Source organism: Bufo gargarizans, chromosome 8, assembly GCF_014858855.1.
Source record: "Bufo gargarizans isolate SCDJY-AF-19 chromosome 8, ASM1485885v1, whole genome shotgun sequence".
Lineage (NCBI taxonomy): Eukaryota > Metazoa > Chordata > Amphibia > Anura > Bufonidae > Bufo > Bufo gargarizans.
In genome coordinates, this window is record NC_058087.1 from 191,851,746 (window position 1) to 191,923,834 (window position 72,089).

General features: G+C 47.5%; 3 protein-coding genes and 1 long non-coding RNA gene across 9 annotated transcripts in view; 2 read left to right on the forward strand and 2 right to left on the reverse strand.

Moving 5' to 3' along the window:
- Positions 1-17,820: 17,820 nt before the first annotated feature.
- LOC122945083 (arylamine N-acetyltransferase, pineal gland isozyme NAT-10-like) lies at positions 17,821-22,673 on the reverse strand. 2 transcript variants are annotated; one of them, XM_044303939.1, is made up of 3 exons: positions 22,574-22,673; positions 19,979-20,020; positions 17,821-18,964 (listed from the first exon to the last, which is right to left on the reverse strand). In XM_044303939.1, the coding sequence occupies exons 2-3, from the start codon at positions 20,003-20,005 to the stop codon at positions 18,146-18,148; spliced, it is 846 nt and encodes a 281-aa protein (XP_044159874.1). In that variant the 5' UTR covers positions 20,006-20,020; positions 22,574-22,673; the 3' UTR covers positions 17,821-18,145. The 2 variants fall into 2 exon arrangements, with proteins under 2 accessions (XP_044159874.1, XP_044159875.1); XM_044303940.1 differs by lacking the exons at positions 19,979-20,020; positions 22,574-22,673 and adding an exon at positions 19,197-19,392.
- A 4,544-nt stretch (positions 22,674-27,217) lies between these two features.
- LOC122945870 lies at positions 27,218-30,213 on the reverse strand. Its single transcript, XR_006391160.1, has 3 exons — positions 29,243-30,213; positions 28,978-29,023; positions 27,218-27,738 (listed from the first exon to the last, which is right to left on the reverse strand). It is a non-coding gene; the product is annotated as an uncharacterized LOC122945870 (long non-coding RNA).
- Positions 30,214-37,965: 7,752 nt separating this feature from the next.
- On the forward strand, positions 37,966-47,301 carry LOC122944934 (E3 ubiquitin/ISG15 ligase TRIM25-like). Of its 3 annotated transcripts, none has more exons than XM_044303676.1 (3): positions 37,966-38,172; positions 44,237-44,337; positions 44,515-47,301. In XM_044303676.1, exons 2-3 carry the CDS (start codon positions 44,273-44,275, stop codon positions 46,082-46,084), a joined length of 1,635 nt encoding a protein of 544 aa, XP_044159611.1. In that variant the 5' UTR covers positions 37,966-38,172; positions 44,237-44,272; the 3' UTR covers positions 46,085-47,301. The 3 variants fall into 3 exon arrangements, with proteins under 3 accessions (XP_044159611.1, XP_044159614.1, XP_044159612.1); XM_044303677.1 differs by having other exon boundaries at positions 37,975-38,088; XM_044303679.1 differs by lacking the exon at positions 44,237-44,337.
- A 21,509-nt stretch (positions 47,302-68,810) lies between these two features.
- The window catches only part of LOC122945157 (E3 ubiquitin/ISG15 ligase TRIM25-like), an 8,612-nt gene continuing 5,333 nt past the window's right edge, over positions 68,811-72,089 (forward strand). For 2 of the 3 annotated variants that reach the window (XR_006391096.1, XM_044304072.1), the window contains exon 1: positions 68,820-68,992. The gene's annotated coding sequence lies outside the window, so the exon portion shown is untranslated. Of the gene's footprint in view, positions 68,993-72,089 lie in introns of all 3 variants that reach the window. The other variant, XM_044304071.1, reaches the window with a different exon arrangement.

Genomic DNA, 72,089 nt, shown 5'->3' on the forward strand with positions numbered 1-72,089 from the left:
ACTAATAACAATGATCAGTGAGAGCATGTATTGTTAGTCCGGAGAATTCCCCCCCCCCCCCCCCTCCCCTTTCCTACCTTCCCCCCCCCCCCCCCCCCCCTTTTTGCTGTCTGTTCTGTTTCACAATACATTAATATTTTAAGGAATAATCGATTTTTATGAATAGGGTTTACCAAGTTTTCCTACTATAAGTATGGCTCATTGGTCCTTCCTAGTAGCCGCCATTGCATCTATTATTAAATTGAACTTTTTTTATAATGACAGTCATTCATCCCCTCTCCCCTTCCCCCCCCCCCCCCTTTTTTCTTTACCCCAGTTAGGAGGGAGATCACACCTTTCTCCCTTCTGGGATGCCCGGTGCCACTTGCATGGATCAGAGTCGGTGCGCAGCTACTTACGGCGCAGCGCATGCGCAATGAGGTGTACGGCCGGAGGGCCGTTTTTCGAGTATTAGCGCATGCGCGCTGCGAACGTATGGCGAGGCGATGATGTCAATCGGGTCGCGACGGGGAGGGCTGGCATGGAGTGATGATGTCAGCCTCCTCTGTCGCGGCGATTGGTTGGGGGAAAGTTCCGCCTCCGTGGTGGATAGGGCGCCTCTTGGTGTCAATCATTAGAACACTACATCTACTTCCGGCATCGTATGTAATCCATTGCTGCCCGTTACCCCTGAGGAAGCCAGTGTAACTGGCGAAACATGTCGGGGGGCAGATTTAAGTTTTAAATAGCAGTCATGTCCACCACTGCTGGAGAGTGTCATTAGGCTGATTATTGTACTGTAACCTGTCTGGCACCACCAGCAGGCTTTTCACTTAGTGGGAGAGTAGTGTCACCAGTCCCCTCAGTACCATATGGTACGTGCCTGGCATGTCAAACAGGCTGTACCATTTAAGAGGAAAACACTAATGTTAACCCTGAATGTACCACCATTCTAGGTGGTTAATAGTGAAGCCACTGTCTGTATTAAAGTACTGGTGCCAAATAGTACTTCCATTTGAGTAGTGGGGTGATGAAACCAATCCCCCCCCCCTTCCTTTACAAATAAAGGGTAATAATGTGGATAGTCAGATAGGTCACCAGCACCTGCGGACGTGGCAAACACACCCTGGCATTAATAAACAGGGGTGGGTTTAACATATTTTTCTTGATCTACATAGTGGGATTGAGGCATCACTCTCCCACTATGGTTTTTGGACCGACAGTCCAGTAGAATTTCACTGGTACAATATATGCGGGACTTAGTGGCACCACATTCTCCTTTGCTCTTCACGTATTTTGGAGCAAGCGATTATATGCATCGCCTCTTATCGGCCACATCTATCATCTCTCACAGTGGGTCGTGTGACTGTGTTTTTAACACTTTAGTAGGCTATTCTGTTCGTGTGTCTGTGTCTCATCACATGTGAATCACATATATCAGTGACACTTTTTAATGAACTAAACAATAAAAGTGAAGTATTAAATTTGCACTTGGGCCAAGATAGGTTGTTATTGCCCGAGCAGGCATTTGTAAATAAAGCTATGTACAAGAATATAACTACTATAATACTGCTCCTATGTACAAGAATATAACTACTATAATACTGCTCCTATGTACAAGAATATAACTACTATAATACTGCTCCTATGTACAAGAATATAACTACTATAATACTGCTCCTATGTACAAGAATATAACTACTATAATACTGCTCCTATGTACAGGAATATAACTACTATAATACTGCTCCTATGTACAAGAATATAACTGCTGTAATACTGCTCCTATGTACAAGAAAATAACTACTATAATACTGCCTCCTATGTACAAGAATATAAACTACTATAATACTGCCTCCTGTGTGCAAGAATATAACTACCATAATACTGCTCCTGTGTACAAGAATATAACTACCATAATACTGCTCCTGTGTACAAGAATATAACTACCATAATACTGCTCCTGTGTACAAGAATATAACTACCATAATACTGCTCCTATGTACAGGAATATAACTACTATAATACTGCTCCTATGTACAGGAATATAACTACTATTATACTGCCTCCTATGTACAGGAATATAACTACTATAATACTGCTCCTGTGTACAAGAATATAACTACCATAATACTGCCTCCTATGTACAAGAATATAACTACTATAATACTGCTCCTATGTACAGGAATATAACTACTATAATACTGCTCCTATGTACAAGAATATAACTACTACAATACTGCTCCTATGTACAAGAATATAACTACTATAATACTGCCTCCTGTGTACAAGAATATAACTACTATAATACTGCCTCCTGTGTACAAGAATATAACTACTATAATACTGCCTCCTATGTACAAGAATATAACTACTATAATACTGCTCCTATGTACAGGAATATAACTACTATAATACTGCTCCTATGTACAAGAATATAACTACTATAATACTGCTCCTATGTACAAGAATATAACTACTATAATACTGCCTCCTATGTACAAGAATATAACTACTATAATACTGCCTCCTGTGTACAAGAATATAACTACCATAATACTGCCTCCTATGTACAAGAATATAACTACTATAATACTGCCTCCTATGTACAAGAATATAACTACTATAATACTGCCTCCTATGTACAAGAATATAACTACTATAATACTGCTCCTATGTACAAGAATATAACTACTATAATACTGCCCCTATGTACAAGAATATAACTACTATAATACTTCTCCTATGTACAAGAATATAACTACTATAATACTGCTCCTATGTACAATAATATATCTACTATAATACTGCTCCTATGTACAAGAATATAACTACTATAATACTGCTCCTATGTACAAGAATATAACTACTATAATACTGCTCCTATGTACAAGAATATATCTACTATAATACTGCTCCTATGTACAAGAATATACCTACTATAATACTGCCTCCTATGTACAAGAATATAACTACTATAATACTGCTCCTATGTACAAGAATATAACTACTATAATACTGCCTCCTATGTACAAGAATATAACTACTATAATACTGCTCCTATGTACAAGAATATAACTACTATAATACTGCCTCCTATGTACAAGAATATAACTACTATAATACTGCTCCTGTGTATAAGAAAATAAGCATAAAAACTAAAAAATAATAATAATAATAATAATATATAATTAAAAAAATCTAAAATCGGTATTTCCGTATTTATTTATGCCTGAACTTTTAAGGTTGCATTGAGATGACCGTTTTTCCTGGGTCTGTATCTATTCCCCAAATTTGCGGAACGGGTGCAGATCCATTAATTTCAATGGGTTCGCAAAAGATGTGGACAGTACACTGTGTGCTGTCTGCATTCGTAGTTCTGTTCCACGGCCCATAAAAAATAATAATAATAGAGCGCGTCTTATTCTTGTTCGCAATCGAGGACAAGAATAGGGATTTCTATATAGGGCTGGTCGTGTGTGTTCTGCAAAATACGAAACACACACACGGCCAGTATCCGTGCTTTGCGAATCCGCAATTTGCGTACTGCAAAACACTTAGGCACCTTGCAGATGAGCTTGTCCAGATTAGGTCCAAATGCGTTGCGGATGCGTTCAATGAAAACTGCGCAATTTCACAAGCAAGCCCATTCAGTTTTGTTTGCGATCACGTTCAGTTGTTCAGTTTTTATCTCGCGGGCGCAATGCGATTTAATGCGTTTTGCACGCACGTGATAAAAAACTGAATGTTTACAAACAACATCTCTCAGCAACCATCAGTGAAAAACGCATCGCATCCGCCCTTGCTTCCGGATGCGATTTTCATGCAGCCCCATTCACTTCTATGGGGCCAGCGTTGCGTGGGAAAAAAAAATAAAAAATAAATAAAAAATTGCTGAATATAGAACATGCTGCGATTTTCACGCAACGCACAAGTGATGCGTGAAAACCAACGCTCATGTACACAGACCCATTGAAATTAATGGGTCTGGATTCCGCGGAATGTAGCATAAATCATAAGTACTTATCCCATAACTAGATGGCGTAATGAAAAAAAATTAGCCCTGATAACGCTTTAGAGACGTAAAAGTTACTGGGGGAGATTTATCAAAACTGGTGTAGAGTAGAACTGGCTTAGGCTACTTTCACACTAGCGTTCGAGCGGATCCGTCTGCATTATAACTTAGAAAATTTTTCTAAGTGTGATAGTAGCCTGAGCGGATCCGTCCAGACTTTACATTGAAAGTCAATGGGGGACGGATCCGCTTGAAGATTGAGCCATATGGTGTCATCTTCAAGCGGATCCGTCCCCATTGACTTCCATTATAAGTCGGAACGGATCCGCTCGCCTCCGCACGGCCAGGCGGACAACCGAACGCTGCTTGCAGCGTTCAGGTGTCCGCTCACTGAGCGGAGCGGAGGCTGAGCGCTGGCAGGCGGATGCATTCTCAGTGGATCCGCATCCACTGAGAATGCATTAGGGCCAGACGGCTGCGTTCAGGGCCGCTTGTGAGCCCCTTCAAACGGAGCTCACGAACGGACACCTGAACGCAGGTGTGAAAGTAGCCTAAGTTGTTCCTAGCAGCCAATCAGATTGCACCTTTCATTTTCCATAGGAGCTCTGAGAAATGAAAGGTGGATTCTGATTGGCTGCTATAGGCAGCTAAGCCAGTTCTGCTTTTGATAAATGACCCCCATTGGCATCAGAATTTGGCAATGAAAAAAAAAATGTTTTTTAAAGTTCCTGTGGTTTTGAAAATGATAAAACACAAGGAAAACTACATAAATGAGTTCTCTGTAATCACGGGAACGCCACAAAAAACAAAACCTGTAAAACTGTGTCAGAATATTTTTTATTTTATTTTTGCAATTTCACTCCATTTAGAATTTTTATTTTTATTTTATTTATTTTTTTACGCCTGCCCACTACATTGTGTGTAATGAGAGCCCCTCATAAGGCGGTGTAAGCAGCACACACAATCCACAAACTACGGTGGATGAATTTCTGCCAAGTGAAAATAAAGATTTATTTTTTTATGGCAACCTCTTTAAAGGGGTTTTCTTCATGTAATCTCTACGCGAGTGCCGTAGGGGCGTTCCCCCCGCAGGGGCGTTCATCCTCAGCCAAATAACCGAAAGCAATAGTTCCAGCCCCGGCCATCGGACTAGTCGTCAGTAGTTTTGAACAAACTTGTGTTTTCAAGTTTGTCGTGCAGGTTCCGGTTATCTAAGAATCCAGCTATGAATTCCGCTACCACGGACCATAGCGGCACGCACCACGGAAGCCTAGAAGAGGAATTCCGTACTGCATTCCGTCATAATAGAAGTCTATGCTGGCCATAGTGCATGCGGTCATAGAATCCGCTATGGTCCGTGGTAGTGCAATCCATAACGGGATTCTTAGACAACCCGAACGCCGAACTTGAAAACACAAGTTAGCCCAACACTAGTCGCCGGCAGACGCGGTTGTAAGGCTACTTTCACACTTGGGTTGTTAGTTCTGGTATAGAGAACCAGCAGAGGATCTCAATATCGGAATTAAACGGATCTGTTTTGATTACACATCAGGATGCATCCGTTCCGTTAGGGTGCGTTTGTGTGAAGTCAAAATGGATTCGTCACTAAATACATTGAAAGTCAATTGGTGACGGATCTGGTTTTTTAGGCTCCTACAAAAACGGATCCATCGCCATTGTCTTACATTGTTTTCAGTGCTGAATCCCTTTTTTCCCCGTTTTTATGCAGCTTGCAGCGTCCAGTCGCAAAACAGAATGCTGACGGACCGGAAAACATCCTGATCAAAAATGACCCCATGCTAAATAATTTAAACGCTTGGTGCGTGACCGCCAGCTCCAGCAGGCTGACGAATCTATCTCTGCACAAGCGTCGCCTGCACCGCCGCCATGGCTTTAGCTCCAGGTACAAGTCTCTACAAGCAGCAAATCAAACGTTACAGGAGAACGCAGCTCAGAGAGAACTCCCCTCCATGGACTCGGCACAGACTGGGAGCGAAAACCTGAGCTGTGTCCTGGTAATTATGTACACCTGGGGCACAGGGTGGAGCGTTGGTACCAAACCTGAAACGGGACAGACCGGTATGAAGCGCATAATAAGAAGAAGACAAGAGAGTCCTCTCCTGCTGCTAATCAAGGGTTTCCACTAATGAACATGAGGCCACTTCACAGCGACCGCTTTACTCTGGGTCTCTCCCTAAGGACACGTTCACACGGTCAGGTTTCCTGATGCAGTTTTGGAAGCCAAAATCAGGAGTGAATTCAAAAAAGAGAAGTCGTATCTGTTCTTTATATTTTCTCTCCTTTTATGATCCAGTCCTGATTTTGGCTTCCGGAGACTGCATCAGAGAACCTGGCCTGACCATGCCCGCGGTCCGCTTAAACACAGTCAGAGGGGCGCATTTATCGCGCTCGCCTGTTTCTGGCCGTAAAATTAGACCGGCGTATTTCCTTCGGCTGTCATTCTTTTTGACAAGTATTTATTAAAATTCGCACATGTCCTATTCCTGTTCACATTACGGACAAGGATCAGATGGTTCTATTAGGGGCAGGCCGCTTCTTTCCGCAAAATACTGAACGCACATGGGCGGTACGCAATTTTCAGACTGCAAAAAAGCCAACGGGCGTGTGCATGAGCCCTTAAACAGGTCCATAGTCACACAGACTGGTCTAATTTACTGTATTTGCACATGAAAAAAGTCACATCTGTGCGGAGAAAAGTCGCACTTCACCACTGAAAACAGACAAAGAAAAGTACGTCAGCGCTGGGGCGGAGTAGAAATTAGACCTGTTACATAAATAGGTAAAAAAAAAGTCACAAAAGTGGGGCCTCTTGCACACGAATGTTTTTTTTTCCATTTCCATTCCGTTTTTTGTGGTCCGTATATGTTCCGTACTATCCTTGTCCATTATGCGGGCAATAATAGGACATGTTCTATCTTTGAACGGAACGGAAATATGGAAACGGAATGCATTCATTTCAATGGGTCTGCAAAAAAAATGTACTCCGTATGCATTCCGTTTCCATATTTCCGTTTTTCCGTTCCGTTCAAAGATAGAACATGTCCTATTATTGTCCGCATAATGGACAAGGATAGTACTGTTCTATTGGGGGCCCGCTGTTGCGTTCCGCAAAAAACGGAATACACACGGACGTCGTCCGTATTTTTTGCGGATCCGTTTTTTTCAGACAGTAAAATACTGAAAAAGCCATGCGGTCGTGTGCAAGAGGCCTTACAAAAACTTCTCTATTTGTATAAAAAATCGAAAAAGTTGAATGAGGCACCAAAACATAACACTGTCTGAAACAGCATTTTGTAGACTAAAAACAGGCGCAAACACTTAGTAAATGCGTCCCGGTGTTTGGTCAGTGATTGGTAACCAGAAATGGACCTATAATGAAGAGGAGATCGGCACCTGGTTTGGCTCTGAATCACTGGAGATTTATCAAACCTGGTGTAAAGTAGAACTGTCTTAGTCGCCCATAGCAACCAATCAGAGTCCACCTTTCATTTCTCTCAGCTCCTTTGGAAAATGAAAGGTGGAATCTGATTGGTTGCTATGGGTAACTGAGGCAGTTTTTCTTTACACCCATTTGATGATGAATCTCCCCCAGGTTTTGAGGTGGATTTTCCTTTATATTTCCAATTCCTTCCAAATTCCCCCCATGGATGTGGCTGAACAATCTGCCTCAAAGCCTCCCCTCAAAAACTAATTTGGGCACATTTACTAAGACCAGCAGTCTAAGCTCTAAGCCAGTCTTAGGTTCCCCCTCTGCGCTGCCGCTAGATACTTCTAATGAGGAGTCCTGGGCCTCGCCATAAATTGGGCACATCTTTGGCAGTCTGGAGTAAAAACTACTACAACCCCCAGCTGGCGTCGTTTTTATCTAACATTTGCATCTGTTTCCAAGCGCAAATGTAAGTAAATTTGCAGGGGTTGGAGTTAGGGTGGCCCGACGTCTGGCTGTAGGCCGGACAGTCCGGTTTTCTGGCTCCCTGTCCTTCGTCCGGCGCAGGCCCTGGACAGACGCAGGGTTTTCCTCCTTTTCAGTAGCTGACGCAGCATTGCGCTATGAGCGTGAGCTGCAGCAACATATTAACTGACTGAGTCTTCTCTCAGCCCCAGTCAGTCACTAGAGCCGCAGACATGGCTCCCTGTGGCTGACTGAGGGGGAGAGAAGCACCCTGGGCTGCCCCCATCTCACATTCCGGTATGAACGTTCTCCCCCCGCCACCTTTTTTTGCTGGCAATGGGGCGTGGCTTAATGGAACGGGCATGGCTTAATGGAACAGGGCGTGGCTTAATGAAGCACCGTAAAGGGCGGGCGCGATTTCGAAATTTGGTGGCGTGGCCAGTTAGGTACGGCTTTCTGGGGTGAAGCCAGCGGCCACCCTAGTTGGAGTCCCAGCCCCAGCATGTGTCGCACGGACGGACAGACTTGCGACACTTTTTACATCTTTACCATTAGTAAGTGTGCCCCAACGTGACTTATTCTTAGGCCTCCTGCACACGACCGTAGGTGTCCCGCTGCCGTATTGCGGACCGCATAGGCGGATCCGCAATACACGGCACCGTTCCATGTGCATTCCGCATCACGGATGCGGACCCATTGACTTGAATGGGTCTGCAAATCCGGAGATGCAGAACAGAAGCACGGAACGGAACACTACATAAGCACTACGGAGTGCTTCCGCGGGGTTCCGTTCCGTACTTCCGTTCCGCAAAAAGATAGAACTTGCTCTATCTTTTTGCGTAACAGACGGATGCCGACCCATTCAAGTTGAATGGGTCTGGATCTGTCCCGGCGCCCGCACAGAGGTTGCCCGTGCATTTGGGACTGCAAATTGCGGTTCCCAATGCACGGAACGGAACGAATACGTTCGTATTTCTCAGGTTTTTTCAGGCAGTTTTGAATCCAAAACCAGATGTGGATGATAAAAGGAGAGAAAGTGTACGGGGCATTCACACGACCGTATTCCCTCTGCGGTGGACAGATTGCAGATCCGCTAAACATGTATACCGGCCGTGTGCGTTCTGCATTCAGCATGTCCTGCCCTCTGCTAGAATTGCTTAGTCTTATCTGCAAACTAGACAGTAGGACATGTTCTAGCTTTCTTTTTTTCGTGGCCGCGGGACAGACATACGGATGTGGATAGCACACGGTGTGCTGTCAGCATCTTTTGAGGTCCCATTGAAATTAATGGGTTCGCATCTAATCCACAAAACACAGATCTGATGCAGACTGAAAATCCAGTGTGAATGCCCCCTAAAAACAGGGACTATCTTACCCGTTTATTTGAATCAACTCCAAAAACCTCAACATGGGGCAGCACCCGAAGGCTGTGTTCAAATCACGTTTCTGCCATCTGTGTAACGTATAGATAATCCGTGAGATGTGTAGTACTGGCTGGTACCTGTAGTTCCTGTCTTTCCAGCACCTGTAGGCACCCCCCTGCACCCACCCAGTTTGACTGACGGAGCAGGCAGTGTAGATGTAATCACACCTTCCAGGCACATGGAATCTGTGCTCCATATCTACCCGGTGATCTCCAGCCTTGTACTGCACAACCGCAAGATTTTAGGGCCAGTCGTGATTACCTTGTGTACCTCGCCTGAAGTATCTGAGCCAGTGCAACTTTCGGAGCTCCCATAGCGGTGACTGGAGGATGGGCGACTTGTGCGGTGCGTTCTCCTTTACTTTGGGGGCTCCGTTCTAGAGACGGGAGATGTCAGAGATCTGACATTGATGCTTTCCCTAGTGCAGGGATGCTTAACCTGCGGCCCTCCAGCTGTTGTAAAACTACAACTCCCACCATGCCCTTCTGTAGGCTGATAGCTGCAGGCTGTCCGGGAATTATGGGAGTTGTAGTTTTGCAACAGCTGGAGGGCCGCAGGTTGAGCATGTGCAGTGTCCCAGGGGGTCAGTAGTGTGTGCTGGGCTTTGTAGTGCAGATTGACCACTAACCTGGGATCCACTGTCGTCTTCAATTGGGGCAAACACTGGAACAGGCAGGTAGTTAAAGAGTTCGTGACGCCAGTGTCAATTAAACGGTGACACGCCGTGTAAAGTATGGTGGAAGAATGAAGCAAGCACAGGATAGCCAACAAAAACTGGAACTTTTACTGAATATCAGTCAGGATAATACACGGACACTGGTAGTGCACAGTTCCATAAAAGACGGTTGGTTTTAGAAGAATACAGATGGTTCTTGACATTACAGAAAGGCCGGTCTTAGCGATGAATTATACAGAGTGTTAATTACAGGAGATGCAGTACAGGCGGCTTGCACAACATTCCTTACTGGTCCTGCTACATGTGACTTTCTCTCCAAGGTCTAATGCCCTATAGCTGGCGTACCCTTGAAGCTGTCTTTATATAGTACCTCCTCTGTTGTCTTGAGTACCTCTTGCTTTATCTGATCGGCCTCTGTGGTATTCTGTGTCTTCGCTGTTTAGCTATGCCCTTCTGACTTCTATGCATAAGGACTCAGGAGGGGAACCCTCTCTGTACTGAGTCTGGAAACTTCTAAACTTCCTGAGCTAGGCCCTAGCCTATTTATACTGAACTGGGGGCTCCCTCTGCTGGCTGTTATAAGGATTGCCGGTAACCGGCCTGACTGGCTTAAAGGGAACTACACACTCAAATCTAGCAGTGTCGGGTAGCCTACCCGTATGCTGCACATGCCTGCCCTAGTGATATGTCATCAATGTCTGAGATGGGAATAACCCTTTAATGGCCTGGAGGCTCTGCTGGAAAATCTTAGAAATGAAGGTCTCCTAGAAGAAGTGGTAAGTACACTTACTGCAGCCAGAAGACCCAGAGTTTGGCAGATACTTGTCTCTTGGTTCAAAGCAGAACAGGCACCTCCTGACTCCCTGATCTCCGGGCTTCATTTTCTACAAAGCAGGTTAGATAAATTCCCGAGGCCCATCATCACCGGTCATACTTTGGTGCACTGTGTTTTTCTAACAGTTGAAAATGGGGCCCACCTTACATGGCGCCATTCCCTCGAACCATCCTGTGATGGTCCAGCTGAGCAAACTTCAATCAACATTCACAGAAGTAAAGATCTTCAACGCAAGAAGTGACTTTATCTCAAAATGAATCCTACAAGAACTGCATCCATCAAGAGAATTTAATCATACCACATATGACATATTCCGTCCTACCAACATTTTGGTCCTACCTGCCGTAAGCAACGTCTGAAAGGTCTGAAACATTGGCAGGACAGAAGGTCTCTTCTCGGATACAGCCAGTTTGTGATTCCTTTCAATATAAAGCCACCTCTTGTCTCGATGGTTTAATGCCAGCTGATCATGCAGTGACCAGGAACGGGTTCGCTGACGCCACTTTTAGTGCAGTGGCAGGGTCAGATGGATAATATATCCTTTATTTGTCGTGACGCCAATTGCAGCGTGCGCAGGGTTCTATCCGAGGGCCCTTTCAAGGTGTTATAACGCACATCCCAGATTAGGAATGCCAGAGCGGTGTAATGGCCTATAATGTCTCTATAGGGTGGTGATAATTGTGTCACGGTGTCTCCTACCTGGGTACAGCTGGACTCCTGGCTCACTTGCAATAAATATGACTGTAGTGATAGTAGGAGTAATAGAGGAATTTTGCAGAAGAAATGATGTCCAGACCTTTAGCTGAAGTACAAATTTTTCTTTACTTAAGATAACTTGTATCCAAGCGGTATACAGCTTTGGTGTCGTGTTCCCAGCAGGTTTTGGCAATGATTGGCAGGAATGAGTACTTCTCCTTTAAATGTGGAGCTTGCAGGATATAAACGTCTGCTTGGTAGCTCGGTAATTGTGGCAGGGTTAGCTTCTGAACTTTTCTGTAACTTCTGCTGTATGGGGACAGACTAGCTGAGGAGGTAATAGCTTCTCCTAGGTCTCTGGACTTATATCACAGATGGATTTTCAGTTGATGCTTTCTTCCTGGAACTCTGGAGGTTGTCTGTAGTTTCTGCTTTCCTCATCCAGCAGAGCTGAAGGTGCTCTAGCTGGGAATATGGCCAAGTCTCAGCCGAGACTAGGTCCTTGCTGTCTTCCCTATGCAGGGGTACACAAAATCTCGTTCAAACTGGTTTTTCCCTCCCTTGCTGCAAGAAGAGGGACCAGCCCACTCTCTACAGAGGGGGACTAAGCTGGAATAATCCATTCCAGCTCAGATACACTAAACTGTAACTTGTACCTGCCAATGTGTTGCTGCCACCTACTGGTAACCAGGCAAATTACATGAACAATTGCATTTAACATAGGTTTATATGCACATTTGTGGAAGACATAATGCGAATTAATATCAGATGACAGTATAAAGGCTCTTAGGAGATAGTAGCAGGGTAGAGACGTGTAGTAACACAACTCTGGGGTGTTACATTCATGTCCAGTCATCTTAAGACTAGAATTGGGATTCCTTCCTTCCAAATCAGGAGCTTTCTATGCCAGTGTCTTTTCTCCAGAGACTGAAGAACCAGAGAAGTTTTACCTTCTAGATGTAAGTACAATGCTGCTGCTTTATTTCCATAAAAAGTAACTGTTTGAAAAGGTGGAAAATCAGTTTTTTCTCGACCAAATAAAAGGCAACTAAAGTCTCCCTTTTAAGATGGATCCAGGATGTTGTTGCAAGAGCTGCGATCTTGATGGTCATGTACCTCTTATATTCGTTAGGGCAGTCTCAACATGGTCAATATGAGCGTCTTGAGATGAGTTAGCTTATATTCCTTTAGAACAAGCCTGCAGAGCCGCCATATCGCCCTTCGTGTCCATGTTCGTCAAGCATTTCATGCTGGACACCAGCTCTTCAGGAATCAGCCTTTGGCCAAAGAGTTCTGGAGCATTCTTGATGATTGCTTGCTTGTTTAGCTGCAGTTACATGTAGCTGTCATTGCTTCTGTGTGCTGAATGTTACAACCAGCTGGCATTTCCCTGTTCCTTCATGTTCACCTCATTACTACGTTTGTTTAGGCACTTGCTATGCAGCAAGTCAAGGTTTGGTTATTGCCTGGCTTGGCCTAGTTAATTAGGGTGGGGTTGTTGACTGCTGAGCCTTCATGTGTCCAGGATTTATTCTAGTTGATTGGATCAGCATTTGTTATTTGCATTTAATTCCAGATATTTTGTATCTTGTTCTAGCCTAGTGTGTTTTGTGAGTATTCTGGGATCTGTAGTTCCCCTGCCTGTCTTTGCTTGTTGGTGTTTTGTCCTGGGTGGCATGCTGGGTTGTATTCAGATCGGGGTCAGTTCATCATTTCTTCACTTCCGTTCACCTGCTCCCTGTATCTCCCTGCATGTCATACATCTTCCATCCGCTCCATCTCTTTCACCTTCATCATTTCATTCTTGTCACCTGTCACTGAGTCTATTTTAGTGTCTTATGCAATATCTGCCCTTCTCTAAGTACTGGGGTATCTGAGTATCAAGAGCCACTGTTAGGACTTAAAGGGGTTATCTGACCCCTAAAATACCCCCCATATGCCCGGGCCCCTCACACACAATGTACTTACCTCGCATCTCTGCACCTATGTCGCTTCTTGGCACCTAGCGTCACCCGCGATGCTAGGTAGGCTTGGCCCCATGTCACCACCTGCTATTGGCTGACACCCTTTTCACGCCGTGCGACTGGGAGATGCAGCAGTGGCCGTGCGGGTGTCAGAAGCGACGCGGGTGCCGGCAGCGAGGTAAGTACATTGTGTGTGAGGGGCCCGGGCCTATGGGGAGGGGGGCATTTCAGAGGTCGGATAACCCCTTTAAGGCAGCCACTATAGGTGAAGACCACCTCTGGGGTCTTGTGCACCACCAGCATTGCCACAGGGATGAACAATCGTTGCTGCGATCATTGTTGACAGCATGTCCCAGTTTATAATGTGCTGCTGACAGTTTTTTGGTGATCAGATCACCCGACAGACGAGCCCTAGGGCTTATGTACACAAGCGTAAGCGCTCAGTGCCCGTGCTGCGGACCGCAAATAGTGGTCCACAATATAAGGGCACTCCATTTGCGGATGTGGACCCATTGACTTCAATGGGTCCACAATCCGCACGATACGGCCAAAGACAGAACATGTTCTTTCTGATCCGTGCCTCCGCTCTGCAAAAGATCTATCTTTGGTCGTATGCTCTGGATCGCGGGTCTGCATCCACACCACAGATATATGCATATGACCAGTGCCCGTATATTGTGGACCGGCCATTTATACTGGTGTGCATTAACCCTTACCTGACATTTCTTGGAGAATGTTGCGCACAAACTTTCCTCCGTGTAATATACTTGTAGTATTGCTTGGTACCAGTACATAGCGGCAGACTCGTGATATGTCTATCCTGAGAAGGGGGTAAAACAAAATGGACGCATTGGCCCTGATTTACTAATGTGTCTGCAGGTAGACTATGTCTAAAATGTAGTGTGAAAGGGGGTGGGGCTTAGTGGGAAATGGGCGTGGTTTAAGATGCAACATTTTATGCCCAAAATCACAATTCTGCTGGAAAATTCTGCCTCTCCCTGCGCCAGATTCACCATCCAGCCGGAGCCCCTGTGAGAAACCTGGTGCAGGTCTACACCGCCGGTCCAAGCTTACGCCATCTACAGGATTATTAGTAAATCTGCCCCTTGTGTGCTGCCTACGGACTCCAGGAAATGAAAATGTCAGGTAAGTAAAGTTTCATCTACGCTGCGGTCACAGATAGAGTTGAGTGAACTGAATGAAGTGGACATCGATCTGAATTCACTCTGGATCTTCAATCAAGATGGCGGCGGCCGGCTCTTCGCGATCAAATGGATGAGGTAAGTATGATTAATTTTATTTATATTCTTTTTTTTTTTACACTTTAATATTAATGTCAGATGCCGCAATCAGCGATGAATAGAGAGGAGCGAACTTTTGGAAAATTCGATTCGGCTGCTTCGCCGAATTTTACAAAAAAATTTGCTTTGTGATTAATTACTTTGTCACAAAGCACAATTTTTGTAAGTAGCGGGGGTGCAATGACAGGGATCTGCGATAGCGCCGAATTGATCCTGAAATTCGGATCGAATTCCACTTAGTTGGATTCGATTCGCTCATCTCTAACTCTGAAAACGACATCTGAGGGGTACAATGACGGGCAGCGGTGCAATCGTCACCCACTACTTACAAAGAAATGGGCTTCGTGATGTCCAGCTGATGGAGGAGTTCAAGCATGCCCTGATTATAGGGGAGTTGTAGCAGCCAGATGGCTCTGTACCGCTGTGTGGTCACCTAACCCTGCTGTCCCGCTACATAACAGGAGATGTGTATTGATCCTCAGACTTCTGCCACAGATTTGCAGCGGACGTACAGCAGTGACATGCCGCCTTCTTCTGCATCAGATTTTTTGGCGCAGACCTGTGGTTGTTGATGGGATTAAGGCCTCTTTCACACGGGCGTTGCAGGAAAAGGTGCGGGTGCGTTGTGGGAACATGCGCAATTTTTCCGCACGAGTGCAAAACATTGTAATGCGTTTTGAACGCGCGTGAGAAAAATCGGCATGTTTGGTACCCAAACCTGAACTTCTTCACAGAAGTTCGGGTCTGGGATTGGTGTTGTGTAGATTGTATTATTTTCCCTTATAACATGGATATAAGGGAAAATAATAGCATTCTGAATACAGAATGCATAGTACAATAGCGCTGGAGGGGTTAAAAAGATAAAAAATTAATTTAACTCACCTTAGTCCACTTGATTGCGCAGCCGGCTTCTCTTCTGTCTCCTTCTTTGCTGTGTGCAGAAAAAGGGTCTCTCCGGTCATCACATGGTCCGTCACATGATCTTTTACCATGGTGATGGGTCATGTGATGACCGGAGTGACGTCACCACAGGTCCTTTTCCCGCACACAGCAAAGAAGAAGACAGAAGAGATGCCGGCTGCGCGAGCAAGTGGATTAAGGTGAGTTATATTATTATTATTTTTTTAACCCCTCCAGCGCTATTGTACTATGCATTCTGTATTCAGAATGCTATTATTTTCTCTTATAACCATGTTATCAGGGAAAATAATAATGATCGGGTCCCCGTCCCGATCGTCCCCTAACAACCGCGCGTGAAAATCGCACCGCATCCGCACTTGCTTGCGGATGCTTGCGATTTTCACGCAACCCCATTCATTTCTATGGGGCCTGCGTTAGGTGAAAAATGAACAAAGAGGAGCACAAGTGATGCGTGAAAATCACCGCTCGTGTGCACAACCCCATAGAAATGAATGGGTCCGGATTCATTGCGGGTGCAATGCGTTCAACTCATGCATTGCACCCACACGGAATACTTGCCCGTGTGAAAGGGGCCTAAACCCACTGAACTAAATGATAAATTGGTCTGCAGAAATCCTGGGGTGAAGGCAGCTCCATGGACCGTGTGGATTTGACATTGGAGTTGTTTGTGGAGTAAAAACTAAAAACAAAAAAACACAGCAATAAACTTCATAAAGGTAAATGGTAATGTAGATCCCTGCAGTTACCACTGGGGGGAGCTATTGGACACACGGCTACATATTGCATTCTGTAATAAAGCAGAGAATAGAGATTTCTTCATATGTTTGCACCGCGCGGAGTTGCTGATTTGCTTGGTGACCGATGCTCCTTACACGCCACAGACAGCACAGGGACGATAGATCTACAATGTGAGGACTTTACCAAACAGCTCCTCCGATCTCAACTACCCGTACGCTGGGGGTTGTTGAGATATGGCGGCTAACTCCAGTCACACTGATATTTTTACGCTTTTTTATGTGAAGATTTAGTTTTGGGTTGAAAGTCTTAGAAATGGAAAGAGAAGTGAACTATTTGCATAAAGACAGACTGTGACATGATACAAAGCTAATTTTTTTGTAAAATTCGGACAAGCAGCCAAATCGAATTTTCCAATACTTCGCTCATCTCTAGTAAATGTCTTTGTCATCATCTTTTTATTTTTCCACAAAATTTGCCAGGCTTTTCTTTACTCTCTGCAAAATAATTTTAATTTTCTAAAAAAAAGCAGTTTATGCCTTTTATTTTTATTTTTTTACAAACCAGGGATGAAACAGCTCTCTCCCCCTCTGACAGCGGGAAGTCTCAGCACAAACTAGAACTGCAGATTAAGACTACTTTCACACTAGCGGCAAGGAACTCTGGCAGGCTGTTCCGGCGGGTGAACAGCCTGTCGGATCCGTGCTGCCGCTAGCGCACGCATGCCCCCGGACTACCGCTCCGTCCCCTTTGACTATAATGAGGCGGGGCAGAGTTCCGGCGGTAGTTTTATTGCGGCCGCCTCTCGGCATGCGCTGCCGTCTTTCACGGGATTCCGCGCCTATTATAGTCAATGATGACGGAGCAGAAGTCCTCGCGCACGCGTGCACTAGCGGCAGCACAGATCCGACAGGCTGTTCGCCTGCCAGCACAGCCTGCCGTAGTTCCTTGCCGCTCTTGTGAAAGTAGCCTAAGGCTACTTTCACACTAGCATTATTGGAATCCGGCAGGCAGTTCCGTTGCCTGAACTGCCTGCCGGAATCGGCAAACTGAATACAAACAGATTTTTTTTTTAGATCCGTTAGACGGATCCGGTGACATACCGGATCCTTCTCATCCGGTATTTACATTTTTTTCAAAGATCAAAAGCCAAAACAGCTCCTCCTATGTCCCGACGCATGCGCAGACCGGAAAACCGGTATCGGATCTGGCATTAATACATATCAATAGAAATGAATGTCGGATCCGGCAAGTGCGGCATTGTTCCGGTATTTTGCCCTGAAAAAAAAAATGCAGCAAGCTGCAGTATTTTGTCCGGTCAAATATCGTAAAAGGGACGGAACAGAAGACATCCTGATGCATACTGAACGGATTGCTTTCCATTCAGAATACATTAGGACAAAACGGATGAGTTTTTTCCGGTATTGAGATTATTTACCGGATTTCAATACCGGAAAAGAATAACGCTAGTGTGAAAGTACCCTCACAAATGCATTAGGTCTTGGTTGCTTGGTGAGGATGATTGTCTATGATAAACATACTTTGGACAGCTTCAGACATCACTGTGATGACAGAGATAATCGTAGTTTGGTGGATTTAAACTAACCAGAAGTTGCATCCCCCATATGTAACACATATGTATAATGATGGATAGATGTTACTGGGTTGACGGTTATTGGTAAATGCTTAGTCATCTTTTGGTATCAATTTCCCACTCAGCACAATCCCAAATTTATCTCTCAGTACACCTGGAATCTCCTCTTCATTGAGTTTTTGAGTGGTCTTCACACTTCCACCTCCTTTGGTGTATTCGGTGCTGATCAGCCGGTGCCCCATGTACGTCAGTCTTCCGTGGGGGAGCTGTAGGGTGCAGAAGGATTTACGGACAAAAAAAGAGCTAGGTTCAGTTTGAAGATATTCACACATATCTCGGAAATCCTCATATGTTCTCTCCTCGAGGGTGAACTTGTATAGACTCCTCCAGTCTTCCTCTTCCTTCCTCTCCATGTACCACTCATCTCCTTCTACTCGTAATCGATACACACCGCTGTCCTGCTCCTCTTCCCATCCGGCCTCCAACGGAAATGGCTCTATGATCCCTTCACCAAAACCAACATCACAAAGCCATCGCCTTCCCTCAAGTTCCACTATTAACAACATGTGTGAAAGTGGAGGTGTATAAAGACCGGTGACTTCATCCCTCACTTTGGCCGATATGACCTGTGGCTGGTACCCCAATTGTTGCAAGACCCAAAAATGAAGACCATTGTTCTCAAAACAGAAGCCTCCACGTTTTCTCAGGACAATCTTCTCATATATCCAGCAAATGTCTAGATGGATTTTTTCCCCACTGTGCATACTAAGGCTTTCAAAAGGGATAGAGAGCAAGTGGTGGCGATGTAAAGCTCGTAACCCAGAAAGGGATGGTTGCATTGAAGGTGCCATGAATTCTGGAAGGCCAACCCTCTGGAGATAGATGTTCAGATCTGGCTTGGAAGAGTAGTCCTACAAGAGAAATATAATTGATTAGTAAAATGTCTTCCATAACCTTCAATGAACCCAAATATCAAAGGACATTCTAGAAAATGCTGCGCCCCTGAATTGCTGTCCATGAATATATTGAACATAGCTACCAATGGCTCATAAAGCCGGTCAGCAATGACAGGACATGCTGGTAAGTCTAAAGTACAAGTATGTAATGGATTTTTAGTAACAGGTAACAAATTCTGAACCTTACTGATTGAAGTTGATTTGGGATCGCAATATTTTCATCCTTCGGTATCAGTTTTCCATTCAGAAAAATTCCAAATTTATCATTGAGTAAACTTGGGATCTCTTCCTCAGTTCTTGAGTGGTCTTCACACTTCCACCTCCCTTGGTGTACTGGGTGCTTATCAGACGGTGCCCCATGTACGTCAGCCTTGCATGTGGGAGCTAAAGGGAACAGAAGGACTTTCGAACAAATACAGAACTGGGCGAAGTCTGGTGATATTCACACATCTCCGGGAAATCTTCAAATTTCTTCTCCTCGAGGGTGAACTTGAATAGACTCCTCCAGATTTCTTCCTCCTTCCTCTCCATAAACCACTCATCTCCTTCTACCCGTAATCGATACACACCGCTGTCCTGCTCCTCTTCCCATCCGTCCTCTAGTGGAAATGGCTCAACAATCCCTTCACCATAATCACAAAGCCATCTCCTTCCTTCCAGTTCTACCATCAATATCATATGGTCAAATGGTGGACCATAAATGCCAATGAATATGTTCCTCACGTTAGCTGACAGCACCTGTGTTTTGTAGCCCAGTTGTTGCAGCACCCATAAGAACAGTCCATTGTTCTCATAACAGAAACCACCTCGTCTCCTAACAACTATTTTATTATATATCCATGGAATATCCAAAATAATTTTTTCCCCGCTATGTATGCTGAGACTTTCTGTGGGCACAGAGTGTACATGGTGGCAGTGTAATTCACGTAATGCAGAGAGGGAAGGAGGTGCAGTATCTGTCAAACTCACCCTCTGTAGATAGGCCTTCATGTCCATTGCCTCGCAGGTAACCTGTAAGACAATATATTCCAAGATTTATTACAATTTGATGACAATAAATATAATGATGTTAAAGAAAACCTGTCACCGTTAAACGCAGTGCAATCTGCGAAACCATGTTATGGAGCAGCAGAAGTTATAGTGATGTATAGGTTTATGGGAAAAGATTCAGTAAAGTATGTCATTTATAAATTTAAACCTCTGCTTTTTCAGAATTTAAGACCACCCCCATACACACAACTATCCGTGACTGACAGCTCTGTATACACACTTACACAGAGAATGCTGTCAATCACTGATAACATCTCCCTGTGTACAACTATCAGTGAATCACAACTAGCTCTGTTTACACACTTGCACAGAGAATGATATCAATCATTGATAACACCTCCCCATGTACAACTATCACTGACTGACAGCTATCCATATATACACACTTACACAGAGAATTCTATCAGTCACTGATAACACCTCCCCGTATACTACTATCTCTGTATACACAGTTACACTGAGAATGATATCAATCACTGATAATACCTCCTGTGACTGACAGCTCTGTATACACACTTACACAGAGAATGCTATCAATCACTGATAACACCTCACCATGTACAGCTATCAGTAACTGACAGCTATATCTGTGTGCACAGTTACACAGAGAATGCTATTAATCATTGATAACATCTCCATGTGTACTATCAGTGACTGACAGCTATCTCTGTATACACACTTACACAGGGAATGCTATCAATCACTGATAACACCTCCCCGTGTACAAATATCAGTGACTGGCAACTACATCTGTATACACACTTACACAGACAATGCTATCATCACTGATAACAACTCCCCATGTACTACTATCAGTGACTGACAGGTATCTTTGTATATACACTTACACAGAGAATGCTATCATCATTGATAACACCTCCCCATGTACAACTAGAAGAATATAACTGCTATAATACTACAACTATGTATAACAATATAACTACTATAATACTGCTCCTATGTACAAGAATATAACTACTATAATACTGCTCCTGTGTACAAGAATATAACTACTATAATACTGCTCTTATGTACAAGAATATAACTACTATAATACTTCTCCTATGTACAGGACTATAATAGTGCCCCTATGTACAAGAATATAACTACTATAATACTGCCTCCTATGTACAAGAATATAACTACTATAATACTGCCTCCTATGTACAAGAATATAACTACTATAATACTGCTTCTATGCACATAAATATGACTGCTGTAATACTGCTCCTATGTACAAGAATATGACTGCTGTAATACTACTCCTATGTACAAGAATATAACTACTATAATACTGCTCCTATGTACAGGAATATAACTACTATAATACTGCTCCTATGTACAAGAATATAACTACTATAATACTGCCTCCTATGTACAAGAATATAACTACTATAATACTGCTCCTATGTACAAGAATATAACTACTATAATACTGCTCCTATGTACAAGAAAATAACTACTATAATACTGCTCCTATGTACAAGAATATAACTGCTATAATACTGCTCCTATGTACAAGAATATAACTTTTATAATACTGCTCCTATGTACAGGAATATAACTACTATAATACTGCTCCTATGTACAAGAATATAACTACTATAATACTGCTCCTATGTGCAAGAATATAACTACTATAATACTGCTCCTATGTACAAGAATATAACTACTATAATACTGCTCCTATGTACAAGAATATAACTACTATAATACTGCTCCTATGTACAAGAATATAACTACTATAATACTGCCTCCTATGTACAAGAATATAACTACTATAATACTGCTCCTATGTACAAGAATATAACTGCTATAATACTGCTCCTATGTACAAGAATATAACTACTATAATACTGCTCCTATATACAAGAATATAATTGCTATAATACTGCCTCCTATGTACAAGAATATAACTACTATAATACTGCCTCCTATGTACAAGAATATAACTACTATAATACTGCTCCTATGTACAAGAATATAACTACTATAATACTGCTCCTATGTACAAGAATATAACTACTATAATACTGCCTCCTATGTACAAGAATATAACTACTATAATACTGCTCCTATGTACAAGAATATAACTACTATAATACTGCCTCCTGTGTACAAGAATATAATTACTATAATACTGCTCCTATGTACAAGAATATAACTACTATAATACTGCTCCTGTGTACAAGAATATAACTACTATAATACTGCCTCCTATGTACAGGAATATAACTACTATAATACTGCTCCTATGTACAAGAATATAACTACTATAATACTGCTCCTATGTACAGGAATATAATCACTATAATACAACTTTCATATCTTCTTTGTATTATATTTCGCCCTTGAGTTGCTGACATTTATGGTCTGCTCTGTGATGTGCGGTGTGCGGCTCAGCTCTGCTGCATTCAGTCTTACATGTACTATACGGCATAGCAGAGTTAATATAGTTGGTCTCGGCTGCAGGCGATAACACGGAATGGTCTCGCTGTGTTTCAGATCACCCACCTTTAAACTTCTTCAGGACTTGAGAGTGCGGAGTGCTTGTGTGACATGGTGTGAGTTGCAGATAACTTCCTAGGGCTAGCTGACGTCACGGAGGGTGGCCACTGTCAACCTATGTCACTTAAAGGGGAAGTGCACATAAATACCATATTGTGACAGATCACTGTTACTGGCATTTGTGAAATCTATAATCTCACGTCACCACTGAAACGGGGGAAGGGGGGGGCACTGATGTATCTGTCATGGTTATTAAGAACACTGCTGTTTCTCTTATTGCGGTAGTAATGTGGCTGGTTATGTGGGAGGTTTATGTCTTTCTGTGTTATGGGGGCACTGTTGTATTGTTTGGTTCTGTTTAGGGGCAGTAATGTGTCGGGTTGTTATATGGGCACCATGATACATTTTTTATCAGTTCATTATTTTCTGTAATGTGCTGATAAACATTAGACTTTCATATATTTTAGATTCATTACACACAACTGAAGTAGTTCAAGCCTTTTATTGTTTTAATATTGATGATTTTGGCCACAGCTCATGAAAACCCAAAATTCCTATCTAAAAAAATTAGCATATTTCATCCGACCAATAAAAGAAAAGTGTTTTTAATACAAAAAAAGTCAACCTTCAAATAATTATGTTCAGTTCTGCCCTCAATACTTGGTCGGGAATCCTTCTGCAGAAATGACGGCTTCACTGCGGCGTGGCATGGAGGCAATCAGCCTGTGGCACTGCTGAGGTGTTATGGAGGCCCAGGATGCTTCGATAGCGGCCTTAAGCTCATCCAGAGTGTTGGGTCTTGCGTCTCTCAACTTTCTCTTCCCAATATCCCACAGATTCTCTATGGGGTTCAGGTCAGGAGAGTTGGCAGGCCAATTGAGCACAGTAATACCATGGTCAGTAAACCATTTACCAGTGGTTTTGGCACTGTGAGCAGGTGCCAGGTCGTGCTGAAAAATGAAATCTTCATCTCCATAAAGCTTTTCAGCAGATGGAAGCATGAAGTGCTCCAAAATCTCCTGATAGCGGCTGCATTGACCCTGCCCTTGATAAAACACAGTGGACCAACACCAGCAGCTGACATGGCACCCCAGACCATCACTGACTGTGGGGACTGGACACTGGACTTCAGGCATTTTGGCATTTCCCTCTCCCCAGTCTTCCTCCAGACTCTGGCACCTTGATTTCCGAATTACATGCAAAATTTGCTTTCATCCGAAAAAAGTACTTTGGACCACTGAGCAACAGTCCAGTGCTGCTTCTCTGTAGCCCAGGTCAGGCGCTTCTGCCGCTGTTTCTGGGGAATGCGGCACCTGTAGCCCATTTCCTGCACACGCCTGTACACGGGGGCTCTGGATGTTTCTACTCCAGACTCAGTCCACTGCTTCCGCAGGTCCCCCAAGGGCTGGAATCGGTCCTTCTCCACAATCTTCCTCAGGGTCCGGTCACCTCTTCTCGTTGTGCAGCGTTTTATGCCACACTTTTTCCTTCCCACCGACTTCCCACTGAGGTGCCTTGATACAGCTCTCTGGGAACAGCCTATTCCTTCAGACATGTCTTTCTGTGTCTTACCCTCTTGCTTGAGGGTGTCAATGATGGCCTTCTGGACAGCAGTCAGGTCGGCAGTCTTACCCATGATTGCGGTTTGGAGTAATGAACCAGGCTGGGAGTTTTTAAAAGCCTCAGGAATCTTTTGCAGGTGTTTAGAGTTAATTAGTTGATTCAGATGATTAGGTTAATAGCTCGTTTAGAGAACCTTTTCATGATATGCTAATTTTTAGAGATAGGAATTTTGGGTTTTCATGGGCTGTAGCCAAAATCATCAATATTAAAACAATAAAAGGCTTGAACTACTTCAGTTGGTGTGTAATGAATCTAAAATATATGAAAGTCTAATGTTTATCAGTACATTACAGAAAATAATGAACTTTATCACAATAAGCTAATTTTTTTAGAAGGACCTGTATTGGTTTAGAAAATATAATTGGATTGAAAAGTGGCTTCACGATCGTATCAAAAGAGTTGTGATCAGTGATTCCTATTCTGAATGGTCCCCGGTTATAAGCGGTGTACCCCAAGGTTCTGTGCTGGGTCTGCTATTATTTAACTTATACATTAATAACATAAAGGATGAGAGTAGTAGTAGTGCTGTTTCCATTTTTGCAGATGACGCCAAGCTTTGTAGTACGGTCCGGTCTATGGAAGAGGTTAATACGTTACAAGCTGACTTGGACAAACTTACTGTTTGGGCATAAAATTGGCAAATGAGGTTCAATATAGATAAATGTAAAGTTCTGCACCTGGGGGTTACTAATCTGCATGCAGCATATGTCATTGAGGAGTAACACTGGGAGAGTCACTGGTTGAGAAGGATCTGGGTGTATTAGTAGATCATAGACTAAAAACCTGCACAATGCCAGTCAGCTGCCTCTAAGGCCAACAGAATTTTGTCTTCTATTAAAAGAGGTCTGGAGTCGCGGGACAGGGATGTAATATTGCCACTATACAAAGCATTGGTGCAGCCTCACCTGTAACACGTGGTTCACTTCCGGGCAGCAGTTCATAAAAAGGATGCCCTGGAGCTGGAAATAGTAAAAAGGAGAGCGACTAGACTGAAAAAGAGCCTGGAAGATGATTAACCTGTACAAATATATAAACGGACCATACAAAAAATATTGAGGGAAGCTATTTTGTGTTAAACCCCCTTAAAAACAAGGGGTCACTCCCTACGTCTGGAGTAAAAAAGATTCAGTCATAAGAGGCGAGAAGCATTCTTTACAGTAAGGGCGGCGAATCTATGGAGGAGCCGCAGGAGTCGGTCACAGCAAATACAGGAGATGCTTCAGGGAAGGTTTAGGCTTCTGACAATGTATAGAAATCCTCTTCTACTCACCCTGTCCCTTTGGCCCAACGCCTTCTTAAAAGGAAGATGGACATTGATCCAGGGATTTGTTTCATGGATCAATATAGCAGGATAACAGGCTGGACCTGATGGACTTTTGTCTTTATCCAACCTTAACAACTATGTAACTGTGTATATACTGAACGATCCTGCACGACCTCGCCGCTATCTTACGCCCACACTAGTAATCTGCCCCCAAAAAAATAATTATTGTGCTAGTCAATAATAAATTTGACACAACCATCATTAGTTCGCTTCGTCCTTTATTTATTTTTTGCGTCACATAAGAACAAGATAAACATGTTGTAGTGATGTCATTGGCGACTGGTATATATAGTGTAACATTCACAGACGGGCCGCTACGCCGGTTAGAAAAACACTCACAAAAAAAACTAAAAGTAATTAGGCCTGATGAGTGCGCCACCGGAGCCGCGTCCACCTCGCCCGACGCTCCACACAGAAGACAGAAGAAAATAAGAAGGCAAGGTCCAGAGCTCTGTCTTCCAAACTGACATTTATTAAAAATGTTATCAAATCGCCATGTAGAACATGTTTCGGAGGAAGTCTGCCCCCTTCATCAGATACCTTCAGATAACTGCCTCCGAAACGTGTTATACATGGGGATTTTTTTATAAATGTCAGTTTGGAAGACAGAGCTCTGGACCTTGCCTTCTTTTTTCTTTGGATTGATATAACATGTAGGTGCAGTGATGTCATAGGCGACTGGTGTAAATTACTGCAGTGATGTCATAGGTGACTGGTATATCTTGACTGGATGGTACAGTGATGTCATAGATGAATGGTATAAGTTGATGGTACAGTGATGTCATAGGTGACTGATACTTTAGTGCAGTGATGTCATAGGTGACTGGTATACTCTGATGGTGCAGTGATGTCATGTGACTGGTATACTCTGATGGTGCAGTGATATCCTAGGTGATGGGTATACTCTGATGGTGCAGTGATGTCATGTGACTGGTATACTCTGATGGTGCAGTGATGTCATGTGACTGGTATACTCTGATGGTGCTGTGATGTCATAGGTGACTGGTATACTCTGATGGTGCAGTGATGTCATGTGACTGGTATACTCTGATGGTGCAGTGATGTCATGTGACTGGTATACTCTGATGGTGCAGTGATGTCATAGGTGACTGGTATACTCTGATGGTGCAGTGATGTCATAGGTGACTGGTATACTCTGATGGTGCAGTGATGTCATAGGTAACTGGTATACTCTGATGGTGCAGTGATGTCATAGGTGACTGGTATACTCTGATGGTGCAGTGATGTCATGTGACGGGTATACTCTGATGGTGCAGTGATGTCATGTGACTGGTATACTCTGATGGTGCAGTGATGTCATAGGTGACTGGTATACTCTGATGGTGCAGTGATGTCATAGGTGACTGGTATACTCTGATGGTGCAGTGATGTCATAGGTGACTGGTATACTCTGATGGTGCAGTGATGTCATAGGTGACTGGTATACTCTGATGGTGCAGTGATGTCATAGGTGACTGGTATACTCTGATGGTGCAGTGATGTCATAGGTGACTGGTATACTCTGATGGTGCAGTGATGTCATAGGTGACTGGTATACTCTGATGGTGCAGTGATGTCATAGGTGACTGGTATACTCTGATGGTGCAGTGATGTCATAGGTGACTGGTATACTCTGATGGTGCAGTGATGTCATAGGTGGCTGGTATACTCTGATGGTGCAGTGATGTCATAGGTGACTGGTATACTCTGATGGGGCAGTGATGTCATAGGTGACTGGTATACTCTGATGGTGCAGTGATGTCATAGGTGGCTGAGGTCAGAGGTCAGTGCTGAGTCAGCCTCTTGTCAGATAACTCCCTTAGGCAGCACTTGGTGCAGATTCTGTTAATCTGCAACTTTTTATCTCAGGACTTCGCTCTAATGTTCTCCACACCCGGATTTTCCAATTCTTCTACCAGTATCATCTGGGGACATTGGCACATTAACTGCACCTCATGTACCCGCCAACTGTAATACACATGTCTATAGGCGCAGGCGGCGTGCAGCTCCTGGAGGAGGGGGCAGCGCTGTCACATAGACCACCTCACAGAGGTCCAGGAAGCTGAGATACGGGGAGCTGTTTGTAGGGTTTCCATACTGTAGATCTGCATCAGAAAGGGGACGACGCGGTGATTTGGTCTCCCTGATCTTGCAGGGGCCGGCTCTTGTATCTGTGCTTATTCAGCTGCTGAAGGTCAGAGTTCCGTTGTCGCCTCCGGCGCGGCTGCGGAGACAGGGAATGTAATAGACATTATCAGCTTCGTGCTGTTTATGTTCCTTAGTTTGATTTTATGCTGCGTGAAGTAAAGGGAGCGGAGGCCGCACTGTAAAAATACTCCTATTTTTGAGGAGTATTGCAGCCAAGGCGCAGTGTGACATTAGATGCCAGAGGGCGGTTTTTTTTCAAGTCATAACTTTAGTTTTTGTCAATGTTGCCATATAAGGGCTTGTCTTTTGTGGGGCGTATTGTATTAAACACACAGTTCCGCCATTGCTTTTTGCACTTTAAATTTACAACATTCAGTGTAGCGTAACTAACATGTTACTGTTACTCTAAGGGACGGTACGATTATGGCGATACTATGTTACTACTTTTGCACAATCATAGCTGATCTCATGTTGTCGCACTCCAAGACCCAGCACTTATTCATTTTAACGTTGTTGTAGCAGTTTTTTTGTGGGGCAAGATGTCATTTTTATGCTGGTCCCATGCTCATATGTTCCCGCAGTGCTGAGCAAAATTATGTTTTAATATATGCAAATGAGCCTCTAGGAGCAACGGGGGCGTTACCATTACACCTAGAGGCTCTGCTCTCTGCAACTGCTGCACGCTCTGCACTTGGATTGACAGAGAAGACGTCATCACACCCGGCCCTGTCAATCAAACTGCACCACAGTTGCAGAGAGAGCAGAGCCTCTAGGTGTAATGGTAACGCCCCCGTTGCTCTTAGAGGCTTATTTGCATATATTAAAACATCATTTTTCTCAGCAATGCGGACAACAAAGAACATGGGACCAACACAGATGCCTTCAGCTGCCAAGCGCACATGTAACAGGTCAGCCAGGGTCATAGGAACGACGTGTGCTACCGGACAAAAAACGCAGCATTTTTAAACTGCGTTTTATAAAAAAAAAATAATAATGGATTTCTACCTGGAAACAATCACTAAGCAGGTCAACTGCTGCTGTCGGCTTTACATTCTTTACCAATTACGTGACATACTAGCGTGCATGAATATGCAGGTCCGATCGACTTATTAACACATGAATATCATATGCGTGTACGTTTTTTTTTAACAATAGAACTCTATGGTGAACGGATGCCACTGCACGGCACCCGTGTAACATATACATTTTTTGTATACGTTAAACGGATGGGAAAAACGTTATGTGAACCCAGTCTAAAAGACAATGTGTAACCATGACAACGATGTTACAGATGAGGGTTGGGATCCTGCTTTACCTGAACCAGTAGGAAGCCATTGCTGGATCCTGGTGGACGCCGACTCCTGCATACAAGAGACATAAGAAAACAGGTCTACGACTGTGCAACCAAAACCACTGCAACCCTGACAGCGCGCAAGCGGAACGTTACAAACATGGACATCATATGGCGGGATTTATCAAAACAGGTTGCAGTGTTATTTCTCAATAGGCTTCAGAGCAGAAATCTGATTCCTGGGATCAAGAAATCTGCCCTATAACATATCACATTCATGATCACTTACCTCTCAGGTACCTCTGCCCCACCACGTGCTGGGCCTTGGGGTAACCCAGGTGGGCGTAGAAGTGGGAGACATGGAAGTGGAAATTTTCATAGCAGATCCAGATATAAAGCAGGCAGAGCAGAGAGCTGGATACGGTCAGGAGCTGCGGGAGAGTGCGGCAGGGTTACCCCCATCATACAACATCCACGTGTGAACACAGTATCTGGGGGCAACCCAATGTGGGAGGTAGAGGTGGTCATCCTTCTGCCCCATATACCATAACTGATGCAGAGCTCCTCAGGATAGGCCATTGATATCAGATCGGTGGGGGTCCGACACCCACCCATCAGCTGTTTCAGAGTATCTCTGGTGCAGGACGTCTCTGCCGCAACTAAAAAGCTCCATCCATCGTGCAATGGACGGCGCTGGTTAATGCGGCACTGCTCCAGTGCATAGCTGTGAGGGTGCAGGGTGTCGGAACCTGACAACCAGATGTTTCCTGAAGATAGGCTGTCAAAAACAAAATCCTGGACAACCCCTCTAAACCTAGAAGTGTACTTTCCAGACCAGTCGTCACATAACTCAGTCTGGATCTCACATAGTCCACCATCCAGTGGTTGATATGTTGGTTCTTCTGTGTCCCAAACACCTTGAGCTTCTTAACTTTGCAAGCAAAAGAGTAACAGTGGGACATTCCCCGGTATGACCGATCACTTTATACCGTATAAGTGGAGCAGTCTGCTGCAAAAAAGTAGCTGTCCCACCCGGACCACCCCTGCAAGCCGATGACTGCTACTGGCCACCATCCATCACAAATAAGTCACGAAACATTAAAAGGGGCAGTGCAGGAAGGTGTGTGTGTGGGGGGGGCTCTTCGGAGACTGGATCCCCTTGTGTCATGTGACCATCTCTCTTAAGGAAAGCCGGTCACCACCATAGCCAGTGATTGGCTGCAGCGATGTCAGTCTACAGTAGATGTTAACATCAAGGGAGCCCGAGGAGCATTGCAGGCCTGGAGAAGAAGGAGCAGGGAGCCAGCAGGTAAGCAATCCTCTCTTTACAGGTCTGGCCAAGTTGGGGGGGGTGGATTTGCCAAAAGTCCCCACATTCTTGCACAACCCCTTTACGGGTAATCATCCTTAGGATGCGGAACTGGTTCTCCATGGGAAACATATGCAAATCACAAACATCTCCAAAAGGAAGAGCAAAGCCTAGTCATCCCAGAGCAACGCCTAGTCCTCCCAGCCCTGATTCATTTCCTTCACTGTACCGGTAAGTAGAAATTTCATCAGAGTGAAGACTTGGCAGAAATTGCTTACAGTTGGGGTAGCAGATATGGTGCCCCTAGTAAGACCTGCACCTATCTTCAGAATGGTTTCCACAGCCTCCTATGAACATTCCATAAATGTAAGAAAACCGTGATCCAAATCATCCTTGATGGAGGGGTGCATGATGAGATCATCTGCCCACAATCCGGATGCTCACGGCCAGGCATCGGATTAGCTGGCACCTAGGTCAGCCTTCGGGGATCATGGTCTATACCGATACCGAGTCACCGTGATGACAACGAATTTCTACACCAGAATCCGACTAAAACCATGTAGTGAAATGGAACCGAAAACTGAGCCGGTCACAGATTCTGATTTATCCAAACTCAGAATTTTTGATTCCTGTACAAAATAATAATCTGAAGTTGTACAGTTAACCCCCCATGGCGCGGCTCACCTCCCACCGCTGCCACTTCATGCTCTCCCTCTTCACCGGTCTGGTGGCCATCTCGCACTGTTCTCTCCTTCGCCGCCTCATCGTGTATGACCTCTCAGAGTGAGCACGTGGATTTATAGCCCCTGGTCTTCTATTATGTCGCTGCTATCCCAGTAATACACGACACGACCCGGTGCAGAGATAAGGGGCCTGTGTGCATGTGATTAGCGCCATCAATGAACCGCTGCAGTAGAGGGGGATGGCGGCATCTTAACCCATTCACAGCACCATAATGTGCAATAAACGTAATCCGTGCATTTATGCTCAAAATGGAAAAATATACCGCCGTGATATCGACTGTGACATGAGATTATCCTGTGCTTTTGATATTACAGTTGCAGTCGCCTCTCCCGGGTACTCATTTCCCAATACTAGATGCCCCCAGAATTTAGAGTATTGTATGCAGAATAATACAACTACTAGACGGTTTCTCTGTCCTGCGCCATGTTCGCTGCGGCCCCCTGTTATATCCGTACACCACCGATAAATCAGAGCTGTACGAGAATGATGCGTTTTAGACCGCTTAGATCAGGTTATAGACTGTTTGGCCCCCATTACAATGGTACCTCTCTTGTCTGTGTCCCTCGTCGAGATCGTGAAATACACACTTATGCATATTAGTTTAGGCAAGTGCCCAAGGGCGGTGTTACTGCCGCAAGTGCCCAGGCCCTTAGGTGGTGTGCCAAGAAAACCACACCTCCTTCAGTCATCTGGCCCTGCCCTTCTTTCCTACCATCACGTCCTCCTCTGCCTCCAAGATCTCCCGCGTGCGCTGCTCCGCGGTTGGCCCGCACATGCGCACTGCTCTGCCCATTATGGGCAGAGGAACCATTAGTCATATTGCACTTGCACGGTCTTTGGGTGCTGCTCCGGCGCAAGTGCAATATAACCAGCGATTCCTCTGCCCATAATGGGCAGAGCAGTGTGCATGTGCGGGCCAACCATGGAGCGACGCACGTGCGAGATCTGGGAGGCAGAGGAGGATGTGATAGTAGGAAAGAAGGTCGGATCAGAGGGCTGAAACAGTTGTGGTTTTCCGGGCACATTGCCGAGGGGGCTGGGCACTTGTGGCAGTAATGCCGCCCCTGGGTACTTGCCGAAGCTAATTTGCATAACTTTATAAAGTGTATATTTCACGATCTCGACATAGGACACAGACAAGAGAGGTACCATTGTAATGGGGGCCAAACAGTCTATAACCTGATCTGAGTGGTCTAAAAAACGCTCAGATTAGGCGACACACTCCCTTTGAGACGCAATGATATCCATGACTGTGGGTCCTTATTTAAATAGTCAAACCGCATAACTGATTAATAAAGTATATTACAAAAATAATTTTTGGGCTATTTTGAACAGTTTAAAAGAAAGTTGTAAAAAGGTTTCGTTACTCTATAAGCTACCACCGGCAAGTTCACAGAAGAGGCCAGAACTGTTTAAAGAAATGCTATCCAATCAGGAACTCCTTCCCTAACACGAAAGTCCTGCGTTAGACTGGTCAGCTGACCCACAGTACTGGATCCGCTGTGACACCACTGCCTAGCAACTGCCCCAAACAAACTATAGGAGAAGCTAACACAATGGGAGTAAAACCGCTGGTCGTAGCATATGAGCCCTTTAGAAGCAGCTAACTGATATTGTGCTGAGGGTCTTCTACCTGGGTAATTATCATCATAATATCAAGTAACAATTCACAAATATTGGCTACTGAACTGCGCGGTACCGAGAAACTGCTCTCAAATTATCAATTGCCGACATGTTCGCCTTGTGTAAACAGGATTTGTTAGTCGATATAAGGCGAGATGAGAAAAAGATGTAAATACAAGCAAAGTGATCAAAATAATAATAATATACAACCCGATTACGGTTCTATATACAGTACAGACCAAGAGTTTTCTTTATTTTCATGACTATGAAAATTGTAGGTTCACACTGAAGGCATCAAAACTATGAATTAACACATGTGGAATTATATACATAACAAAAAAGTGTGAAACAACTGAAAATATGTCACATTCTAGGTTCTTCAAAGTAGCCACCTTTTGCTTTGATTACTGCTTTGCACACTCTTGGCATTCTCTTGAGGAGCTTCAAGAGGTAGTCACCTGAAATGGTCTTCCAACAGTCTTGAAGGAGTTCCCAGAGATGCTTAGCACTTGTTGGCCCTTTTGCCTTCACTCTGCGGTCCAGCTCACCCCAAACCATCTCGATTGACCAAACGCACTCAAATCTAACAAGTCAGAAGCAAAAAAACACTTGTTAGATTTGAGTGCGTTTGCCCTACTTGGCATTCTAACACTTTTTTGCACCTGGTAACCTCCATCACATGGTCTGGTGTGGGTGTGGCTCGCGGCCTGGTTCCATTCACATAGTACTACTCAGTATCCATGCTGGGCAATTGTGGGGGAACTTGGCTGTGAGCTGAACTATATCACCTTTAGACCGTGTTCACACCATAGTTAGAGCAGCGGTTAGGACCCCTTGCCATGCTGAGAACCGTGACGTGGTGCATGATGGGCTCCGATATCTCCATTACTGGAATATATTGGCAAAAGTCTCAGCTTTTAATACCTTTACTTATGTCTTGCCAGCATAGTCAGTGTTATATCTCTTTGGTGCATTTTCTCTCCGTGTATTAACAGTCTATTCAGTAGGACTATCAGCTGTGTATCCACCTGACTTCTCCACAACGCAACTGATGGTCCCAACCCCATTTATAAGGCAAGAAATCCCACTTATTACACCTGACAGGGCACACCTGTGAAGTGAAGACCATTTCAGGTGACTACCTCTTGAAGCTCATCAAGAGAATGCCAAGAGTGTGCAAAGCAGTAATCAAAGCAAAAGGTGGCTACTTTGAAGAACCTAGAATATGACATATTTTCAGTTGTTTCACACTTTTTTGTTATGTATATAATTCCACATGTGATAATTCATAGTTTTGATGCCTTCAGTGCGAATCTACAATTTTCATAGTCATGAAAATAAAGAAAACTTTTTGAATGAGAAGGTGCGTCCAAACTTTTGGTCTTTACTGTATACCCATCACATGTATACGCTCTTTGCTTGAAAAAGGCTCTAGTACTGAGCCGAAACGTTGCACCGCACGGGTGATTAAAGGCGTTATTTGTCTATAATGCATTGGAGTGCCGTTCATTTTCTGGACTATTATTGGGGTAAGAAGCCTATTTCCTCAAGGACGTGCACCCAGACTTGTTCATTGCCTGTGCCGCCATTTTTTCTCCGATATATATATATATAAAGCCCCAACTAACAGTTCTTTTTAAACAAAAAAAATATTTAAAATACCAAGAAAAGTGCACGGATCAAATGGTATCCGTAAAAAAAAGGATGGGGGGGGGGGGGGGGTGGGATGGGACAGAGGGATCTGGAACAGCTGCAAATGAAAAAAAAAATCTGCAGCTATTCCAGATGTTGTTGCTGTTCTTTTCAGCAGCAAAGGGGTTAAACTCGTAGTGGTGGTGCAGCACAAGTCCCAGCAAGCCACAGAACCCCTCTGCATGCAGTCATCAGCTAGAACGGCTGCTTGCAGGGAAGTTCAGCCTCTTCCTGTGCAGCTATAGCGCTGCCATTGGCTGGAGCGCCGGCAGAGGACCCAAAACACCGGTGTCCCCTGCCTCACCGGGGATGTGACCTGTGCTGACCAGTTCAGCACCAGCCACCGTCCCCTGACCTCCTCCCGACCCTCCCCACAGCTGCTGACAGCTTCCTGCGCTGCGACCAACACATTGATCAACCAATCGCAGCGCTTGGAGCTGCAGGGGGGTGGATCGGCACCATGCTGCCTGCCGGTAAGAGCGGCCGCGGTGCAGCGATTCCACCCCGATCTTCCCCACAGACCTCATGAAGTACATGTACGTCATGGGTCCTTAAGGGGTTAAAACAGCACACAGCAGCTATGGTGCTCGCGAGCGGCCGCCATATTTAAATACCCACCGAAGGTATATTTACGTTGGGTGGTCAGGAAGGGGTTAAAGCATTGTACAGGGAGTCCCCTTGCAGCGGTAAACGCTGCTCCTCACGGATCCGCGGGGCGGTGTAATGTGCGCGTCTGTTAGGCCGTTGTCGGTGTCGAGGGCAGTGAGCGTTGGAGGCTTCATCCGCAGTCGCTTCGTTCAAAATTTCGGAATAATACTGTGCAGCGATCCGTCTCCGTACAGTATTAGAATGTATGGGCTCCGCGGAGCCGAAGTCCGTTATTCGTGAAGTCGCGCGAGACTCCATTGAATAACTCAGGTAGTTGATTTTTAAAGTGGAAAAACCCTTTAAAACTTGAAGCTGAACTCGGGTTCGGTTCAGAGGTTCCAGACGGGACCAAAGCCGAGTTCAGTTTCAAGTTTCAGAGTGTTTTTCCAACTACCTGAGTTATCCGATGGAGTCTCGCGCGACTTCGTGAATAACGGACTTCGGCTCCTCGGAGCCCATACATTCTAAGACTGTGCGGAGACGGATCACTGCACAGTACTGCGCCGAAGTTTTGAACAAAGCGACTTTGGATGAAGCGACTGAAGCTTCGCTCAACACGGACCATTCTAGACGCCTGCGCCCGTCTGCGCAGCTACAAGCGCGAGGATACAGAAGAACGGCAATAAAAAGAGAGAAATGAACAATAATATATAGAATACATTTTTTTTGGGGTTCAACAATAAGTTTTTATTCAAAACAGTAAAAACCGGCGACTTTCACGTCGACTTGTACAGTAGAAAATATATAAGAATAAATATCGGGTGCGGAGAAGATGGAAACCGGTTCTATTCAGGAAAACAGGTCACATACAACGGGGCCCCCCAGATAGCAGCCCGCACACTGCGCCCCCCCGCGCGCACACCGTCACTGCGCCCCCCCCCGCACCCACCGTCACACTGCGCCCCCTCCCCCCGCACCCACCGTCACACTGCACCCCCCCGCACACACCGTCACACTGCGCCCCCCCGCACCCACCGTCACACTGCGCCCCCGCACCCACCGTCACACTGCGCGCCCCCCCCCACACCCACCGTCACACTGCGCGCCCCCCCGCACACACCGTCACACTGCACCCCCCCCCGCACACACCGTCACACTGCGCCCCCCCCCGCGCACACCGTCACACTGCGCCCCCCCCCGCGCGCACACCGTCACTGCGCCCCCCCGCACACACCGTCACACTGCGCCCCCCCCGCACACACCGTCACACTGCGCCCCCTCCCCCCGCACCCACCGTCACACTGCACCCCCCCGCACACACCGTCACACTGCGCCCCCCCGCACCCACCGTCACACTGCACCCCCTCCCCCCGCACACTGCGCCCCCTCCCCCACCGTCACACTGCACCCCCTCCCCCGCCACACTGCGCCCCCCCCCGCACACACCGTCACACTGCGCCCCCTCCCCCGCACACACCGTCACACTGCGCCCCCCGCACACACCGTCACACTGCGCCCCCCGCACACACCATCACACTGCGCCCCCCCGCACACACCATCACACTGCGCCCCCCGCACACACCATCACACTGCGCCCCACCGCACACACCATCACACTGCGCCCCACCGCACACACCATCACACTGCGCCCCCCGCACACACCATCACACTGCGCCCCCCCGCACACACCATCACACTGCGCCCCCCCCGCACACACCATCACACTGCGCCCCCCCCGCATACACCATCACACTGCGCCCTCCCCCGCATACACCATCACACTGCGCCCCCCCACATACACCATCACACTGCACCCCCCGCACACACCATCACACTGCGCCCCCCCCGCACACACACCGCCCCCCCCACATACACCATCACAATGCGCCCCCCGCACACACCATCACACTGCGCCCCTCCCGCACACACCATAACAATGCGCCCCCCCCGCATACACCATCACAATGCGCCCCCCCCCCCCCCCCGCACACACCATCACACTGCCCCCCCCCGCACACACCATCACACTGCGCCCCTCCCGCACACACCATCACACTGCGCCCCCCCGCACACACCATTACACTGCGCCCCCCCGCACACACCATCACACTGCGCCCCACCGCACACACCATCACACTGCGCCCCACCGCACACACCATCACACTGCGCCCCCCGCACACACCATCACACTGCGCCCCCCCGCACACACCATCACACTGCGCCCCCCCGCACACACCATCACACTGCGCCCCCCCGCACACACCATCACACTGCGCCCCCCCCGCATACACCATCACACTGCGCCCCCCGCACACACCATCACACTGCGCCCCCCCGCACACACCATCACACTGCGCCCCCCCCGCATACACCATCACACTGCGCCCTCCCCCGCATACACCATCACACTGCGCCCCCCCACATACACCATCACACTGCGCCCCCCGCACACACCATCACACTGCGCCCCCCCCCGCACACACACCGCCCCCCCCACATACACCATCACAATGCGCCCCCCGCACACACCATCACACTGCGCCCCTCCCGCACACACCATAACAATGCGCCCCCCCCGCATACACCATCACAATGCGCCCCCCCCCCCCGCACACACCATCACAATGCGCCCCCCCCCCCCCCCCCGCACACACCATCACACTGCCCCCCCCCCGCACACACCATCACACTGCACCCCCGCATACAAAATTAAACAGGCCCCGCCCCCTCTGCATACAATATTACACAGCCCCCCGCACACAATATTACACAGCCCTCCCCTGTACACATTACGATGCCAGGGTAAGGGATTCTGAGGTTCTCTGACAGAACACTCCCCCCCTCCCCCTCCTCAGCACACAGTTCTCGCCCCGCCCCCTCAGCACACAGTTCTCGCCCCGCCCCCTCAGCACACAGTTCTCGCCCCGCCCCCTCAGCACACAGTTCTCGCCCCGCCCCCTCAGCACACAGTTCTCGCCCCGCCCCCTCAGCACACGCACGCACCTCCAGCACTGACAGACACTCTCTCCCCCCGCCCCCCCTATCAGTGAGGAGCAGCCGCCCGTCTCCTGCTCTGCAGACAGCCCGAGCTCTCCAGCTTCCGACCCTGCTTTTCGCGCTGCCGCTTCAATCAGAGTCACGTGACAAGAGAATGTCACGTGCCACAGTGACGTCAGAAGGTCCGTTTCGTGTCTGGACTGGAGTTTAGCCGCTACCGAACTAATAGGGAAGACCTTGTGATAACTTCTCTGACAGGAGGAGAGGTAGGACTCAGGAGATGGACTCCAGAGCCAGAGGAATGCTGGGAGTTGTAGTTCTCCTCTCTTACACCACCTCTGTATGTTAGGGCTGAAGGGAGAGGCGTTATTTACATGGGACTGTATGATGGAGGGGAGTGATGTTTTCTTACATGGGACTGTATGATGGAGGGGAGTGATGTTTTCTTACATGGGACTGTATGATGGAGGGGAGTGATGTTTTCCTACATGAGACTGTATGTTGGAGGGGCTGAAGGGAGGAGGGGGTGATGTTTACATAGGACTGTATGTTGGAGGGACTGAAGGGAGGAAAGTGATATTATTTACATGGGACTGTATGATGGAGGGGCTGAAGGGAGGGAGTGATGTTATTTACATGGGACTGTATGTTGCAGGGGCTGTGAAGGAAGGGAGTGATGTTATTTACATGGGGCTGTATGATAGAGGGGCTGAAGGAAGAGAGTGATGTTAGGCTACTCTCACACTAGCGTTTGGAGCGGGTCCGTCTGCATTATAACTTAGAAAAAAGTGTGAAAGTAGCCTGAGCGGATCCGTCCAGACTTTACATTGAAAGTCAATGGGGGACGGATCCGCTTGAAGATTGAGCCATACTGTGTCATCTTCAAACGGATCCGTCCCCATTGACTTACATTATAAGTCAGGACGGATCCGCTCGCCTCCGCACGGCGCAGCGTTCAGGTGTCCGCTCACTGAGCGGAGCGGAGGCTGAGCGCTGGCAGGCGGATGCATTCTGAGCGGATCCGCCTCCACTGAGAATGCATTAGGGCCAGACGGCTGCGTTCAGGGCCGCTCGTGAGCCCCTTCAAACGGAGCTCACGAGCGGACACCTGAACGCAGGTGTGAAAGGAGCCTTATTTACATGGGGCTGTATGATAGAGGGGCTGAAGGGAGGGAGTGATGTTATTTACATGGGACTGTATGATGGGCTGAAGGGAGGGAGTGATGTTATTTACATGGGACTGTATGTTTGAGGGGCTAAAGTGAGGGGAGTGATGTTATTTACATGGGACTACTGTTGTTGCGGGTATTGAAATTTCGATACCCAATCGATACTTTTGTCCCAGTATCGATACGATACCGGGATTTCCATTTTCTCTATACTGGGCTGCACTGCTGCTGTCGGCGCGCTCGTGTTCCCTCAGCAGCACAGGGGGGAAGGAAGCGGTGTCTCCCTCCCTGTGCTGCTGCCGCTGCCACCAATGGACGGAGAGCGGGGCGGAGGAGGGGCGGGCGCACTGCGCCACCAATGATAGGACTTTTCCTACACAGAGCGGCGCCCAGCGATGTCCCAGCACCCACCATTATTCCTACATGTGGAGCAGGAGAGGAGACAGTAATGGGGCACAGCGGGCAAACGTAGCGCCCCCCAGGAATAATGGTGGGTGCTGGGACATCGCTGGGCGCCGCTCTGTGTAGCCTAATACTTAACGACTACTTTATATGGGTCCAGACTTTAACACGTAATACAGGAGGCGGTGCCGGCAGCAGAATCGCATAGCCGGCACCCTGCCCCTGACAGGGAGCTGCACCTTAGGGGTTAACTGCCGCTGATCTGCCAGTACCCGCCTCCTGTATTAAGGGGTAATTATCATTGGTGGCGCGATCCCCCACAACACAGCGTCATCCACAGATCCCCCCACAACACAGCGTCATCCACAGATCCCCCACAACACAGCGTCATCCACAGATCCCCCCACAACACAGCGTCATCCACAGATCCCCCCACAACACAGCGTCATCCACAGATCCCCCCACAACACAGCGTCATCCACAGATCCCCCACAACACAGCGTCATCCACAGATCCCCCCACAACACAGCGTCATCCACAGATCCCCCACAACACAGCGTCATCCACAGAGCCCCCACAACACAGCGTCATCCACAGATCCCCCACAACACAGCGTCATCCACAGATCCCCCCACAACACAGCGTCATCCACAGATCCCCCACAACACAGCGTCCTCCACAGATCCCCCACAACACAGCGTCATCCACAGATCCCCCCACAACACAGCGTCATCCACAGATCCCCCCACAACACAGCGTCATCCACAGATCCCCCCACAACACAGCGTCATCCACAGATCCCCCCACAACACAGCGCCATCCACAGATCCCCCACAACACAGCGCCATCCACAGATCCCCCACAACACAGCGCCATCCACAGATCCCCCACAACACAGCGTCCTCCACAGATCCCCCACAACACGGCGTCATCCACAGATCCCCCATATAACAGCGTCCTCCACAGATCCCCCACAACACAGCGCCATCCACAGATCCCCCACAACACAGCGCCATCCACAGATCCCCCACAACACAGCGTCCTCCACAGATCCCCCACAACACAGCGTCCTCCACAGATCCCCCACAACACAGCGTCCTCCACAGATCCCCCACAACACAGCGTCCTCCACAGATCCCCCACAACACAGCGTCCTCCACAGATCCCCCACAACACAGCGTCCTCCACAGATCCCCCACAACACAGCGTCCTCCACAGATCCCCCACAACACAGCGTCCTCCACAGATCCCCCACAACACAGCGTCCTCCACAGATCCCCCACAACACAGCGTCCTCCACAGATCCCCCACAACACAGCGTCCTCCACAGATCCCCCACAACACAGCGTCCTCCACAGATCCCCCACAACACAGCGTCCTCCACAGATCCCCCACAACACAGCGTCCTCCACAGATCCCCCACAACACAACACAGCGTCCTCCACAGATCGCCCACAACACAGCGTCCTCCACAGATCGCCCACAACACAGCGTCCTCCACAGATCGCCCACAACACAGCGTCCTCCACAGATCCCCCACAACACAGCGTCATCCACAGATCCCCCACAACACAGCGTCCTCCACAGATCCCCCACAACACGGCGTCATCCACAGATCCCCCATATAACAGCGTCCTCCACAGATCCCCCACAACACAGCGCCATCCACAGATCCCCCACAACACAGCGCCATCCACAGATCCCCCACAACACAGCGTCCTCCACAGATCCCCCACAACACAGCGTCCTCCACAGATCCCCCACAACACAGCGTCCTCCACAGATCCCCCACAACACAGCGTCCTCCACAGATCCCCCACAACACAGCGTCCTCCACAGATCCCCCACAACACAGCGTCCTCCACAGATCCCCCACAACACAGCGTCCTCCACAGATCCCCCACAACACAGCGTCCTCCACAGATCCCCCACAACACAGCGTCCTCCACAGATCCCCCACAACACAGCGTCCTCCACAGATCCCCCACAACACAGCGTCCTCCACAGATCCCCCACAACACAGCGTCCTCCACAGATCCCCCACAACACAGCGTCCTCCACAGATCCCCCACAACACAGCGTCCTCCACAGATCCCCCACAACACAGCGTCCTCCACAGATCCCCCACAACACAGCGTCCTCCACAGATCCCCCACAACACAGCGTCCTCCACAGATCCCCCACAACACAGCGTCCTCCACAGATCCCCCACAACACAGCGTCCTCCACAGATCCCCCACAACACAGCGTCCTCCACAGATCCCCCACAACACAGCGTCCTCCACAGATCCCCCACAACACAGCGTCCTCCACAGATCCCCCACAACACAGCGTCCTCCACAGATCCCCCACAACACAGCGTCCTCCACAGATCCCCCACAACACAGCGTCCTCCACAGATCGCCCACAACACAGCGTCCTCCACAGATCGCCCACAACACAGCGTCCTCCACAGATCGCCCACAACACAGCGTCCTCCACAGATCGCCCACAACACAGCGTCCTCCACAGATCCCCCCACAACACAGCGTCATCCACAGATCCCCCACAACACAGCGTCCTCCACAGATCCCCCACAACACAGCGTCCTCCACAGATCCCCCACAACACAGCGTCCTCCACAGATCCCCCACAACACAGCGTCATCCACAGATCCCCCACAACACAGCGCCATCCACAGATCCCCCACAACACAGCGCCATCCACAGATCCCCCACAACACAGCGCCATCCACAGATCCCCCACAACACAGCGCCATCCACAGATCCCCCACAACACAGCGCCATCCACAGATCCCCCACAACACAGCGCCATCCACAGATCCCCCACAACACAGCGCCATCCACAGATCCCCCACAACACAGCGCCATCCACAGATCCCCCACAACACAGCGCCATCCACAGATCCCCCACAACACAGCGCCATCCACAGATCCCCCACAACACAGCGTCATCCACAGATCCCCCACAACACAGCGTCATCCACAGATCCCCCACAACACAGCGTCATCCACAGATCCCCCACAACACAGCGTCATCCACAGATCCCCCACAACACAGCGCCATCCACAGATCCCCCACAACACAGCGTCATCCCCAACCGCGTCAGCGGCTCATATGGGAAAATCCAAGCAAATAGACCTCTAGCACAATTCCCTTTAAAATATCGCATCGCATGTCGTTATCGCAATTTTTAGGGCCCTAATCGCAATCGCACAAAATTCCCATATCGTGCAGCCCTAGTCTGTATATTGGAGGGGGGTGATGTTATTTACATGGGACTGTATGTTGGAGGGGATGAAGTCAGGGGAGTGGTATTATTTACATGGGACTGTATGTTGGAGGGGCTGAAGCGAGGAGAGTGGTATTATTTACATGGGACTGTATGTTGGAGAGGCAGAAGGGAGGGAAATGATGTTATTTACCTGGGACTGTATGTTGAAGGGGCTGAAGGGAGGGGAGTGGTTTTATTTACATGGGACTGTATGTTGGAGGGCCTGAGAGGAGGGGAGTTGGGGGTGTATTTAGGCCATGTGACAGCATTTTAAGTAGCGTCCATCACACGATCAGGTCCTGCTGCATCCAGTGAGAAGCGAGTGGGGATGAGGTGTGGGTTTTTTTGTTTAGTTTTTTGGCAGTCAAAAGAAAATGCTGGGGGCCACTATGAGGGACATTATTAATGCTGGGGGCCACTATGACGGACATTATTAATGCTGGGGGCCACTATGATGGACATTATTAATGCTGGGGGCCACTATGAGGGACATTGTTAATGCTGGGGGCCACTATGAGGGACATTGTTAATGCTGGGGGCCACTATGAGGGACATTGTTAATGCTTGGGGCCACTATGAGGGACATTGTTAATGCTGGGGGCCACTATGAGGGACATCATTAATGCTGGGGGCCACTATGGAGGACATTATTAATGCTGGGGGCCACTATGAGGGACATTGTTAATGCTGGGGGCCACTATGAGGGACATTGTTAATGCTGGGGGCCACTATAGGGGACATTGTTAATGCTGGGGGCCACTATGGAGGACATTATTAATGCTGGGGGCCACTATGGAGGACATTATTAATGCTGGGGGCCACTATGATGGACATTATTATTGCTGGGGGCCACTGTGAAAGACAGGGTGTGATGTGTCTTACATGGGACTGTATGTTGGAGGGGGCAGGAGAGATGATGTTATCTTACTTACATGGGCCTGTCTGTTGGAATGGCTGGGGCATTATTATTTCTGAGGGCATTATAGGGAAGATTTTAACTATAGGGGGCACTGCAGGGGGGGGGGGGGCATTATAAATACAGGGGCCATTATCGGGGTCCTGATTGCTACAGGGGGCTCTATAGGAGGCTTATACATCAGTCTTTTTACTACTGAGGGGTCTGTAGGGAGCTTTATTACCACTGGGGGAACAATAGGGGGACCTTATTGCTACTGGGGGCTCTGTGAGGGCATTATTATTACAGGAGGGCTCTTCTACTAATGGGGGCATTCTTGGGGAGCAGTATTACTGTTAGAGGCACTGTAGGCGGCTGTATTACTAATGAGGGCATTCTAGAAGGGTATTACTATTGGTGGGACTATGAGGAGCACTATTACTATGGGGGGCACTAGTATTTCTTCAGGATATAATTTTGGGGTATTGGGGGGCACAGCGAGCAGCAGGATAACAGTGTTGGGACTGGAGGATGGAGGATGATGATAGAAATGTGAGGAACCTAAGATGTCTGTGTGTCACACTCTGCAGAGACGAGGCATGGCTTTGAGAAGTTGTCCGGACTGAATGGTGAAGATGAGGCGAATATCTACATCAGAGGAGGCATCACCTGGAGGCTCTGGATGTGAGAGGTATGTGCTGCTGTATTCTCCTGTATGTTTGATGGTGTCTATGCAGCAAGTAAAATGTGTTTAGTGCTAGTGGGGGTCGTCGATTAGGCCCCTGATCTTTTGAGACCCTAGCAATGCAACTAGTAGGAGACTTATACAATCTAGAAGCTAACATATTACTACTTTCACTCATTGCAGAATGGCGTCTGCTGATCTGAGGGCTGAGCTGGACTGCTCCATCTGCCTGAGCCTCTATACAGACCCCGTATCCCTGAGATGTGGACACAACTTCTGCCGCTCGTGTATTGTGAGTGCGCTGGATGCACAGGAGGCAGCTGGAGTGTATTCCTGTCCTGACTGCAGAGCAGAATATCCAGAGCGTCCGGCCCTGGAGAAGAACAGGAAGCTGGAGAACATAGTGGAGCGTTTCTTATCTGCTCAGCCTGATATGGAGGAGACCGGGATCTTCTGTACTTACTGTGACTCTCCTGTACCGGCTGTGAGGACATGTCTGCAGTGTGAGATCTCCATGTGCCATAAACATCTCGGAGCCCATAACAAGTCAGTGGATCATATATTAACAGAACCCACCAGATCCTTTGGCTACAAAAAATGTTCCCTCCACAAGAAGGTTCTGGAGTATTACTGCCCGCAGGACGCGGTTTGTCTGTGTGTGTCCTGCTGTCTGGTCGGCGAGCACAGGGGACACCAGGTGGAACTTCTAGATGAGGCCTCTGATAAGAAGAAGAAAAAACTGGAGAAATATCTGGATGAAGGAAACCCACAAAAAGCAAAAATTCAGACGAAACTTCAGAATCTGCAGTATCGTCAGAGGAATATCCAGGAGAAGGCCTCTGATAAGAGGAAGAACGTCAGGAAGTTATTTATGAACATTAAGAAACAACTGAAAATGGTAGAACAGAAAGCGCTGAGCGAGATCTCCAGGCAGGAGGAGAAGATTGTGTCCCAGATATCTGATCTGATCAAGAAGCTGGAAATAGAGGAGGACGAGCTGTCCAGGAAGATGCGTCACGTGGAGGAGATGTGTCATGTCACCGACCCAATAAGACTCCTACAAGAAAGTGACATTACAGTATGTGGTCATGGAGATGATGAGGACACAGGGGGAGATGGTGGAAAGGCCAGGTCGGAGGATGGTCTGGATGAGGTTCTGATCTCACTGACCTTACACCGATCTATGAGGGATATTGTCACCAATGTCACATCAGAGCTCGGGCTCCATGTTCCAGACATATTGCTGGATGAGGACACTGCTAATATATATGTGGAAATTTCAAAAGATCTGAAAACTGCAACAAGAATGGAAGAAGAAGAACATGGCAGACCAAGATCACTACGAAGGTTCCTGTATTGGCCCCAGGTGTTAAGCAGATGTGGCCTCTCCTCAGGAAGACATTACTGGGAGGTAAAGTGGAACCAGATAGGAAGGTGTGACATCGGATTGTCCTATCCCAGTATAGATAAGGATGGAGATCTGTCTGCGGCTGGTGATAATAATAAATCTTGGTGTCTGATCTTAGAAGATACAGAATACTCAGTGTTACATGACTCAGTCAGAGAAACGCTACATTCAAAGCCAACATGTCCAACATTTGGGGTCTTCTTAGACTATAAGGCCGGGCGTCTGTCCTTCTATCAGCTGTGTGACCCCATCAGACACTTACACACCTTCACCGCCTCCTTCACTGAACCCCTTCATGTTCTCCTCTATGTAGAGGAGGAAGCCTCTGTTACGATATTAAGCTGAGGTCAATAAAGTCCATGTTACTATTTTGGAATATCTATGGCAGCTTTTGGTGACCAAGTCAGGAAATGTGGCCATGTTGTTAATGTTCAAAAGACGAGCATTTATATAGAACCGTAATCGGGTTGTATATTATTATTTTGATCACATGTTTTTCTCATCTCGCCTTACATCGACTAACAAATCCTGTTTACACAAGGCGAACATGTCGGCAATTGATAGTTTGAGAGCAGTTTCTCGGTACCGTGCAGTTGATGTTTTCAGTAGCCAATATTTGTGAATTGTTCCTTGATATTATGATGATAATTACCCAGGTAGAAGACCCTCAGCACAATATCAGTTAGCTGCTTCTAAAGGGCTCATATGCTACGACCAGCGGGTTTACTCCCATTGTGTTAGCTTCTCCTGTAGTTTGTTTGGGGCAGTTGCTAGGCAGTGGTGTCACAGCGGATCCATTACTGTGGTCAGCTGACCAGTCTAACGCAGGACTTTGTGTTAGGGAAGGAGCTTCTGATTGGATAGCATTTCTTTAAATATTTCTGGCCTCTTCTGTGAACATGCCGGTGGTAGCTTATAGAGTAACGAAACCTTTTTACAACTTTCTTTTGAACTGTTAATTTATTTTAGTAATATACTTTATTAATCAGTTATGCTGTTTGCCTATTTAAATAAGGTCCCAAAGTCATGGATTTTATCATCATTCTCTGACTTGTATGGATATAACAGGGGGCCGCAGCGAACACTGCGCAGGACGGAGATCGCTGTTCCTGCCTGTGCTCCCCTCAAGCTTGGCTTAATTCTGGCACCGCACATCGGTACCCTGTGCCCTGTACAGGTGTGCTATGCCAGGATTTAGCTGAGTGGCCCCGGTTCCTGCCTGAGCCCGCTCCGCTCAAGGCTCTCTTATAGCACATTTCTACTCCTGTACCGATGTGTTATAGAGAGCCTTGAGCTGAGTGCAAGTCCCATTGAATGGAAAGCGCACTGCGCATGCGCAGCCGCCCCCATCCATTTGTATGTGAGTGCTGAATATAGCCTGTTTCCGTAACCATTATAGAAGTGAATAGAAGTGGCAGCACTTGCAAGGTTCCCCCTCCATCACTCTGCGGGCTCCGTTCTAAGGATAGGTGAGGGTCCTAGATGTCTCGTCACCATTCTCCTTCGGTTCTTGTCATCTGTTGCTCAGTTTCTACTTCTGTTACACCAGTGTTGATGCTTCATTAAATGATTTCCGCAACCGCCTTGTAGTCGTATTATTCTATATACAATACCGGCAGCAGGATAATCTCACGTCACAGTTGATATCACGGCGGTATATTTTTCCATTTTGAACATAAATGCACGGATTACGTTTATTGCACATTATGGTGCTGTGAATGGGTTAAGATGCCGCCATCCCCCTCTACTGCAGCGGTTCATTGATGGCGCTAATCACACGCACACAGGCCCCTTATCTCTGCACCGGGTCGTGCCGTATATTACTGGGATGGCAGCGACATAATAGAAGACCAGGGGCTATAAATCCAGGTGCTCACCCTCTGAGAGGTCATACATGATGAGGCGAAGGAGAGAGGAGAGCGAGATGGCGACCAGACTGGTGAAGAAGGAAAGCATGAAGTGGCAGCGGTGGGAGGTGAGCCGCGCCATGGGGGGTTAACTGTACAACTTCAGATTATTATTTTTGGATAAATCAGAATCTGCGGCCGGCTCCGTTTTCTATCGCCTCCTTTCAGTACTTGGTGTTAGTCAGATGCTGGCGTAGATCCTGACCCCCGAGGGCTGACCTAAGTGCCAGCTACTCAAATGCTTGACCTTGAGCATCCTGATTGTGGGCAGAGGATCTCCCAGGCATCCCTCCATCTAGGATGATTTGGATCACGGTTTTCTTACAGGGGTATTCCTATCTGAGACATTTCTGGGATATCCACAGGAAGCCATCCTGAAGATAGGTGCGGGTCCTACTATGGGCACCATATGGATGCATAACGCCAAATGTCCTCTGCTACCCCAAGTGTAAGCAATTTCTGCCAAGTCTTCACTGTTTTTGAAATTCCACTCTACTTACAGTGAAGGACATTATTAGGGCCGGGAGGACTAGGCGTGGCTCTTCCTCTTGGAGATGTGTGTGATTTGGCTGACGTGAGATAATTTGCATACGTTTCCCATGGAACACTTCCTTGAAAATAAGTCTCTTCAGTGAGAACCAGTACCGCATCCCAAGGATGATTATCCTTAAAGGGGTTGTGCAAGAATGTGTGGGGTCTTTTGGCAATTCCCCCCCCCCCCCCTCCTTCCCCTTGGCTAGAGCTGTAAAGGGATGATGACCTACCTGCTGGCTCCCCGCTCCTTCTTCTCCAGGCCTGCAATGTTCCTCTAGGATCCCTCAATGAAACATCTGGTTTGACATCACTGCAGCCGATCTCTGACCATGGTGGTGACCCGCTCTCCTTAAGTCATGACAAATGGCCACATGATGCAAGGGGACCTGGTCTTCAAAGCGGGCCACCCCACATTCCAGCACTGCCCCTTTTAATGTTTTGTGACTTATTTGTGATGGATGTGGCCAGTAGCAGTCATCACCTTGCAGGGGACCCATGGCAGCCGCACGAATAATCCATCTTGCCTCCCTCTGCAGGAGCGAACGGTACGAGACTTATCAACCATGTCCATGAGCTTCATGGGGGCAGCCCGACTTGCCTCACCTGTGCAGGTATCGAACTGGTCCTGAACATGCCACAGGCTGGCGATGGGCACGGGTTACTTCACATCACGTTTTTCCCATCCGTTAACCATAGAGTTCTATTGTTAAAAAAAAAAAGCGTACACGCATATGATATTCATGTGTTAATAGGTCGATCGGACCTGCATACGTTAGTATGTCACGTAATTAGTAGAGAAAGTAAAGCCGACGGCAGCAGCTGACCTGCCTACTGATTCCAGGTAGAAATCCATTTCTTTTTTTTATTAAAACACAGTTTAAAAATAACTGAAAGTTAAAGGGCATCTGTCAGCAGTTCTGTCCCTATGACCCTGGCTGACCTGTTCCATGTGCTCTTGGCAGCTGAAGGCATCTGTGTCCCATGTTCCTATGTGCTGCATTGCTGAGAAAAATTATGTTTTAATATATGCAAATTAGCCTTTAGGAGCAACGGGGGCGTTACCATTACACCTAGAGGCTCTGCTCTCTCTGCAACTGTGGTGCAGTTTCATTGACAGGGAACATTAAGTTCCGTAGCAGAGAGGAGGGAGGACGGACGGGCGGCGCGTCACTCACTACGTCACGTGCCTGCGCCACCCACTTTATAAATGAAGCAGGCGGCACTGGCGCGTGGCGTAGTGAGTGACTCGGCGCCCGCCGTCCTCCCGGCCTGCCTCCTCTCTGCTACGGAACTTGTAATGTAAGTAACACAGATGGATTATTATATCTTAACAATGCAGGTTAGATCATAAGATTATACTACAGTGAGCGGGGCCGGTGCATGAGAATACAGGGACTGCACTGGCGGTGCCCGCTGTCATTCCTAATCCAGACGCTGGCCCCCAGCCCCTGTATTGGGGGTCATTCACACTGCAGGGACACTGTTATGGGGGGGGGATTTGTGGATGGCACATATCATAAGATGCTATATATGTGTCATTCACAGATTATCCCCCCCCCCCCCCCCATCACAGTGGACAGGATAAGTAATGTATGTACAGAGTGACTGCACCAGCAGAATAGTGAGCGCAGCTCTGGAGTATAATACAGGATGTAACTCAGGATCAGTACAGGATAAGTAATGTATGTACAGAGTGACTGCACCAGCAGAATAGTGAGCGCAGCTCTGGAGTATAATACAGGATGTAACTCAGGATCAGTACAGGATAAGTAATGTATGTACAGAGTGACTGCACCAGCAGAATAGTGAGCGCAGCTCTGGAGTATAATACAGGATGTAACTCAGGATCAGTACAGGATAAGTAATGTATGTACACAGTGACTGCACCAGCAGAATAGTGAGTGCAGCTCTGGGGTATAATACAGGATGTAACTCAGGATCAGTACAGGATAAGTAATGTATGTACACTAGGACTGCAACGATTAATCGATGTAATCGATTATATTCGATAACTGGATTCGTTGTCGACGAATCCAGTTATCGAATAATCGCCGATTCGTTGCTATGCGGGCGGTCGCTGCATCTTTATTTTACCTTTTTACAATGACGCTCCTGTAACAGCCAGGCAGAGCGGACGGCGGCGTAACGTCACTCACTCACGTGACACGCCTGCTCCGCCTCCTTCATTCATGAGGTGGGCGGAGCAGGTGCGTCACGTGAGTGAGTGACGTTGCGCCGCCGTCCGCTCTGCCTGGCTGTTACAGGAGCGTCATTGTAAAAAGGTAAAATAAAGATGCAGTGATTAGTCGGACTTATAAGCATCGGGGCCGGGGCTGTTATGGGGAGGGGGGAGGATCTGTCTATGGCACTGCTATGGGGAGGGGGGGTCTGTGTATAGCACTGCTATGGGGAGGATCTGTCTATGGCACTGCTATGGGGAGGGGGGTCTGTGTATAGCACTGCTATGGGGAGGAGGGGGGGTCTGTGTATGGCACTGCTATGGGAAGGGGGATCTGTGCACTGTTATGAGGAAAGGGATCTGTGCACCGTTATGCCCATAACAGTGCACATACCCCCTCTCCATAACAGCGCCACCCACAGATCCCCCTCTCCATAACTGCGCCGTCCACAGATCCCCCTCTCCATAACTGCGCCACCCACAGATCCCCCTCTCCATATCTACGCCGTCCACAGATCCCCCTCTCCATAACTGCGCCGTCCACAGATCCCCCTCTCCATAACTGCGCCGTCCACAGATCCCCCTCTCCATAACTGCGCCGTCCACAGATCCCCCTCTCCATAACTGCGCCGCCCACAGATCCCCCTCTCCATAACTGCGCCGCCCACAGATCCCCCTCTCCATAACTGCGCCGCCCACAGATCCCCCTCTCCATAACTGTGCCGTCCACAGATCCCCCTCTCCATAACTGCGCCGCCCACAGATCCCCCTCTCCATAACTGCGCCATCCACAGATCCCCCTCTCCATAACTGCGCCGTCCACAGATCCCCCTCTCCATAACTGCGCCGTCCACAGATCCCCCTCTCCATAACTGCGCCGTCCACAGATCCCCCTCTCCATAACTGCGCCACCCACAGATCCCCCTCTCCATATCTACGCCGTCCACAGATCCCCCTCTCCATAACTGCGCCGTCCACAGATCCCCCTCTCCATAACTGCGCCGCCCACAGATCCCCCTCTCCATAACTGCGCCGTCCACAGATCCCCCTCTCCATAACTACGCCGTCCACAGATCCCCCTCTCCATAACTGCGCCGTCCACAGATCCCCCTCTCCATAACTGCGCCGTCCACAGATCCCCCTCTCCATAACTGCGCCGTCCACAGATCCCCCTCTCCATAACTGCGCCGTCCACAGATCCCCCTCTCCATAACTGCGCCGTCCACAGATCCCCCTCTCCATAACTGCGTCGTCCACAGATCCCCCCCTCTCCATAACTGCGCCGTCCACAGATCCCCCTCTCCATAACTATGCCGTCCACAGATCACCCTCTCCATAACTACGCCGTCCACAGATCCCCCTCTCCATAACTGCGCCGTCCACAGATCCCCCTCTCCATAACTACGCCGTCCACAGATCCCCCTCTCCATAACTACGCCGTCCACAGATCCCCCTCTCCATAACTACGCCGTCCACAGATCCCCCTCTCCATATCTACGCCGTCCACAGATCCCCCTCTCCATAACTGCGCCGTCCACAGATCCCCCTCTCCATAACTGCGCCGTCCACAGATCCCCCTCTCCATAACTGCGCCGTCCACAGATCCCCCTCTCCATAACTGCGCCGTCCACAGATCCCCCTCTCCATAACTGCGCCGTCCACAGATCCCCCTCTCCATAACTGCGCCGTCCACAGATCCCCCTCTCCATAACTGCGCCGTCCACAGATCCCCCTCTCCATAACTGCGCCGTCCACAGATCCCCCTCTCCATAACTGCGCCGTCCACAGATCCCCCTCTCCATAACTGCGCCGTCCACAGATCCCCCTCTCCATAACTGCGCCGTCCACAGATCCCCCTCTCCATAACTGCGCCGTCCACAGATCCCCCATAATAGTGTCGTCCACAGATCCCCCATAATAGTGTCGTCCACAGATCCCCCATAATAGTGTCGTCCACAATTTGTTTTAATATGGCCTTTGAACATAATTTTTCAAGTAAGATCATATAAACCTCTGTTTTGTAATTTTGTCGTTTTTCCCGATTAATCGATTAATCGTAGAAATTAATCGGCAACTAATCGATTATTCAAATAATCGTTAGTTGCAGCCCTAATGTACACAGTGACTGCACCAGCAGAATAGTGAGTGCAGCTCTGGAGTATAATACAGGATGTAACTCAGGATCAGTACAGGATCAGTAATGTATGTACATAGTGACTGCACCAGCAGAATAGTGAGCGCAGCTCTGGAGTATAATACAGGATGTAACTCAGGATCCGTACAGGATAAGTAATGTATGTACACAGTGACTGCACCAGCAGAATAGTGAGTGCAGCTCTGGAGTATAATACAGGATGTAACTCAGGATCAGTACAGGATAAGTAATGTATGTACACAGTGACTGCACCAGCAGAATAGTGAGTGCAGCTCTGGAGCATAATACAGGATGTAACTCAGGATCAGTACAGGATAAGTAATGTATGTACACAGTGACTCCACCAGCAGAATAGTGAGTGCAGCTCTGGGGTATAATATAGGATGTAACTCAGGATCAGTACAGGATAAGTAATGTATGTACACAGTGACTGCACCAGCAGAATAGTGAGAGCAGCTCTGGAGTATAATACAGGATGTAACTCAGGATCAGTACAGGATAAGTAATGTATGTACACAGTGACTGCACCAGCAGAATAGTGAGTGCAGCTCTGGAGTATAATGCAGGATGTAACTCAGGATCAGTACAGGATAAGTAATGTATGTACACAGTGACTGCACCAGCAGAATAGTGAGTGCAGCTCTGGATTATAATACAGGATGTAACTCAGGATCAGTACAGGATAAGTAATGTATGTACACAGTGACTGCACCAGCAGAATAGTGAGTGCAGCTCTGCAGTATAATACAGGAGGTAACTCAGGATCAGTACAGGATAAGTAATGTATGTACACAGTGATTGCACCAGCAGAATAGTGAGTGCAGCTCTGGAGTATAATACAGGATGTAACTCAGGATCAGTACAGGATAAGTAATGTATGTACACAGTGACTGCACCAGCAGAATAGTGAGTGCAGCTCTGGAGTATAATACAGGATGTAACTCAGGATCAGTACAGGATAAGTAATGTAATGTATGTACACAGTGACTGCACCAGCAGAATAGTGAGTGCAGCTCTGGAGTATAATGCAGGATGTAACTCAGGATCAGTACAGGATAAGTAATGTATGTACACAGTGATTGCACCAGCAGAATAGTGAGTGCAGCTCTGGAGTATAATGCAGGATGTAACTCAGGATCAGTACAGGATAAGTAATGTATGTACAGAGTGACTGCACCAGCAGAATAGTGAGCGCAGCTCTGGAGTATAATACAGGATGTAACTCAGGATCAGTACAGGATAAGTAATGTATGTACAGAGTGACTGCACCAGCAGAATAGTGAGCGCAGCTCTGGAGTATAATACAGGATGTAACTCAGGATCAGTACAGGATAAGTAATGTATGTACACAGTGACTGCACCAGCAGAATAGTGAGTGCAGCTCTGGAGTATAATACAGGATGTAACTCAGGATCAGTACAGGATAAGTAATGTATGTACACAGTGACTGCACCAGCAGAACAGTGAGTGCAGCTCTGGAGTATAATACAGTATGGAACATGCCGGACAAGGTGCAGGAGATGGTGTCTGGCTGTGGTGGGTTTGCAGTGGCGGCAGGAGCGGACGTGTTACTAGTGGACGAACCTAGAAATGACTCTCTTTTATTTGTTGTTTGCCAAACATTTCCTATCCCAATATCCCTCTGTCTACCGCACACCACATCTGTCTGTGATACAAGAATTGTACCTTTTTTTTAAAATACACACATAAATGGTGTTTGTTCACAGCCTGAGGCAAGAAATTGAATTACCACTGAAAATACAATTTTGAAATGTAAGTTTTCTCAAATACTCACCAAAATAGCGTGTGATGATTACCTGCTGTATAAAAATGCACCCAAAAAATTGAAAAAGCCAACTTTGTCTGCACTGCACTAAATACAGAGCGCGCAGTCAGTACAGGGTCAGATTTCTTTTGCGCAGATTGTGTGGGGATCTGTGACTGTGACGCAGAGCGGTCAGTGACACGCACAGCCTGTGTAAATGGCTGCTATGACCCTGCCTGGCACACTGTGCAGAAACTGCAGGGGTGACAGTGTAAATGGCTTCTAGTAAGAAGCAGGGCGGCACTACTTTCTTTAACTACCTCAGGACCGCCGTACGCAGGATTGCGTCCTGCCGGCGGCCCTGCTCTTCTGGGTGGACGCATATACGCGTCCTCCCGCGAGAGCCGAGATTTCCTGTGAACGCGCGCACGCACTCACAGGAACGGAAGGTAAGCGAGTGGATCTCCAGCCTGCCAGCGGCGATCGCTCGCTGGCAGGCTGGAGATGTGATTTTTTTAACCCCTAACAGGTATATTAGATGCTGTTTTGATAACAGCGTCTAATATACCTGCTACCTGGTCCTCTGGTGGTCCCTTTTGTTAGGATCGACCACCAGAGGACACAGGCAGCTCAGTAAAGTAGCACCAAACACTACACTACACTACACCCCCCCCCCGTCACTTATTAACCCTTTATGAACCACTGATCACCCCCCTGTCATTGATCACCCCCCTGTCATTGATTACCCCCCTGTAAGGCTCCATTCAGACGTCCGTATGATTTTTACGGATACATGGATCGGATCCGCAAAACGCATACGGACGTCTGAATGGAGCCTTACAGGGGGGTGATCAATGACAAGGGCGTGATCACCCATATAGACTCCCTGATCACCCCCTGTCATTGATCACCCCCCTGTCATTGATCCCCCCCCCTGTAAGGCTCCATTCAGACATTTTTTTGGCCCAAGTTAGCGTAAATATATATATTTTTTTGTTAGTTTTTTTCTTACAAAGTCTCATATTCTACTAACTTGTGTCAAAAAATAAAATCTCACATGAACTCGCCATACCCCTCACGGAATCCAAATGCGTAAACATTTTTAAACATTTATATTCCAGACTTCTTCTCACGCTTTAGGGTCCCTAAAATGCCAGGGCAGTATAAATACCCCACATGTGACCCCATTTCGGAAAGAAGACACCCCAAGGTATTCCGTGAGGGGCATATTGAGTCCATGAAAGATTTACATTTTTGTCCTAAGTTAGCGGAAAGTGAGACTTTGTGAGAAAAAAAAAAATAATCAATTTCCGCTAACTTATGCAAAAAAAAAATTTCTATGAACTCGCCAGGCCCCTCATTGAATACCTTGGGGTGTCTTCTTTCCAAAGTGGGGTCACATGTGGGGTATTTATACTGCCCTGGCTTTTTAGGGGCCGGAAAGTGTGAGAAGAAGTCTGGGATCCAAATGTCTAAAAATGCCCTCCTAAAAGGAATTTGGGCCGCTTTGCGCATCTAGGCTGCAAAAAAGTGTGACACATCTGGTATCGCCGTACTCAAGAGAAGTTGGGCAATGTGTTTTGGGGTGTCATTTTACATATACCCATGCTGGGTGAGAAAAATATCCTGGTCAAATGCCAACTTTGTATAAAAAAATGGGAAAAGTTATCTTTTGCCAGGATATTTCTCTCACCCAGCATGGGTATATGTAAAATGACCCCCCAAATCACATTCCCCAACTTCTCCTGAGTACGGCGATACCAGATGTGTGACACTTTTTTGCTGCCAAGGTGGGCAAAGGGGCACATATTCCAAAGTGCACCTTTCGGATTTCACCGGTCATTTTTTACACGTTTTGATTGCAAAGTTCTTCTCACACATTTGGGCCCCTAAATTGCCAGGGCAGTATAACTACGCCACAAGTGACCCCATTTTGGAAAGAAGACACCCCAAGGTATTCCGTGAGGGGCACGGCGAGTTCCTAGAATTTTTTATTTTTTGTCGCAAGTTAGTGGAATATGAGACTTTGTAAGAAAAAAATAAAAATCATCATTTTCCGCTAACTTGTGACAAAAAATAAAAAGTTCTATGAACTCACTATGCCCATCAGCGAATACCTTAGGGTGTCTACTTTCCGAAATGGGGTCATTTGTGGGTTTTTTCTACTGTTTGGGCATTGTAGAACCTCAGGAAACATGACAGGTGCTCAGAAAGTCAGAGCTGCTTCAAAAAGCGGAAATTCACATTTTTGTACCATAGTTTGTAAACGCTATAACTTTTACCCAAACCATTTTTTTTATCAAAGACATGTAGAACAATAAATTTAGCGAAAAATTTATATATGGATGTAGTTTTTTTTGCAAAATTTTACCGCAGAAAGCGAAAAATTTCATTTTTTTGCAAAAAAATCGTTAAATTTCGATTAATAACAAAAAAAGGAAAAATGTCAGCAGCAATGAAAATACCACCAAATGATGCTCTATTAGTGAGAAGAAAAGGAGGTAAAATTCATTTGGGTGGTAAGTTGCATGACCGAGCGATAAACGGTGAAAGTAGTGTAGTGCAGAAGTGTAAAAAGTGCTCTGGTCATGAAGGGGGTTTCAGCTAGCGGGGCTGAGGTGGTTCAATTCGTGGTGCACGTGTCTGTGGAATGGCGTCCAAACAAACGTTTCAAAGGAAAATACCGTCACTTCGCTGATGTAGATCACAATGTAGATTTATTCAGTCACATATTCAAATGGCATAGTGACGCGTTTCAGCACAGGTGTGCTTTCATCAGACTGCATAAAACATCTTACACTCCAGCTATTTATACATAAATGAAACACAAAGGAACTGACATCATCAAAGGAGCTCCGCCTCCCTCATTAAATAAAATTTGCATATCAAATAATCGCACTGAAAAATTCGCAATTGAAAATTCGCAAAAAACATATCCACTTTATACTGGCGAAGATTTTCAGTCACATAGTCCATTCTTGCAGTGATTAATCACGCTGAAGAAAAAAAGATATATATTTATCGGATTGCGTAAGGCCGAATGCCTTATAGGAAGCAGGACACATTGTACTCACGATTGAGGCCCCCGGGCTCCATTGTCTGCAGACGATGGATCCAGGAAGCCTCTCTTTTCAATAACAATTTATTTCTGTCACCCCCTCGACGGGGTAATGATACACCTTCAATAATCTGATACCTCAACTGCGAGATGTTGTGTTTTTTATCATGAAAATGAAGGGGTATTGGGAGTAATAAATTCTGTTTGCGGATAGTAGATTTGTGCTGACTCAGTCTGTCCTTCATTCTCATCGAGGTTCCCCCACATATAGTAATCCACATGGACATTTAAGAATGTAAACCACAAATCTACTATCACAGGTGAACGTGCCCCTTATTGGAATACTCTCACCTGAGTGAGGGTGGGAGAAGCATGGACCCTTTATAACGCTGGAACAATTGACACAATTTAAACAGGGAAAAGTGCCCCGTCTAGGTGTAGATAAAATACTCTGTCCTCTCTCTATTTTATTGCTTCCCACATCTGCCCGGACTATTTTATCCCTAATATTTTCTGCCCGTTTATAGCATATCATGGGTGGCCTCTGGAACTCTCCTATCCGTGGATAGGACTTAGATAATATGTGCCAATGTTGATTAACAATAGTCCTCAGGCGCTGGGACCAGGGATGGTATTTAATCACTAAGGGGATCCTTGCTTCTATCCGGTGGTGTAGTCTCAGCTTTATTACGCTGTATTCTCAATAGATCAGGGGGGTAGCCTCGCTCTCTAAATTTATTAGTCATATCGTCTAATCTTGTTTGACACATATCCCTATCGCTAACGATCCGTCTAACCCTCTGATATTGGGAATATGGGATATCTATCCCATATCCTATCCACGGATAGGAGAGTTCCAGAGGCCACCCATGATATGCTATAAACGGGCAGAAAATATTAGGGATAAAATAGTCCGGGCGGATGTGGGAAGCAATAAAATAGAGAGAGGACAGAGTACTTTATCTACACCTAGACGGGGCACTTTTCCTTGTTTAAATTGTGTCAATTGTTCCAGCGTTATAAAGGGTCCATGTTTCTCCCACCCTCACTCAGGTGAGAGTATTCCAATAAGGGGCACGTTCACCTGTGATAGTAGATTTGTGGTTTACATTCTTAAACGTCCATGTGGATTACTATATGTGGGGGGAACCTCGATGAGAATGAAGGACAGACTAAGTAAACACAAATCTACTATCCGCAAACAGAATTTATTACTCCCAATACCCCTCCATTTTCATGATAAAAAACACAACATCTCGCAGTTGAGGTATCAGATTATTGAAGGTGTATCATTACCCCGTCGAGGGGGTGACAGAAATATATTGTTATTGAAAAGAGAGGCTTACTGGATCCATCGTCTTCAGACAATGGAGCCCGGGGGCCTCAATCGTGAGTACAATGTGTCCTGCTTCCTATAAGGCATTCGGCCTTATGCAATCCGATAAATAAATATATTTCTTTTTTTCTTCAGCGCGATTAATCACTGCAAGAATGGACTATGTGACTGAAAATCTTCGCCAGTATAGAGTGGATATGTTTTTTGCGAATTTTCAATTGCGAATTTTTCAGTGCGATTATTTGATATGCAAATTTTATTTAATGAGGGAGGCGGAGCTCCTTTGATGATGTCAGTTCCTTTGTGTTTCATTTATGTATAAATAGCTGGAGTGTAAGATGTTTTATGCAGTCTGATGAAAGCACATCTGTGCTGAAACGCGTCACTATGCCATTTGAATATGTGACTGAATAAATCTACATTGTGATCTACATCAGCGAAGTGTAAATGGCTGAGACTCCCCTAACACTTGGGGTCATTTATCTGGTGTAAAGTGGAACCGGCTTAGTCGCCCATAGCAACCAATCAGAGTCCATCTTTAATTTTTGACAGCTCCTTTGGAAAATGAAAGCACGGACCCATTTTGCAGCCCATAGAAATCTATTATGACGGAATGAATAACAGAATGACTCTAAAGGCGTTCCGTCATAGAATTGCGTTATGGTCCGTGGTAACGAAATCCATAACGCAATTCACCTTTTACTACCAAACGAATTTCATAAGCGGAAATTCGCTCATTTCCATTCCCTATGAGATAAAACCGACCTGTTGTCTTCATTCTCCGGTCAGTACGATTACAGCGATACCACATTTATACGGTTTTCTGGGCTTTGTTATTACATTTTCCCTATGAGATAAAACTGACCTGTTCTTTTGGGAAGGTGAGATGTCAAAAAGTGATTTTGGTGTTTTTATTTCCCCATTATGCCATTCGATATTCTTATATTTGAATGTTATGGCTGTTTTCGCATGCAGTGATAGCCGCGATGTTTATATTTTTATATTGTGTATTTTAATTTTGGGAAAATAGTGTGATTTGAATTTGTGTACTGTGCCCCCTCAAACTGGTGTCACACATCGGATAAAACCTAATCTGACGTGCGACTTGAGTTACATCATTTATGTGCTTGTCTGTCGGTGTAATTTGGCGTACGTGGGCGAAACGACCACTGACTTTGTCACGTATTAACAACCACAGATATAGCATAAGGAAAAAAAGACTTGACCTACCAGCGTCACAACACTTTGCCGAATTATTGTTGCATTATTGATTTTGTGCCAATGCCGAGGAGAGGTGGCAACAGAACTAGTTTATTTAAAAAAAGGGAACTAAAGTGGATTTATACACTTAATTCCCTTAAACCGCATGGTCTGAATGTAGACTGTAAAATTGGGGCGATATAGGTCTGTGGTTTGCCTTTGTCCACTATATGGAACGTTGTATTGTACCTGTGTATGATTTGTATTGAACAAAGTACAGGTCCTTCTCAAAAAATTGGCATATTGTGATAAAGTTCATTATTTTCTGTAATGTACTGATAAACATTAGACTTTCATATATTTTAGATTCATTACACACCAACTGAAGTAGTTCAAGCCTTTTATTGTTTTAATATTGATGATTTTGGCCACAGCTCATGAAAACCCAAAATTCCTATCTCAAAAAATTAGCATATCATGAAAAGGTTCTCTAAACGAGCTATTAACCTAATCATCTGAATCAACTAATTAACTCTAAACACCTGCAAAAGATTCCTGAGGCTTTTAGAAACTCCCAGCCGGGTTCATTACTCCAAACCGCAATCATGGGTAAGACTGCCGACCTGACTGCTGTCCAGAAGGCCATCATTGACACCTTCAAGCAAGAGGGTAAGACACAGAAAGACATGTCTGAAGGAATAGGCTGTTCCCAGAGCGCTGTATCAAGGCCCCTCAGTGGGAAGTCTGTGGGAAGGAAAAAGTGTGGCAGAAAACGCTGCACAACGAGAAGAGGTGACCGGACCCTGAGGAAGATTGTGGAGAAGGACCGATTCCAGACCTTGGGGGACCTGCGGAAGCAGTGGACTGAGTCTGGAGTAGAAACATCCAGAGCCCCCGTGTACAGGCGTGTGCAGGAAATGGGCTACAGGTGCCGCATTCCCCAGAAACAGCGGCAGAAGCGCCTGACCTGGGCTACAGAGAAGCAGCACTGGACTGTTGCATGTCATTCGGAAATCAAGGTGCCAGAGTCTGGAGGAAGACTGGGGAGAGGGAAATGCCAAAATGCCTGAAGTCCAGTGTCAAGTACCCACAGTCAGTGATGGTCTGCGGTGCCATGTCAGCTGCTGGTGTTGGTCCACTGTGTTTTATCAAGGGCAGGGTCAATGCAGCCGCTATCAGGAGATTGTGGAGCACTTCATGCTTCCATCTGCTGAAGCTTTATGGAGATGAAGATTTCATTTTTCAGCACGACCTGGCACCTGCTCACAGCGCCAACACCACTGGTAAATGGTTTACTGACCATGGTATTACTGGGCTCAATTGGCCTGCCAACTCTCCTGACCTGAACCCCATAGAGAATCTGTGGGATATTGGGAAGAGAAAGTTGAGAGACGCAAGACCCAACACTCTGGATGAGCTTAAGGCCGCTATCGAAGCATCCTGGGCCTCCATAACACCTCAGCAGTGCCACAGGCTGATTGCCTCCATGCCACGCCGCATTGAAGCCTCCTGGGCCTCCATAACACCTCAGCAGTGCCACAGGCTGATTGCCTCCATGCCACGCCGCATTGAAGCCTCCTGGGCCTCCATAACACCTCAGCAGTGCCACAGGCTGATTGCCTCCATGCCACGCCGCATTGAAGCATCCTGGGCCTCCATAACACCTCAGCAGTGCCACAGGCTGATTGCCTCCATGCCACGCCGCATTGAAGCCTCCTGGGCCTCCATAACACCTCAGCAGTGCCACAGGCTGATCGCCTCCATGCCACGCCGCATTGAAGCCTCCTGGGCCTCCATAACACCTCAGCAGTGCCACAGGCTGATCGCCTCCATGCCACGCCGCATTGAAGCCTCCTGGGCCTCCATAACACCTCAGCAGTGCCACAGGCTGATTGCCTCCATGCCACGCCGCAGTGAAGCCTCCTGGGCCTCCATAACACCTCAGCAGTGCCACAGGCTGATCGCCTCCATGCCACGCCGCATTGAAGCCTCCTGGGCCTCCATAACACCTCAGCAGTGCCACAGGCTGATTGCCTCCATGCCACGCCGCATTGAAGCCTCCTGAACACCTCAGCAGTGCCACAGGCTGATTGCCTCCATGCCACGCCGCATTGAAGCCTCCTGGGCCTCCATAACACCTCAGCAGTGCCACAGGCTGATTGCCTCCATGCCACGCCGCATTGAAGCCTCCTGGGCCTCCATAACACCTCAGCAGTGCCACGGGCTGATGGCCTCCATGCCACGCCGCATTGAAGCAGTCATTTCTGCAAAAGGATTCCCGACCAAGTATTGAGGGCAGAACTGAACATAATTATTTGAAGGTTGACTTTTTTTGTATTAAAAACACTTTTCTTTTATTGGTCGGATGAAATATGCTAATTTTTTTAGATAGGAAATTTGGGTTTTCATGAGCTGTGGCCAAAATCATCAATATTAAAACAATAAAAGGCTTGAACTACTTCAGTTGTGTGTAATGAATCTAAAATATATGAAAGTCTAATGTTTATCAGCACATTACAGAAAATAATGAACTTTATCACAATATGCTAATTTTTTTAGAAGGACCTGTATATGTTCTTTATGAATTCTCATGTTTAAAAAAAAATATATGAAAATTTTTTTTATTATTTTTTTCATCGCAGATGGTTTGCCACGGAGTATGGAGCGAGGAAGTTTGAGGTGATATTGGGGAATGGCGTGCAGTCAAGCTTGAAAATATGCAGAGGATGTTTGCTTTTTAATAGTTTCTTATTCTTTTTGGTCATAGTCTGACATACACATGGGAGGCAGTTTTGAGGGGAACCCTCGCAAATGATGGTGATAGACGGGTTAGAATCATGGGTTCAGTGCGACCATGCACTAACGTGTGGGGTCGCAACTGACCGGTGGTCACGGATGGAGGCTCCACTTCTATTATGTTGTGGCAGCCTTCACCCGATCCTGTATAGCCATCGTTATTGTTGATCCTGTGTGTATGAGATGGGACCGGCGCCAAGCGCACGCGCCTGTTGGTTGATATGTGATTCCCGCATCCAATATGGTTGATTAGACATCAGAGCCGTAGTGCGCAGCAACGAGTGCGGCTGTAGCCGGAAGTATGGAATACACGTCATGTGGACATGCGCAGTCGCACGCCGGACTGCAGGCGACAGTATGGATGGCAGCCATTGGCCCTCTGACTCCTCCTTCACCCTCCAGTAAGCACTTGGCACCTTAGATTATTAATTACACATGGCACTGATGATGGCAAGGATTTCAATTATGTATGTATGTATGTATGTATGGCTTTCTCATACATGTTGGGATTATGATCATAATTTTCCCCTTATATACACAATATGATTATGAGATATCACTATTTTTTACTTCAGTGTGTTATTATGTAGTTACACTGTACTTTTTTGTGATTTTTTCATTAATTGTCATGAATTGAGCACATAGGTTTTGTTAATTATTATGAATCGGCACTTTGTCTGTACACATTGCTTGAGGAAGGCTCCCGTGTAGAGCCGAAACGTCGCATGTCCTGCTCGGGTAAATCAAGTATTTTTGGAGTCTTTTTCTGTCCTGTATTTGTTGGATTGGCTTTTATCCACATTGGGCCAGCTGCACCCTTCTGCTTTCATCGGGGACGGTGCTGCCACTTTTTTCTATATATTTATTTTTTTATAGTTCCCCCAATAGTCTTCAAATCAAAGATGGGGTCTTCATAGGAGGACAGCTGTGGCAGCCATTCAGGAGCACCAAGGGTCAATAGGGGGAGCCGATGCGTGGTCACATTTCCCCAAGGCACATGAGGGGGTTAAATGTGTGCAATCAACGTTATCGTCAATCACATACATTAGCCCCAGGTGTCTGCTGTTTAACCCCTTAAGGACCCGGCCATTTTTCACCTTAAGGACCAGGGCATTTTTAGCAAATCTGACACGTGTCACTTTAGGTGGTGATAACTTTAAAACGCTTTAACTTACCCAGGCCATTCTGAGATTGTTTTCTCGTCACTTTTTGTACTTCAAGACACTGGTAAAATGGAGTCAAAAATTTTTTTTTTTATTTATAAAAAAAATATACAAATTTACCAAAAGAATTGAAAAATTTGCAAATTTCCAAATGTCCATTTTCCTAAATACCTTCAAATATAGTAATTACTTTCCCCATATGTCTACTTTATGTTTAAATAATTTAGAAAATGACATTTTACTTTTTGGGGATGTTACAAGGCTTAGGAGTAAATCGTAAAATTTTTCAGAACATTTCCAAACCCCATTTTTTTTTTTTTTTTTCAGGACCAGTTCAGTTATGAAGTCACTTTCTGGGACTTACATATTAGAAACCACCCATAAATCCCCCCCATTTTAGAAACTACACCCCTCAAGCTATTCAAAACGGATTTTACAAACTTTTTTTAACCCTTTAGGTGCTTAACGAGAATTAAAGAAATAAAAAAAAGGAATGAAATTTCAAAATTACATTTTAATCTATTTTTTCTTCAACACGTTAAGGGTTAACAGTCAAACAAAACTCAAAATCTATTACCCCGAATCTGGAGTTTACAGAAACACCCCATGTGTGCTAAAAAACCGAAGTATGGGCGCACAGCAGGCTTCAGAGTGGAAGGAGCGCCGTGTGGCTTTTGGAGAGCGGATTTAGCTGGAATGGTAATTGGGAGCGCCAATCAGGTAGCACACAGGCAGCTGGATGCGCCTTACTGTACGTCATAGAGAAATGTTGACGCATGCGCATTACCATTCTGCTGTTCAACTCAATTGCCTGATCAGTGGGATACTGCGCGCATGCCCAGTGTGAATCCCGACATTCGCGCGCCATCTTGGCTATTGGTCAGCTGCCCTAACTTCGCATGTCTACGCTGCTACCACCAGAATCCAGCCTTATAATAGTCTGTCATCACTGGAGAGGATGCCCATTATCATGGACATAAGGATATTAGACTACGATGTATATATCAGTTACTGTGTATGACCATGTCTCTACCACGTTATTCTCACTTTACAATGTGTTTTGTATGTATTTTTTTCACAATTGTTTTGTTCACACCCACTGTTTTGATTGGGTCATGTGACCTTGATGTGAGTTTTTTTTTTTTACCTATATCTATATATACCTATCACATGTATACGCTCTTTGCTTGAAAAAGGCTCTAGTACTGAGCCGAAACGTTGCACCACACGGGTGATTAAAGGCGTTATTTGTCTATAATCCATTGGAGTGCCGTTCATTTTCTGGACTAGTATTGGGGTAAGAAGCCTATTCCCTCAAGGACGTGCACCCAGACTTGTTCATTGCCTGTGCCGCCATTTTTTCTCCGATATATATATATATATATATATATATATATATATATATATATATATTCCTAACTAACAGTTCTTTTTAAACAAAAAAAATATTTAAAATACCAAGAAAAGTGCACGGATCAAATGGTATCCGTAAAAAAAGGATGGGGGGGGGGGGGGGGGTGGGAAGGGACAGAGGGATCTGGAACAGCTGCAAATGAAAAAAATAAAAATCTGCAGCTATTCCAGATGTTGTTGCTGTTCTTTTCAGCAGTAAAGGGGTTAAACTCGCAGTGGTGGTGCAGCACAAGTCCCAGCAAGCCACAGAACCCCTGTTCTGCTTGCAGGGAAGTTCAGCCTCTTCCTGTGCAGCTATAGCGCTGCCATTGGCTGGAGCGCCGGCAGAGGACCCAAAACACCGGTGTCCCCTGCGCTGACCAGTTCAGCACCAGCCACCGTCCCCTGACCTCCTCCCGACCCTCCCCACAGCTGCTGACAGCTTCCTGCGCTGCGACCAACACATTGATCAACCAATCGCAGCGCTTGGAGCTGCAGGGGGGTGGATCGGCACCATGCTGCCTGCCGGTAAGAGCGGCCGCGGTGCAGCGATTCCACCCCGATCTTCCCCACAGACCTCATGAAGTACATGTACGTCATGGGTCCTTAAGGGGTTAAAACAGCACACAGCAGCTAAGGTGCTCGCGAGCGGCCGCCATATTTAAATACCCACCCACCGAAGGTATATTTACGTTGGGTGGTCAGGAAGGGGTTAAAGCATTGTACAGGGAGTCCCCTTGCAGCGGTAAACGCTGCTCCTCACGGATCCGCGGGGCGGTGTAATGTGCGCGTCTGTTAGGCCGTTGTCGGTGTCGAGGGCAGTGAGCGTTGGAGGCTTCATCCGCAGACGCTTCGTTCAAAACTTCGGAATAATACTGTGCAGCGATCCGTACAGTATTAGAATGTATGGGCTCCGCGGAGCTGAAGTCCGTTATTCGTGAAGTCGCGCGAGACTCCATTGAATAACTCAGGTAGTTGATTTTTAAAGTGGAAAAACCCTTTAAAACTTGAAGCTGAACTCGGGTTCGGTTCAGAGGTTCCAGACGCGACCAAAGCCGAGTTCAGTTTTAAGTTTCAGAGTGTTTTTCCAACTACCTGAGTTATCCGATGGAGTCTCGCGCGACTTCGTGAATAACGGACTTCGGCTCCGCGGAGCCCATACATTCTAAGACTGTGCGGAGACGGATCACTGCACAGTACTGCGCCGAAGTTTTGAACAAAGCGACTTTGGATGAAGCATCTGAAGCTTCGCTCAACACGGACCATTATAGACGCCTGCGCCCGTCTGCGCAGCTACAAGCGCGAGAATACAGAAGAACGGCAATAAAAAGAGAGAAATGAACAATAATATATAGAATACATTTTTTTTGGGGTTCAACAATAAGTTTTTATTAAAACCAGTAAAAACCGGCAACTTTCACGTCGACTTGTACAGTAGAAAATATATAAGAATAAATATCGGGTGCGGAGAAGATGGAAACCGGTTCTATTCAGGAAAACACGTGACATACAACGTGGCCCCCAGATAGCAGCCCCCACACTGCGCGCCCACCGTCACACTGCGCCCCCCCCTGCACACACCGTCACACTGCGCCCCCCCCCCCCCCCCGCGCGCACACCGTCACTGCGCCCCCCCCCCCGCGCGCACACCGTCACTGCGCCCCCTCCCCCGCACCCACCGTCACTGCGCCCCCTCCCCCGCACCCACCGTCACACTGCGCCCCCTCCCCCCGCACCCACCGTCACACTGCGCCCCCTCCCCCACCGTCACACTGCGCCCCCTCCCCCACCGTCACACTGCGCCCCCCCCTGCACACACCGTCACACTGCGCCCCCCCCCCCCCGCGCACACCGTCACTGCGCCCCCCCCCCCCCCCGCGCACACCGTCACTGCGCCCCCTCCCCCGCACCCACCGTCACACTGCGCCCCCTCCCCCCGCACCCACCGTCACACTGCGCCCCCTCCCCCCGCACCCACCGTCACACTGCGCCCCCTCCCCCACCGTCACACTGCGCCCCCTCCCCCACCGTCACACTGCACCCCCGCACCCACCGTCACACTGCACCCCCGCACCCACCGTCACACTGCACCCCCGCACCCACCGTCACACTGCACCCCCTCCCCCCGCACCCACCGTCACACTGCGCCCCCTTCCCTCCTGCACACATTACTACACAGCCTCCCCCCTCCTGCACACATTACTACACAGCCTCCCCCCTCCTGCACACATTACTACACAGCCTCCCCCCTCCTGCACACATTACTACACAGCCTCCCCCCTCCTGCACACATTACTACACAGCCTCCCCCCTCCTGCACACATTACTACACAGCCTCCCCCCCTGCACACTATACACAGCCCCCCCTCCTGCACACATTACTACACAGCCTCCCCCCTCCTGCACACATTACTACACAGCCTCCCCCCTCCTGCACACATTACTACACAGCCTCCCCCCTCCTGCACACATTACTACACAGCCTCCCCCCTCCTGCACACATTACTACACAGCCTCCCCCCTCCTGCACACATTACTACACAGCCTCCCCCCTCCTGCACACATTACTACACAGCCTCCCCCCTCCTGCACACATTACTACACAGCCTCCCCCCTCCTGCACACATTACTACACAGCCTCCCCCCTCCTGCACACATTACTACACAGCCTCCCCCCTCCTGCACACATTACTACACAGCCTCCCCCCTCCTGCACACATTACTACACAGCCTCCCCCCTCCTGCACACATTACTACACAGCCTCCTCTCCCCCCCCCTGCACACAATACTACACAGCCTCCTCTCCCCCCCCCCCTGCACACAATACTACACAGCCTCCTCTCCCCCCCCCCCTGCACACAATACTACACAGCCTCCTCTCCCCCCCCCCCTGCACACAATACTACACAGCCTCCTCTCCCCCCCCCCTGCACACAATACTACACAGCCTCCTCTCCCCCCCCCTGCACACAATACTACACAGCCTCCTCTCCCCCCCCCCCTGCACACAATACTACACAGCCTCCTCTCCCCCCCCCCCTGCACACAATACTACACAGCCTCCTCTCTCCCCCCCCCTGCACACAATACTACACAGCCTCCTCCCCCTGCACACAATACTACACAGCCTCCTCTCCCCCCCCCCCCCCCCCCCCTGCACACAATACTACACAGCCTCCTCTCCCCCCCCCCCTGCACACAATACTACACAGCCTCCTCTCCCCCCCCCCCTGCACACAATACTACACAGCCTCCTCTCCCCCCCCCTGCACACAATACTACACAGCCTCCTCTCCCCCCCCCCCCCTGCACACAATGCGATGCCAGGGTAAGTGAATCTTAGGTTATCGGACAGAACACCCTCCCCCTCCTCAGCACACAGTTCTCGCCACGCCCCCTCAGCTCACAGTTCTCGCCCCGCCCCCTCAGCACACAGTTCTCGCCCCGCCCCCTCAGCACACAGTTCTCGCCCCGCCCCCTCAGCACACGCACGCACCTCCAGCACTGACAGACACTCTCTCTCCCCCCCGCGGCCCCGCCCCCCCTATCAGTGCGGAGCAGCCGCCCGTCTCCTGCTCTGCAGGCAGGCCGAGCTCTCCAGCCTCCGACCCTGCTTTTCGCGCTGCCGCTTCAATCAGAGTCACGTGACAAGAGAATGTCACGCGCCTCAGTGACGTCAGAAGGTCCGTTTCGTGTCTGGACTGGAGTTTAGCCGCTACCGAACTAATAGGGAAGACCTTGTGATAACTTCTCTGACAGGAGGAGAGGTAGGACTCAGGAGATGGACTCCAGAGTCAGAGGAATGCTGGGAGTTGTAGTTCTCCTCTCTTACACCACCTCTGTATGTTAGGGCTGAAGGGAGAGGTGTTATTTACATGGGACTGTATGATGGAGGGGAGTGATGTTTTCTTACATGGGACTGTATGATGGAGGGGAGTGATGTTTTCTTACATGGGACTGTATGTTGGAGGGGCTGAAGGCAGGGGAGTGATGCTTTTTACATGGGGCTGTATGATGGAGGGCTAAAGGGAGGGGAGTGATGGTATTTACATAGGACTGTATGCAGGGGAGTAACTAAAGGTTCATGGGCCCCGGTGCAAGAGTTCAGCTTGGGCCCTGTTGGGCAATAAACAAAATGGAGTTACTTATACCCCTTCAGGCCCCCCTTCCCTCAGTGCTTTGGGTGTCTTCTTATGCGGCACAAATACCTCTGCACCCCCTATAGCTACACCCCTGACTGTATGTTAGAGGGGCTGAAGGGAGGGAATTATGTTATTTACATGGGACTGTTTGTTAGAGGGGCTGAAGGGAGGGGAGTGATGGTATTTACATGGGACTAGGGTAGTGATGAGCGAACTTCTGTTTTAAGTTCGGCTTCCGGTTAGCGGAGAATCCCGATCTGGATCCGGATATGGATTCCGACTTCCGTTGTGGTCCGTGGTAGCGGAATCAATAATCGGCCATTATTGATTCCGCTACCACGGACCACAACGGAAGTCGGAATCCATATCCGGATCCAGATCGGGATTCTCCGCTAATCCAAACCCGAACTTTAGACGCCGAACTTAAAACAGAAGTTCGCTCATCTCTAGACTAGGGTTGTTGAGGGTATCGAAATTTCGATACCCAATCAATACTTTTGTCCCAGTATCGATACGATACCGGGATTTCCATTTTCTCTATACTGGGCTGCACTGCTGCTGTCGGCGCCACTCCGTTCGCCCGCAGTGCCCCATTACTGTCTCCTCTCCTGCTCCACATGCTGCTGATTACTATCGGAGCGATGGGAGGAGACATCAGCTTCACTAGTGGGCGTTCCTCCTCCTTGGCTGTAGCGCTGTCCAATCGCAGCGCAGGGAGAAGGAACGCCCACTAGAGAAGCTGATGTCTCCTCCCCATTGCTCCGATAGTAATTGGCATATGGAGCAGGAGAGGAGACAGTAATGGGGCACAGCGGGCAAACGTAGCACCCCCCAGGAATAATGGTGGGTGCTGGGACATCGCTGGGCGCCGCTCTGTGTAGCCTAATACTTAACGACTACTTTATATGGGTCCAGACTTTAACACGTAATACAGGAGGCGGTGCCGGCAGCAGAATCGCATAGCCGGCACCCTGCCCCTGACAGGGAGCTGCACCTTAGGGGTTAACTGCCGCTGATCTGCCAGTACCCGCCTCCTGTATTAAGGGGTAATTATCATTGGTGGCGCAGTGCGCCCCCCCTCAACCACCCACCCCATTAAAATCATTGGTGGGACAGTGCCCCCACCCCCCAGTATTAAAATCATTGGTGGCAGTGGCCACAGGGTCCTCTCCCCTCTCCCTCATTGGGGGTGCAGTGGCAGCTTCTGATCGGAGCCCCAGCAGTGTAATCCTGGGGCTCCGATCGGTTACCATGGCAGCCAGGACGCACCTGAAGCCCTGGCTGCCATGGTAACATCCCTGATGCTGTGTGCACAGGGCAGCAGGGACAGTGTGAAGTCCTATTCACCACAATAGAGATCTATCAGGGTGAATAGGACAAGGGATGAAAAAAATCCCAGGTTCTGGCCCCTAAGGGGGTAAATAGTTATTAAATAAAAAAGTAGTCCGGCGGCTTTCGCCGTGTACCGCCGTGCTGCGCCGGAGCTCCGCCCCCGTCCCCATTATAGTCAATGGGGACGGAGCGGCGGCATGGCGAAATAGCGGAAGGACAGATCCGACATGGTGGATCCGTCCTGCCGCAAGTGTGAAAGTACCCTAAGCATGAATCACCCCCGTTCCCAATTTCACATATAAAATGTATAAACAATAAATAAACATATCACATATCGCCACGTCAGAAAAGTCCAAACTATTAAAATATTAAAAAACACTATGCGGTGAACGCCGGAACAGAAAAAAATTATAAAAACTGCGCGATTCACCATTTTTTAAAATGCAGAATGCACGTGGCTTTTTGGGGTTTATTTTTTCGCGTGGTATCGAGTATCGCAATACTTTTTTTTATGGTATCGAAACCAAATCCAAAATTTGGTATCGCAACAACTCTACATGGGACTGTATGTTAGGGCTGAAGGGAGGGGTGTTATTTACATGGGACTGTATATTAGAGGGGCTGAAGGCAGAGGAGTGATGTTATTTACATGGGACTGTATATTAGAGGGGCTGAAGGCAGGGGAGTGATGGTATTTACATAGGACTGTATGTTGAAGGAGACTGAAGGGAGGGAAGCAATGTTATTTACATGGGACTGTATGTTAGGACTGAAGGGAGGGGTGTTATTTACATGGGACTGTATATTAGAGGAGCTGAAGGGAGTGGGTGATGTTATTTACATAGGACTGTATGTTAGGGCTGAAGAGAGGGGTGTTATTTACATAGGACTGTATATTAGAGAGGTTGAAGGGAGGTAGTAATGTTATTTACATGTGACTGTATGTTGGATGGGCTGAGGGTAGTATTGTTATTTACATGGGACTGTATGTTGGATAAGCTGAGGGTAGTAATGTTATTTACATGGGACTGTATATTGGAGGGGTTAAACGGAGGGGAGTGATGATGTTTACATGGGACTGTATGTTGGAGGGGCTGAAGGCAGTGGAGGGATGTTATTTACATGACACTGTATATAAGAAGGGCTGAAGGGAGGGGAGTGATGGTATTTACATGGGACTGTATGTTAGGACTGAAGGGAGTGATGTTATTTACATGGGACTGTATATTAGAGGGGCTGAAGGGAGGGGAGTGATGTTATTTACATGGGACTGTATATTAGAGGGGCTGAAGGGAGGGAAGTGATGGTATTTACATGGGACTGTATGTTGGAGGGGATGAAGTCAGGGGAGTGGTATTATTTGCATGGGACTGTATGTTGGAGAGGCTGA

Bases quoted from the DNA above. Each gene is read 5' to 3' on its own strand.
- LOC122945083 (XM_044303939.1), bottom strand. From the start codon at position 20,005: ATGGACATGAAGGCCTATCTACAGAGG. The intron at 18,965-19,978 runs GTGAGTTTGACA...TTTCTCTTGTAG, and splicing joins TGAAGGCCTATCTACAGAGG to GACTACTCTTCCAAGCCAGA.
- LOC122944934 (XM_044303676.1), top strand. From the start codon at position 44,273: ATGGTGAAGATGAGGCGAATATCTACATCAGAGGAGGCATCACCTGGA. The intron at 44,338-44,514 runs GTATGTGCTGCT...CACTCATTGCAG, and splicing joins GGAGGCTCTGGATGTGAGAG to AATGGCGTCTGCTGATCTGA.